We start from the raw sequence: 72,089 nt of genomic DNA, 5'->3' as shown, positions 1-72,089 counted from the left end.
TAAAAAAAAGGTTTCTTATCTCCACCACAACTGGATCCTTTCCCTTCCCCTATATCAAAGCTCTGACATCTTAAAGTATTTAATAATTTATATGTACCACAATTCTTCCTGATATCCCATACCACATTCAACAAATTTCTAATTTTGTGTTCTTACTGACATGAAGATCATTAGCACGTAAGATAATTTTTCATATACATGCACCAACTTTTCAATGATCATAATAGTAGTACAAACTGGTCTGAGACAAATTTTTCTTTCTCATCATTGTAGATGCTACATGTTCACTGTGGTGGCTTTCATCTTTTCCTTGGAAATCATGCAAAACCACAACTTTGTAACTGTTTGTACTCTTGGGGCTCTCACAGAGTCCAAATGTGCAGAAAACAATATTTGTTGTATTCTTGTTCATTTACATTGCAACTGTCGGGGGCAACTTGCTAATTGTGGTGATCATCAGTAGCAGTCCAGCACTCCAGGGCTCCCCCATGTACTTATTCCTGGCTTTTCTGTCCTTCCTGGATGCATGCTTCTCCTCTGTCATTGCCCCAAAGATGATTGTGGACTCTCTCCATGAAAGGAAAACCATTTCCTTCGAAGGCTGCATGACCCAGCTCTTTGCTGAACACTTCTTTGCTGGGGTGGAGGTGATTGTCCTCAGTGCCATGGCCTATGACCGCTATGTGGCCATCTGCAAGCCCTTGCACTATTCTTCTATCATGAACCACAGACTCTGTGTCCTTCTCATGGTGGTAGCCTGGACAGGGGGTTTCATTCATTCCATGATACATATTCTCTTCACTTTCCAGCTGCACTTCTGTGGCTCCAATGTCATCGATCACTTCATGTGTGACTTGTACCCACTGCTGGAGCTTGCCTGAACTGACACTCACATTTTGGGGCTTTTGGTAGTCACCCAACAGTGGGTTTATCTGTATCTTAATCTTCTCCTTGTTGCTTGTCTCCTATGGGGTCATCCTGCTGTCTCTGAGAACCCATAGCTCTAAAGGGCAGCAGAAAGCCCTCTCCACCTGTGGATCTCACATTGCTGTTGTGATTTTATTCTTCGTCCGATGCATATTTGTGTATGCACGACCTCCATCTGCTTTATCCTTTGACAAAATGGTAGCCATATTTTACACCATCCTAACTCCCTTGCTCAATCCTTTGATTTACACGTTCAGAAATAAGGAAGTGAAAAGTGCCAGGAGGAAAATGTGGATCAGAATAATGGTGGTTTCTAATGAAAAATAAAATGTTAAACTTTTAGAAAATTTTAAATTAAGTGTAAATGTTGTCAAACTTTCTTAGACAAAAACTTTGTGTCAAACTTATTTGACAGGTAGTAAGTCATCCAATGCTTCCCTGGTAGCTCAGCTGGTTTAAGAATTCACCTGTAAGCTTGGAGAACCAGGTTCAATTCCTGAGTCAGGAAGATCCACTGGAGAAGGGATAGGTACCCACTCCAGTATTCTTGGGCTTCCCTGGTGACTCAGCTGGTAAACAATATGCTAGGAATGCGGCAGACAGGTCATCCAATAAAAGACCATTAACACGTGGCCAGGGAAATAATGTTTTCTCTCAGATCACTTATGAACTCTAATATGGCAACTCCATTTCCTTATATGTAAATTTAAAAATAATTTAATTTTATGCATATAAGAATCTTTTTTTTTTTTTTTAAGAGAGCCATTACCCAAAATGGGTGGGTCATGGTGGAGAGATCTGACAGAATGTGGTCCACTGGAGAAGGGAATGGCAAACTACTTCAGTATTCTTGCCTTGAGAACCCCATGAACAGTATGAAAAGGCAAAATGATAGGACACTGAAAGAGAAACTCCCCAGGTCAGTAGGTGCCCAATATGCTACTGGAGATCAGTGGAGAAATAACTCCAGAAAGAATGAAGGGATGGAGCCAAAACAAAAACAATATGCAGCTGTGGATGTGACTGGTGATAGAAGCAAGGTCTGATGCTGTAAAGAGAAATATTGCATAGGAACCTGGAATGTCAGGTCCATGAATCAAGGCAAATTGGAAGTGGTCAAACAAGAGATGGCAAGAGTGAATGTAAACATTCTAGGAATCAGCAAACTGAAATGGACTGGAATGGGTGAATTTAACTCAGATGACCATTATATCTACTATTGTGGGCAGGAATCCCTCAGAAGAAATGGAGTAGCCATCATGGTCAACAAAAGAGTCTGAAATGCAGTACTTGGATGCAATCTCAAAAATGACAGAATGATCTCTGTTTGATTCCAAGGCAAACCATTCAATATCACAGTAATCCAAGTCTATTCCCCAACCAGTAACGCTAAAGAAGCTGAAGTTGAACGGTTCTATGAAGACCTACAAGACCTTTTAGAACTAACACTCAAAAAAGATATCCTTTTCATTATAGGGGACTGGAATGCAAAAGTAGGAAGTCAAGAAACACCTGGACATTTCACATGTTTCAATGCCATTCTCCCAAATCTTCCCACCCTCTCCCTCTCCCACAGAGTCCATAAGCCTGTTCTATACATCAGTGTCTCTTTTGCTGTCTCGTATACAGGGTTATCGTTACCATCTTTCTAAATTCCATATATATGCGTTAGTATACTGTATTGGTGTTTGTCCTTCTGGCTTACTTCACTCTGTATAATAGGCTCCAGTTTCATCCACCTCATTAGAACTGATTCAAATGTATTCTTTTTAATGGCTGAGTAATACTCCATTGTGTATATGTACCACAGCTTTCTTATCCATTCATCTGCTGATGGACATCTAGGTTGTTTCCATGTCCTGGCTATTATAAACAGTGCTGCGATGAACATTGGGGTACACGTGTCTCTTTCCCTTCTGGTTCCCTCAGTGTGTATGCCCAGCAGTGGGATTGCTGGATCACCAGGTTCAATGCACGATGCTGGATGCTTGGGGTTGGTGCACTGGGACGACCCAGAGGGATGGTATGGGGAGGGAGGAGGGAGGAGGGTTCAGGATGGGGAACACATGTATAATTTTTTTTAATTAAAATTGAAAAAAATAAATAAATAAATAAATTCTAAAAAAAAAAAAAAAAAGAAAGAAACACCTGGAGTAACAGGAAAATTTGTCCTTGGAATATGGAATGAAGCAGGGCAAAGACTAATAGAGTTTTGCCAAGAAAATGCACTAGTCATAACAAGCACCCTTTCCAACAACACAAGCGAAGACTCTATACACGGGCATCACCAGATGGTCAACACCGAAATCAGACTGATTATATTCTTTGCAGCCAAAGATGGAGAAGCTCTATACAGTCAGCAAAAACAAGACCAGGAGATGACTGTGGCTCAGACCATGAACTCTTTATTGCCAAATTCAGACTTAAATTGAAGAAAGTAGGGAAAACCATTGGCCATTCAGGTATGACCTAAATCAAATCCCTTATGATTATACAGTGGAAGTGAGAAATAGATTTAAGGGCCTAGATCTGATAGAGTGCCTGATGAGCTATGGAATGAGGTTTGTGACATTGTACAGGAGACAGGGATCAAGACCATACCCATGGAAAAGAAATGCAAAAAAGCCAAATGGCTGTCTGGGGAAGCTTAACAAATAGCTGTGAAAAGAAGAGAAGTGAAAAGCAAAGGAGAAAAGGAAAGATATAAACATCTGAATTCAGAGTTCCAAAGAATAGCAAGAAGAGATAAGAAAGCCTTCTTCAGCGATCAATGCAAAGAAATAGAGGAAAACAACAGAATGGGAAAGACTAGAGATCTCTTCAAGAAAATCAGAGATACCAAAGGAATATTTCATGCAAAGATGGGCTTGATAAAGGACAGAAATGGTATGGACCTACCAGAAGCAGAAGATATTAAGAAGAGATGGCAAGAATACACAGAAGAACTGTACAAAGAAGATCTTCACGACCCAGATAATCACGATGTGTGATCACTGACCTAGAGCCAGACATCCTGGAATGTGAAGTCAAGTGGGCCTTAGAAAGAATCACTATGAACAAAGCTAGTGGAGGTGATAGAATTCCAGCTGAACTATTCGAAATCCTGAAAGATGATGCTGTGAAAGTGCTGTACTCAATATGCCAGCAAATTTAGAAAACTCAGTAGTGGCCACAGGACTGGAAAAGGGCAGTTTTCATTCCAGTCCCAAAGAAAGGCAATGCCAAAGAATGCTCAAACTACCGCACAATTGCACTTATCTCACATGCTAGTAAAGTAATGCTTAAAATTCTTCAAGCCAGGTTTCAGCAATATGTGAACCATGAACTTCTGACGTTCAAGCTGGTTTCAGAAAAAGGCAGAGGAACCAGAGATCAAATTGCCAACATCCACTGGATCATGGAAAAAGCAAGAGAGATCCAGAAACATCTATTTCTGCTTTATTGACTATGTCAAAGCCTTTGACTGTGTGGATCACACTAAACTGTGGAAAATTCTGAAAGAGATGGGAATACCAGGCCTCCTGATCTGCCTCTTGAGAAATTTGTATGCAGGTCAGGAAGCAACAGTTAGAACTGGACATGGAACAACAGACTGGTTCCAAATAGGAAAAGGAGTATGTCAAGACTGTATATTGTCACCCTGCTTATTTAACTTATATGAAGAGAACATCATGAGAAATGCTGGACTAGAAGAAACACAAGCTGGAATCAAGATTGCCGGGAGAAATATCAAAAACCTCAGATACGCAGATGACACCACCCTTATGGCAGAAAGTGAAGAGGAACTCACAAGCCTCTTGATGAAAGTGAAAGTGGAGAGTGAAAAAGTTGGCTTAAAGCTCAACATTCAGAAAACGAAGATCATGGCATCCGGTCCCATCACTTCATGGGAAATAGATGGGGAAACAGTGTCAGACTTTATCTTTCTTGGCTCCAAAATCACTGCAGATGGTGACTGCAGCCATGAAATTAAAAGACGCTTACTCCTTGGAAGGAAAGTTATGACCAACTTAGATAGCATATTGAAAAGCAGAGACATTACTTTGCCAACAAAGGTCCGTCTAGTCAAGGCTATGGTTTTTTCCAGTGGTCATGTATGGATGTGAGAGTTGGACTGTGAAGAAAGCTGAGCACCGAAGAATTGATGCTTTTGAACTGTGGTATTTGAGAAGACTCTTGAGAGTCCATTGGACTGCAAGGAGATCCAACCAGTCCATTCTGAAGGAGATCAGCCCTAGATTTCTTTGGAAGGAATGATGCTAAAGCTGAAACTCCAGTACTTTGGCCACCTCATGCGAAGAGTTGACTCATTGGAAAAGACTCTGATGCTGGGAGAGATTGGGGGCAATAGGAGAAGGGGACGACAGAGGATGAGATGGCTGGATGGCATCACTGACTCAATGGACATGAGTCTGAGTGAACTCTGGGAGTTGGTGATGGACAGGGAGGCCTGGCGTGCTGAGATTCATGGTGTCGCAAAGAGTCAGACACGACTCAGCGACTGATCTGATCTTATCTGATTACTGGTCAGTTCACTTGCTACTCATACAATGGTTTATAAAATTTCTGGAGGGAAGAAATAAAATATCTTACAATTAGAAACAGGAGCTTACTCAAGCTATCCCAGATGAAAAGAGTTTTATATTTATGTTGCTGATTTTAGTGACTGATGAAAATCAGGACACAGGGATAGAAGAGACCAGAACAATCACAAAACTTCCACTGTAGGGATTCCTCTAGCACAGGTTTATAAATAGCAAATCCCATCCTGGATTTCAAGGATCCCTTCCCTATTTACTTTTAGAGAATGCATAAATTTCTGATATATCAAATAAATTACTTATTATTGCTTTACTTTACTATATTGCTATACATTATTATACATATTGTGTTAAAATTATAGCAATTTAGATTCATCCTTGAGAGATTTGTATTCTAGTCTCAGTTCTGTTACTAACTAGCTGTGTGAAGAACTTGATGATTTATTTCACTTCTCTGACCCAGAATTCTTTTGTTTAGGGTAGATTAACAAAATTTTTATATATATAATATATATATATATATATACACACTATATATATATAGTATAATATTATATAATATATTTAATATATATAATACTATAATATTATATTATTATATATATAATATATATATATTTCTCCAGGTTTATATATATATATATATATTTCTTTTGCATATTCTCTGAGTCAAGGATTCTTTCTTTTCATGCTACATATTTTGGTATTTAGAGAAACTTTTTAGAAGTAAGTCTTCATATTCCCATTTAATTAATGGATGGACTAAAGGTCAAAGACTTTAAAGTGAAAGTGTTAGTCATTCAGTTGTGTCTGACTTTTTGTGACCACATGGACTGTAGACCGTCAGACCCCTCTGTCCATGGGATTCTCTAGGCAAGAATACTGGAGTGTGCAGCCATTCCTTTCTCCAGGGGATCTTCCTGACCCAGGAATGGAAATCGGTTGTCCAGTGTTGCAGGTAGGTTTTTTACCATCTGAGTCACCAGGGAAGCCCCAAGACTTTAAGGAACACATCAAAAATCTTTCTCAGGATTCTTCCAGTCTATTTGTTTAAAAAAAAGAAAGAAAGAAAAGAAAAGGCCATGTGTTGGAATGTGATTTTTCCCTACAAAGTTTCTCTGAGCTGCTTGGACTTGCTGGTTGCCACTAGACCCTTTAGCAAAAGTTCTAAGCATGGTACAATTTACTCATGGCATTCTTTCACCTCAGTTGCTGTCTGCTTTCACCTATACATACCCTGGGCCTCTCACTTCATACTTATTGAAGATACCTAGCAGGCAATGTCAGACCTTATAGGTAATTCTCAGACCATAATGCTGGTTGTAATATGATCTCCCAGGTAGGAAAGTAACTTTTTGATATAATCTAACCTGTCTTTAATACCTTGTGCTGTGCTGTGCTTAGTCCCTCAGTCATGTTTGACTCTTTGCAACCCCAGGGACTGTAGCCCTCCAAGCTCCTTTGTTCATAGGATTCCCTAGGTAAGAATACTGGAGTGAGTTGCCACGCCCCTCCTCCAGGGGATATTCACAACCCAGGGATCGAACCCAGATCTCCCGCATTATAGGCAGATTATTTACCATATGAACCACTAGGGAAGCCCAAGAATAGAGGAGTGGTTGGCCTAGCCCTTCTCTAGGGGGTCTTCCCAACTCAGGCATTGCACTAGGGTCTCCTGCATGGCAGGCGGATTCTTTACCAGCTGAGCTACCAGTGAAGACCCTTCCATACCTCACAACCCTTCAAAAGCAAAGATTTAGCTCTGTTTCTTTTAAGAGGAAGAGCATCTATCTTGATAAAGAAAATACATGAGACAAGTATTCAAGTTTCTTTCTCTTTTACTTCTTTCCTGTCTTCCTCTATAAATTGGTTTAAAAAACATGAATAGGATTAGAAATGGAAGGTTTGAACAACAATAATGTTAAACTAAATAAGTATTGATTATTGTCGCTGTTCAGTCCCTAAGTCTGACTCTTTTGTGGCTTTTCGGACTCTGCCAGGCTCCTCTGTCCATGGAATTCCCAGGAAATAATACTGGAGTGAGTTGCCATTTCCTTCTCCAGGAGATCTCCGGAGGCAGAGATTGAACTCATATCTCCAGGACTGGTAGACAGATTCTTTACCACTGACCCATAACTGCCTGTTATAAAGGGAACATAGGAAATTCAAGAGATTGAGAAATTTGCTTAAATTCACATAAAAGGTAAATGGAAAGGCCAGGACTCAAGTTTACAGTACATATTTCATCCCTGAGCCTTTCATGGGTTTCAAATGTCCTCATGCCTCTAGAAGAGATGGGCTTAAAGAAACCTTATGGAGAAGGAAAGAGAATTTCCTCACATCGAATCACATACACTGAAGTGTAACTAATTGGCCCCCAGGTTTGCTTTTGCTCTTGGACCGTCTGAGCTAGGTAGCTCATTGCATATCCTTTGGGACTGGTTTGGGAGAAATACTTTCCTGGAAGGTCCTGAAGCTGAAGTCCTGTGTTAGGCATTCACAGACTTTTGTAGGAGTTACTATAAATACCCGATGAAGTAAAAAGAAAACACTTAAACTCATGATTTTCCAAAAAATATATTGTGGGAAAAGAGCTGACTTCAGAGGCATTTCTCAATAAGAATGGAGAAATAGTTTTCTTCACAAAGTCTCCAAGAAGCAAATTAAGAAATTTGCCCCATTTTTTTCACATTGAAGTGGACTCCTCTCCGCTTCAAAAAGAGAACTTGTTCTGTCTAAACAAGTGCTTCTGAGGAGGAGCTTGTGAATTATCGCCACATGCAGAGTTCCCTTTCTCCATAAACTCCTTACATCCCATGACCTCTTGTGATAAACCCCAAGATAAATCTTAATGAAGCATAGTTTGTGTGTTTTTTTCAGGTTTCATATAATTTAACTTTTAAATACATTAAAGTTGAAGATGTGCAAAGTATATTTTATTGGAAATCATCTGTTTGCTCATAAGAGGTAAGTTTTTTCATTCTTTCTGAAATATTTTCTTCTAATTGCCTCCTAAAGACCGAGCTCTTAGAATCTTTAGTCAGAGTGTCTTCTAACGGATGATGGAGGTCCTGGGGAGTGTTCACACCAATGAAGGGTTATGTTGATCTAGGGTTCCTAGGCTTTCCTTGGAGTTGGCGCATGCCTGTACTACCCTTAAATGCATCTCTGCTCACAGAGGGTACAATGAACTGGATTGAGGCCAACTTGGTAGAAATTTCTGTCTTGGGGAATCTTCTTGTTGAAAGTGTAGGTCATTGCTGATGTTTCTAGGATGCAATATAAAATAGAACTGTGCTTTCTACACAGTTGAATTTTCAAGCCCCCCGAAAACCCTTTGCTCATAATCAGACTCCCTTTTTGGTTTAGAGGAAAGTGACTATGTGGTCAGCCAGGAAGAAAGAAGCTGAACTGTGATGAAATTTTGGCTCAAACTACCCTCTCTAATATTTTTGCTCACCTTCCCACTCTGTCTTTCTGTATCCTATCCCTGACTATTGTTTCTCTGCTCACTCACTCTCCTCTCTCCTGCTCTAACTTCATTAGTCTGCTTTTTTCCTCCTCTTCTCTATAATCGATTTAGGTTTATTTAGTTTTCTGCTTTGATATTAGCCTCAATATGCAGTTTAATTAACTTGATTTTGGAGTGAGGACATAAATTAAAGATATCAATTTGACATCCTTCTCTGATGGCTCAGAATTTCTTTTTCCCAGTGATGACTGGGATTTGATATTTTATATGAAATGTGGGTGAGTGCTAGGCTATCTAGGTACACCCTTGTCTAGTTATACCCTAACTGCCTTAGTTAGAATACTCTGCATTACAGGTCAAACTTTGTAACTAGAAAAGGACAAATAAATGGCCACAGTTGCCTTGCAAAAAATTATGGAAGTCAGATGAAATAATACAAGGGAAAGCTTGTTTGAATGATAAGATTAGATAATAAAAATATTTAATCCGGTATTGATTTATTCAATCATATGTGTATGGAAACCCACATAGTAATATAGGAGCAGAGAAGATATAGGCACATGTCTATTTACCTGGAGGAAAAAAAAATTACAGACTTTTGGCCCCAAATATTATTTAATTGGTTAAAATTTCAACAGGTGAAAGTAAAAATCTAAGGATGAAGGAAGCAAAAATAGTTTCCTCTACCACTAGTATTATTAGTATCATTCTATTACTTCAATTTGGGAGATACCATCTTTATTCTTTCTTATAGTATTTCTGTGCTTTTTCATATTAGTGTTGAATGACCTATTAATTTACTTAAATATGAGTTTTCAGATACTTTTCCTCTTTCTGATTATCACCAAGCCTTCATGGCATCAGAGATACCAACAAGTCAGTCATCAGATATGTACTAAGAGACTATTCATTATCCAGAGTCAACAGATAGAGCATGGAAAATTGTCCTTAGCCTCTTTACAACAATTTGGTGAAGTGGTGGGATGATCCAGGGATTGGAAATACAGACTGAATTCTGTCATAAAGTTCTGAGGGGGTATTGATCCAACCTAATACATAGATTAAGTCTATATGTCCCCAAATAGTTTCTTTGCTTACTTAAAGTGAAACAAAATACAATTAGATGCACTGGTTTTCACAGTGGTCTATTATCTGCCCACTGATTGTCTTTTACAGCTTTCTGATTTAATGAGAGTGCAGTCTTTATGGAGAAAAGATATATTTTTCCTAAAGCAATGCATGCTGTTCTTCTAATAATATTTAATCATTCTCTCCAAACTGCTCCTCTTCTCACAGCAAAGGGCCCACTGCCTTTTTTTTTTTTTTTTTTTTGGAAACCTAATGCACTGAAATTGAATAATCATGAACTTATTCTCCTTTTAAATATTCATCAGAGATTACTGAAACTGTAATTTGGAGTGAGTGAAAGTTGCTGAGTCATGTTCAGCTCTTTGAGACCCCATGTACTATACAATCCATGGAACTTTCCAGGGCAGAATACTGCAGTAGGTAGCCTTTCCCTTCTCCAGGGGTTCTTCCAAACCCAGGGATCTAATTCAGGTCTCCTGCATTGTGGGCAGATTCTTTACCAGCTGAGCCACAAGGGAAGCCCAGGAGTACTGGAGTGGGTAGCCTGTCCCTTCTCCAGTGAATCTTCTGACACAGGAATCAAACCAGGGTCTCCTGCATTGCAGGTAGATTATTACCAACTAAACAATCAGAGAAGCCATTTTGAGATTATAGTAATTATAACATTTCTTTCTAATATTATTTTAGCTAAACTACAAGGAAGCCTAAAGTTTTATTTAGATGTGTAAATTTATTAGAGGTAAGTGGACAATTTGACTTATTGATATGAAAATATTTATTATTCAAGGAAACCCAGTATAAGCTTGTTGAATACTTGGGTTTCAGAGACTCTTGTTGGAAACCTCAGCTTAACATAGTGAAAGCCATAGCTCCATTTCTTTCTCATATTTGAACAGTGCAATCAATTTATTCTCCAGGGATCTTTCTACTTTGGCATTAAAATTAATTTGTATTATCACATAGAATTGTGTGTAATTTTATGTAATTAATGATCTTATGTAGAGGAATGTTACTTCTCCAGCTTGGTTGTGAAGAGGTAGAGGACATCTTTCCATTCCCTATCAGCTGACTTTAGATATCAGTAGCTTCTTCGTACATGTTTGATGACTGAGTTGATGCTGTTATTGATGCATTGAAGGATTGATAATTAAGTAGAAAGAGAAAAAGTGTCTCAAAAGTCATATTAAAGCAAACCAAAAGGTCATTTGACATTAAAGTGAAAAAGCACAGAAATATTATAAGAAAGAATAAAGGTGAAATCTCTCAAATTTAAGTAACAGAATAAAATGGAAAGAAGAGTAAATTTGATAGATTTTAGTGCATAAAATTGAAAATAGCTCATAACTTAAAGGTATTAAAATTTTATTGACAAAAGATTTACATAATTCAAAAATGGATAAAATATAAGCAAATATATACACAATATTATGCACTGTTGCTAACCAAAATACAAATAATTTTAGTTCAGATAATCAAGTAAATATGAGTGCCCCATGTTAGGTTTTTATTAGAAATTCATGGCCTATTGTTATAAATATAGAAATAATGGAAAAATACAATTGGTGCATAAGAAGAAATATTTAACTATATAAATACACACACGATCCTGAAAACACTCACAGAATATGTAAGGAACTAACATTTTCATCCAGTGAGTGAAATTGGTTAATTATGAATTTTTAAGAGTACTTTTCACAGTCTGTAATCTACCATAAACTTTGGAGATTTTATTATGCAAATATATTCATTCTAGTTTTTTCTAAAGTATATTGAAGTAACCAAATTGGAAGATTATTTAGTAGTTGTTAATAATTATGAAATATGCATATTTATGTCAGTAATCTCTGGGACACATTTTGATGAAATTATTAAAATAACCAAAAGTTGTATAAGAAGAGTTTATTCAAAAGTTGTTCATTAGGATGAAAATTTGTAAACAACTTTAGTCAAGATATGTGATAGAATTTATATTATGAGATTTTGATACATTAATTTATGGTTGCTAAATTAATAATTACAGTATGGATACTCTTTTAAAAATGTGAAAGGCTTTTAGTAATCAAAAATGAAAATTAGAAAGTATAAAAATATTATAAGATGATTGAAAATTTATATATTGTATGCTTATAACCGAGAAGGCAATGGCACCTCACTCCAGTACTCTATCCTGGAAAATCCCATGGATGGAGGAACCTGGTAGGCTGCAGTCCATGGGGTCGCTAAGAGTTGGGCACGACTGAGCGACTTCACTTTCACTTTTCACTTTTCACTTTCATGCATTGGAGAAGGAAATGGCAGCCCACTCCAGTGTTCTTGCCTGGAGAATCCCAGAGACGGCGGAGCCTGGTGGGTTGCCGCCTAGGGGGGTCGCACAGAGTCGGACACGACTGAAGCGACTTAGCAGCAGCAGCATGCTTATAAAAAGAATAAAGTAGAACAATGGGAGATATTTATAGGTTTAAATCCTGAAATACATTTAAAAATTTTGTCTTAGATAAAAATTGGAAGAGTACAAACCTCTGGAAAACAGTAGTAGGAGAATCAGATATGGGACAGGGCATTATATGAGTTTTAGAAATATAAGAAATGGCACTTCAGATTGGATCCATAGGGTGTGAAGATTAATTTGATACATTTCTTAATAGCATGGGTAATGGATTATTTCAAACATATAGTAAATTTTTCTCAAAATGTCAGTTTCAATGATTTACACAAATATCTCATGTGCCCTAATAGTATAATTGCAACTAGCCTAAAAGTTGGAAAAACAGTTTTTTCGTAAAGCTTAATGCAAACATGATTTTGAAGAGATCAGAAATAATGGGTGCAACCTGGTTTCCAAATCAAGAAATGTGTTTCTTCAAGAAAGAACCCCCAAAAGTGTTATTATAAAATTATATAGAATATAAAATTATATATATATATATAATTATTATATATATATTTAATATATAAATTCAGTAGTTGATATGTATATATATTATATGAGCATATATATCATATACACTATATCTATTGGAACTTCTAATTGTCATTTGAAGAAAAGACATCAAGACATTAAAGTGACCTGATCAATATCATACAACAAAGTCATTAACTCTCAGACTTTGGCAAAAAGCACAGTCATTGAGGGTTCTCTTGCACAAATCTTATTCCCTATAGAAAGAACTGGTTAAAGCATGAAAACCAGTGTAAAAAACATTATTTCATAATTTATTTCAATGCATGAAAACTTTGAGAAATAGTAAGTTATATGTTTTGATGGAATTATAACTCTAAAAGTTATAATTTCAAGTCCAAATACATTTCTTTTGCCAAGTCACCATTTCCCCCACTTCCTTTGCGGATGAACCGCTTCTCAGCTATGCCTGTTTTACATTCACCATAACTATGGAGGTGAACAACAGTGTGAACAAGTTCATTCTGCTTGGGTTAGCACAGAATCTACTAAAGGACAAAGTAGTATTTGTGATCTTCTTGCTTCTATACCTTGCAACTCTGTTGGCAAACTTCCTAATTGTGATGACCATACGAAATAGGCAGACACTTGGGAGCCCAATGTGCTTCTTCCTTTTCTACTTATCCTTTGCTGATGCCTATTTTGCCACAACCACTGCCCCTAGGTTGATTGCAGATTCTGTGTCTTAGAAGAAAGTCATCTCCTACAATGAGTACATGACCCAGATCTTTGCATTTCACTTCGTTGGGTGCATGGAGATCTGGGTGCTTGTCCTCATGTCCATTGATCGCTATGTGGCCATTTGCAAGCCCCTGCAGTACACAGCCATCATGACCCAGTGTGTCTGTGGCACACTGGTAAAACTGGACTGGGTGGAGGCCTTCATTCTTCAGCACAGATTCTCTTGGTTTTGACATTACCCTTCTGTGGCCCCAATGCTATTGATCACTATTTCTGTGATATGAAACCATTGTTGAAACTTGCCTGCATTGATACTTATGTCATCAGTCTACTCATAGTGTTTAACAGTGGGGCTATATGCATGGTGAGTTTCATACTGCTGCCAGTCTCCTATGTTTTCATCTTATGTTCTCTGAGTAATCATAGTGCAGAAGGAAGAAAGAAAGCCCTATCTACTTGCACCTCTCAAATTATTGTTATTGTGTTATTCTTTGTACCATGTATATACACATACACTCAGCCTGTAACTGCATTTCCAGTGGACAAGATGGTGGCTGTGTTTTACACTATTGGGGCACCTTTGCTCAACCTCCTGATTTACACTCTGAGGAATGCAGAAGTCAAACAGGCCATGAGAAGGCTATGGTGCAACAAACTCGGACTCAAGATGGCAAAGTGCAGAAGATGCCAATTGCTAATTCTGCCACAGTATAAATAAAACTGGATTGATAGGAAAGGCAAAATGTTCTCATCCCAGTGTAGACAATATAGTTCTCTTCCAGTGGGACCTGTGCAAGAATAAGCAGAATCTATAGAGCACAGATCTGTATTATTATAACCAATGTCTCATGGAGAGACAACATGAAGTGCAATCACAATTGTGGGAGCATAAGAGCATTCCTCACTTCTGCCATCTGCTTTGATATTCTTTTGAGGCTCGAGAACCAGATTCTGTTTTTTCTGTAGCTTTATTTTCTTATTTTGAACACTATTTTTTGTTTGTTTTTATTTTTCATGTTTCTTCTTCAAATTTTATACTCTGTCCTTGATTTCTGTCATCTATTTTGTTGTTAAACCAGTGCTGGCACTACTTTGTATCATATCTTTTTTGGCTCAAGAGTCAGTCCATCAAGTCATTCCCAGAAACTTATTCTCTCCAAGGAGCATAAATAGCAAATAGTTAAGTTCCTATTTTATGCTTGTCTCCCTCTTGAAACACCCTTAAAAATGGGCCTTTCCTTTGCTTGCAGTGTACAAGGAAATAACTAACTTTACATTCAAACTAGACTATTCTATTTATAACAAAAATACTTTCTGTATTGATCCATAATTTTTCTATATTTTTATAATTTATATAATTTTAATATTTTTGTTCATCATGTTAACCATTATTTTATATTATTTAATTTTACATAGTTATTAATGTTTTTGTAATTTAAATCTTTAGACAGTTCCCAAATATTTGATAAATCAGTGATAATTTTATAAAATTGTAAGAATTATATTTTAAAACCCAGCATGTCATTGATGAGACCATAGTATGGACATGAGGAAACAACTGGCATATGAAACAGAGCTAAAAAGAGAAGAGGTCCACAGAAGTGAGACTCCCAACTTGGAAACACAGAATAAAATATGTCAAGAATGAAAACTTTTTCCAACATATTTTTGCTATGAAGGGGAAGAAATTACTGGAATAAGTTTCTGGCAACAAATTGGTGTTCAAAAAGTGGTATTTTAGGATGAAGGAAACAACAGCATATTTCATGATGATGGGAATGATTCTGAAGAGAGCAAAAGGGGGTAAGGGAGCAATTATCAGATCATTGCTCTTATGTAGAAGGAGGAAATTGGATTTGTCTGGTACATGTGGACATGTTGGCTTGGAACAGTGGTTACTGTTGTTTAGCTGCTAAGTCATGTCTGACTTTTTTGTGACACTATGGACTTTAGTCCGTCAGGCTCCTTCTGTCCTTGGGATTTCCAAGGCAAGAATACTGGAGTGGGTTGCCATTTTCTTTTCCAGGGGCTCTTCCCAATCCAGGGATGAAATCCCTGTCTCCTGCATAGGCAGGCAGATTCTTTACCATTAAGCCACCAGGGAAGCCCTGGGATGGTAGAGCTGATAATTTACAGCAGATAGAATTCTATAATGGACAGGGAGGCTGATTAAGTGGGCATGGATGTTGAGGGTGAGAAGAATCGGTGATGTGAGTTTGTAGAAATACTTTTCTAATTGTTTCAGGTATTCTCTTAAGTAGAAAGTCAAGTCATTGGTTGGGACTGAAGAAAGAAAAGAAGGTATTGGGATTTTAAAGATAAAGGGAAAGGTGAAAATATAACTCTAGCCCTTCATCACTACTTGCCCTAAGAGACTTTTATCCACTTTAGAACATTGAGAGGATAGATGGATGCTGGAATTGCAGCATAGAAGGCTCACTTGAGATCCACTTCAGGTTTTTAAACTGAGACTAGCTAGGGACTTCCCTGGCACTCCAGTGGTTAAGACTCCATGCTTCCACTGCAAGGGGCACGTTTCAATGCTTCACAGTATGTGGGGAAAAAAAAAAAAAAAGTGAGACCGCTTAGTGTAGTCCTAAACCACACTCATGGGATAAAGCACAACTTAGTTAAAAATCCACACAACAATTAACATTTCCTGAAGACAGGTCAATCTACGAATTCCTTTATATTTATTTTTCCTCAAAAGAGAAAAATTTTTTTTCTCCTCTTGAATGTGATGGATGTCTTTATTACCTTGATTCACATAATATGTCCCAATTAATCAAATTGTAAATATTAATTAAGTGTAGTTTTTGTGTACCAGTTATATGTAAATAAAGCTGAGTTGCAAATTCCTTTTTTCCTTTTCATACTGTCCGTGGTACAAGCCATGGGGTCGCAAAGAGTCGGACACAACTTAAGGACTGAACAACAACATATTCCTAGGTGAAATTTGAAAGTTGGTTTTAAAATACTATTCAACTTGAGCACCACCCTGTGGGAAGACAGCATAAGGGCCGAATTAATGGCAGTGAAGAGGAACTAAAAAGCCTCTTGATGAAAGTGAAAGAGGAAAGTGAAAAAGTTGGCTTAAAGCTCAACATTCAGAAAACAAAGATCATGGCATCTGGTCCCATCACTTCATGGGAAATAGATGGGGAAACAATGTCAGACTTTATTTTTTGGGGCTCCAAAATCACAACAGATGGTGATGGCAGCCATGAAATTAAAAGACACTTACTCCTTGGAAGGAAAGTTATGACCAACCTAGATAGCATATTCAAAAGCAGAGACATTACTTTGCCAACAAAGGTCCATCTAGTCAAGGCTATGGTTTTTCCAGTGGTCATGAATGGATGTGAGAGTTGGACTGTGAAGAAAGCTGAGCGCCAAAGAATTGAGGCTTTTGAACTGTGGTTTTTGAGAAGACTCTTGAGAGTCCCTTGGACTGCAAGGAGATCCAACCAGTTCATTCTAAAAGAGATTAAGCCCTGGGTGTTCTTTGGAAGGAATGATGCTAAAGCTGAAACTGCAGTACTTTGGCCACCTCATGCAAAGAGTTGACTCATTGGAAAAGACTCTGATGCTGGGAGAGATTGGGGGCAGGAGGAGAAGGGGATGACAGAGGATGAGATGGCTGGATGGCATCATGGACTCGATGGACATGAGTCTAAGTGAACTCTGGGAATTGGTGATAGACAGGGAGGCCTGATGTGCTGCAATTCATGGGGTCGCAAAGAGTCGGACACAACTGAGCAACTGAACTGAACTGAATTGACAGCTAAAGAAATAATCGCTAGCCAGGTTGCCCTAATCTGTGCAGGGAAATGCTTATGTAGCTTGTTCCCTTATCTGCTTAAAATGTTGTCCTTGGAATTGGTGGTCTTTAAGCATCTATCATAGCATTGGCTTAGCTTATTTGTTTGCATATGTGACAAATTCCCAGGTTAAAAGAATGTATTGTCAACTCTTTAGTAACAAGCCAATTAAAGATTCTTTACCATCTGAGCCACAAGGGAAGTCCCAGATGAAGGCTCCGGATCTAATCAAAGTCCACTCCAATATGATAGCAAGGTTTTCATTATGGATTTCTATGACCTAAATGGAGGCTGCTGCTGCTGCTGCTAACTTGCTTCAGTCATGTCAGACTCTGTGCAAACCCACAGACGGCAGCCCATCAGGCTCCTCTCTCCCTGAGATTCTCTAGGCAAGAATACTGGAGTGGGTTGCCATTTCCCTCTCCAGTGCATGCTAAGTTGCTTCAGTTCTGTCCAACTCTGTACAACCCCGTGGAAAGCAGCCCACCAGGCTCCTCTGTCCATGGAGTTGTCTAGGCAAGAATACTGGAGTGGGTTGCCATTTACTTCTCCAAGTAAATGGAGGAGGGGACTCTAATCACATGTTCCTAGAAGCCTGAAAGTGAAAGTTGCTCAGTCATGTCTGATTCTTTGGGACCCCATGGACTATAGAATCCATAGAATTCTCCAGGTCAGTTATGGAGTGGGTGACTGTTCCCTTTTCCAGGTGATCTTCCCAACCCAGGGATTGGATCTTCCCAATCAAATCCAGGTGATCTTCCCAACTCAGGTCATTGCAGGCAGATTCTTTACCAGCTGAGCCATTAGGGAAGCCCAAGAATACTGGAGTAGGTAGCCTAGCCCTTCTCCAGAGAATCTTCCCAACCCAGGAATCAAACCAGGGTCTCCTGCATTGCAGGTGGATTCTTAACTAGCTGAGCCACAAGTGAAGCCTAGGTCCCTAAAATGTTTCCCCAGAGCTGATTCAGATGATCACCCATGATGAGTTAGCTTTATCAGGCACCACTGATACTACAGTGACCTCCCTACATACTCAGGTGTGTTACTATCCTTCTCTGACACTACTCATCAGGAATAGAAATATTGGCATTTGTTGGTTCTTCAGTCATCTTCCAGTAGCTGGGAACCTTAGGCCAATTTCTGTTGTAGAATGTCCTGGTGTGAAACAATGCAGAGAGATCATTCAGAAAAAAAACAAAAAAAACAAAAAAACTTGGGTATCAGAGGTAGAACCTAGAACATCCACCATTCTCAATGTGGTTCCATGAAGAGCTTATTTTCCTTCCCTACAAAGACTGTACATTTTTAGCCTGAATCATTGTGCATCTTATTTTTTCTTTCTTCTCTTTCGTCTTCTTGCCCTATTCTGGTAACAATAAAAAAAAGTCTCATTGAAGAAATTCACCAAGACTCCTTCCATTGGCTATCATTTTATAAAAATGTCCAAGTCAAACAAAAAGTAAAAGTATTTCTTAAGGATAAATTTTATACCCTTTAAGGGATTTTATGTGTGTGTGTGTACATATGCCCAGTTAAATATTATGGAACAATGCAAGTCCTATCAGATAATTTTATTAAAGAGTTTTAGGCAAGAAGAGAATAAAATTCCATTCTTTATCACTGAGGTGTTAGGTTGAAAGAAGTGAGGGAAGGAAAATATTGATCGATTTCATTTTGTTTTGTGATCTTATTTGTATTTGTTCTTGAGGTGATTTACTGTCAGTTGTAGCTGTGGCTGCCATGTCTGTTTTCACATTTCAGAAAAGATGTTAATATTATAATTACTGATATTATAAGAATGTCTGTCTCCTTAATGTATCATATCAAAAAGAAAGCCAAAGTGGAAAAAATGAAACCAATAAGGGTGTATTTTCTCCAGTGCCCAGAGCTCAGTGCTCATTTGCTCAGTTGTTTCTGACTCTTTGCAACCCCAGGGACTGTAGACTGCCAGGATCCTCTGTCCATGGAATTTTTCAGGCAATAATACTGAAGCAAGTTGCCATTTCCTGCTTCAGGGGATCTTCCCAACCCAGGGATTGAACCCACATCTGTTGTGCCTCCTGCACTGGCTGGCAGATTCTTTACTACTGGGCCACTAGGAAGCCATGTCACACCTAAAATGTTCACCAATATTTGAGAGCAAATATGTATATGTTAAAAGTAAATCTATGTCTTGTGACTGATTTGTTATAGCACCATTATGGAGATTGTATCAATAGATGGCAGTAACCAGTGCAGTCATATTCCTGAAAGACAGAGGATGACAGTGGTGTAGATATTCAACTCGCAAATCCTGAAGTCCAAACTAATAACTGATTTCAGATGAAGACCAAGGCTGAAGCTGAACTTCAGATCATCCTTATTTAAATGTCTTTTGCAAGATACTCAAATTTGGGAAACAATTGGCTGCACGTTAAAAAGGTATTATTAGATGCCATGTATTGATACATAAAAATGAAAACTTGAAAGGGACACAAAGCCTTGAATGTGAAGATTGTGCTGTGCCCATGCTCTGAGTGACAGGAAGGGGGAGAAGAGTGATCTTAGGAAGACATTCCAGGTAAAAGCAGGGAGTTGGCCTGTGAGGGAAAGGCAAGAGGTCTTAGTTTCTATTAACTGGGCAGGGCCTGGAGACAGACACCATTCACAGTGGCTGACACAGTGTCTTCAGAGAATCTTTTACTATGTTGGGGAAATAGAGGCCTGCTATTGGAGCCATTTTCAGTACCTCCATGGTAGGATTCAGCACTGTAGGTCCTGCCAAGAAACCACTGGTTGCTCAAAGAAATTTTCACTGGAGAATAAATAAAAGTGCCTGTTAGTGTGGATCTGGCTTTGGCACCAAGTATTCTGAGTAATTAAAACACTGTGTCAGCCATGGAGACCGAGACCAGGTTGGAAGGAGGTAGTGACCAGAGCTCACCATTTACCTCAGGGAATGCACTTTTCCTTCCCTGATTCCTGAGTGAAAGTCAGGGACTAGAGTGCCAAGGCATCTCTAAGTGAGGCTGATCTAAAGAATCAGCCTCAGTATAGTTCATGACCCCAAGAATTATACCCTAGAGAAATACTGGGCATTTGCATGTAGAAGTCTCCACATCAGCTGCTGCTGCCACTGCTAATTCACTTCAGTCGTGTCCGATTCTGTGCAACCCCGTAGATAGCAGCCCCCCAGGCTCCCCCATGCCTGGGATTCTCCAGGTGGGGAGTGGGTTGCCAATTCCTTCTCCAGACATGAAAGTGAAAAGTGAAAGTGAAGTCTCATTTTCCATGCAAGAGTACTGGAGTGGGGTGCCATTGCCTTCTCTGCTCTACATCAGCAAATAAATCATATTGGATTATTGGTTATTAAATATTTTATTTTTTAAGATAAGTTCTATGTTCACAGAAGTAGGGTAATAAATACATTTTCCACAAACACCCTGCCAATTCAGGAGTCCTAAAAGACCCAGGTTTGATCCCGGGGTTGGGAAGTTCCCCTGGAGTTGGAAATGGCAACCCACTCCAGTATTCTTGCCTGGAAAATTCCATGGACAGATAAAGTGGGTTATCTTATCTGTCTATCTTACAGGGCAGGGGCTGCAAAGAGTTTGACACAACTGAGTTGGACACTACTGAGTGACTAAGCAACAAAAACTGTTTATAGTAGTCAAATTTCATTGAATAATGTATAAACACATTTTAAGTACATTGTGACTGTGGGAGTTACAGGCTGCTTCATGTTGCAGGTGGGGGAACCCTCCTAGGTTGGTGTGAACTAGGACAACAGACCCCCCGGCCCCTTCCACTCACCATATTTCTCCTGCAGTTCCCTCTTAATAGGATCTCTTATTTTCTTTCAGAAACCAAATGCACAGCTTTGTTCTACTATGGAAATCCTGCAATCTTGGAAATCATTACTAGTATCAACTATTAGTCACTTTTTAAAGCCTCGAAAGTGGAGTGAGGATGGGGGCCAGTGGAAGCCTTGTTTGGTTCTTACTTTACCCAAACTGTGTATAAAGAATAAAGTTAGCAGAATGACAGCACACACACACACACACACACACACACAAATAAATAAATAAATAAACACATTTTGAAATAGTGATACAATGGAGATGAATCTAGAAACTATAAAACATCAAATACTCAAGAACATTATTCTTATGGATGTTAGAGTCTCATAATTTAACATAGCCATGTGGTACTGTTCAAAGTACAATATCTTTTACTTCAGGTTGTGGAGACAAACCACCTCAGATTTTAAATGCTTAAGCAGAACTTTGAATTGTGTAAACTTGAACTATTGAGTGACAATATCCTATTGTAATTTATATGTAATGTCAGGAAATTTGCATCCTTTAAGAGGCTATTCTGAAATTAAAAAAAAAAAAAGAAAAAATAGAAATGGGGATATCTGAAACATTACCAATTATCAAAATACATTCATTTTTCTATGTTAATGTGTGTCAAATAGTAGATACCATGCATGTGTACATGCTCAGTCACTTCAGTCATGTCCAACTCTTTGTGACTCTATGGATGGTAGCCCATCAGACTCTTGAGTCCATGGGATTCTCCAGGCAAGATACTGGTGTGGGTTGCCATGCCCTCCTCCAGGGGAACTTCTCAACCCCGGGACAGAACTTTCATCTCTTAGATCTCCTGCATTGGCAGGAGGGTTCTTTACCTCTAGTGCTGTTGGGAGGCACAGTGCTAAATAGCCTTGAAGGAGAAAGTCCATGGGAAAATGGCGAAGGGCCAGAAGTACCCAGACATTGTACTGATTGCTGAAGAACATTTCCTGCCTTTGCTTATGCTCGGGGCCTAGATTTAACAATTAAACATTAAAGATATTGCTTGAGAAAATGGGTCATGGATAAATACATGGGTTGTTAAGAATGCGCTGTTCCTTGAAGTATCTTTTACTGATTATATCCTAGCCTTGTACATATTCTGCTGGCTGTATGCTCTAAGCTCTTTGTTCCTTGCTCCTATAAAAAGGCTTGACTGCAGAAATAAACTTGTCAGTCCTTGCAGACACTGTCCAAGTGTTGTTCTTTCAGGTTCGCCGTTTCCAAGTCCCAGAGACATATCTCCAACAAGTGGCGCCACAAACAGGGACTTGAAGGAAGACTGAACAAAGCTGAGAGCCCTGCAGAAAGAGGTAAGCAGGATGGGACAACATAGCAGTAAGATTCCTTTTCATAATGCATCACTTTCTGAAACAAAATGGTGTTAATGTTTCAAGAGATCAGTTGAATAACTGCTATCATATTTTACTGGAACAATTCATGATTCCCAGAAGAGGGGACACTCAATCTAGACATATAGAAAAGGGTTAAAAATAATGTTTTGCAAGCATATCGGCAAGGGTTACATGGTCACTCATATGGGCTATCATAGAACAAATTGAAGGGCATAACATTGATTTGGAAGTAAAAACTATTCGATCTTTACATGAATATGAGCTTAAGGAACAAGATATGCAAGGTGCTTTGAAATATAAGAATGTTATGCTCAATCAGACACAATCCTTAGAAAAACAACTTAGAGACACATATATACAGGATATGTCAAAACTGAAGCCACTTAGAACGGAGGTCATTTCATTCAACGGACAGCCCAAATCTAAGGTTTTTCCTTCTGCTCCTCCTGTAACAGCAATTGCTAACTTTGCTCGTACTAATCATTTCACTCCTCCTCGGGAGATGCCTGCTTGCACTTTCACTTTCCCATTGCAATTTAATCAACCTGCCCAAGACCAAAATACTTGGGCTAATCTAGATTTTAGCATGTTGTCTAGCTTTAGGAAAGCATGAACTCTGTATGGACCTACTTCTCCTTACTGTATAGAATTTCTCGAAGGATGGGCTGGCCATTGGATGCCATATGATTTTTTTCAAGTAGCAAAGATGATTTTAAATCCTCAACAATTACTGCAATGGCAAATGTGGATTAATGATGAGGCCCGACAGCTGATGATAGACCAGCAATCTCATGGTAACTGTAACCCTGCCAATTTAACCTATGATATACTCACCAGAACAAGAGTCATGGCTGATATGATTGCACAATTAGCTAATATTACCCCTCAGATGTTACATTTCATTAAAGAAACTGCCTGCAGGGCATAAGCAAAGGTTGATAGCACTAACTCTGATGGTTCATTTGTTAAGATTATTCAAAGACATGAAAAGGAATATTCTCAATTTATAGGAAAATTAAAGGATGCAATTGAGAAATCTATTAAGGATATGACTTTACAAAATTTTATTTTAAAACAACTTGCTTTTGAAAATGCTAATGAGGAATGTCAATCCATGCTCAGACCAATTCGAGAGACTGGCTCTCTTATGGAATATTTGAAAGCATGTAAGGACATTGGATCTATGTCCCATAGAACAAAATTGGCAACATTAGAAACCTTTAATGTACAAAAAGCTGCTAATACCAAATGTTTTAATTGTGGGAAGCCCGGCCATATGAAAAAACAATGCTGCATGCCAACACAGGCCAGAAAAAATAATACTACTTCTATAAGAAGAAACCCCCAAAAATATGTCCAAGATGTAAAAAGGGGTTCCACTGGCTGAATGAATGTCATTCTAAATTTGATAAGGATGGAAACACCTTGAACCCTGATGCACAACAAAAACAACAGGGAAACTAATAAAGGGGCCATCCTCTAGCTCTGCTACAAAAGGAGGACCTAATGTTATGATGCTACAAGCAGCTACATCTAAGAGTGCTTGCATTGATATATCTAGTCCTTATGATATGGAACTAATAGAATTATACAACCCCCCAAAAATTCCCACTGGATATTATGACCAAATTCCACCCAGGACAGTGGGACTGATTTTGGGACGTAGTAGCTGCACAATGAGAGGTTTAATGGTATTGACTGGTGTTACGGATGAAGATTATGAAGCAGAAATTATGATAAATGTTGTGAAAATGGGAAATGTATACTTACAAAAAGGGGAACATTTTGCACAATTATTACTTTGGCCATATGTTAAACCAATGAAGGCATCTGATAAAGCTAGGCAGGGAGGCTTTGGCAGTACCAACCTTACTGCTGCACTATCCACCTTATTAAAGGAACATCAGAAACCCATGCTTACTTTACACATACAAGAAAAGAATTTCACAAACATGTTAGATACTGGAACTAACATTTCAATCATTAGAGCTGCAGAATGGCCCCTTGATTGGGGTAAGGTTATGGCTCCTTCTAGACTATTAGGAATAAGTAAAACTGATGCCACACAAACTTTTGTCAATGCATCCTATTTACAAATGTTTGGCTACAAATTGTAGCTTATCTTAAACCATATATTACTAATATCCCTATCAATTTATGGGGATGGAATTTTCTTGAACAAACAAAAGCCATAATTTCTTTAAATGAACCTTTTTAATGGGGGCCATTGAGTTAACACTGCTGCCCCTTGATTGGGAATCTGATACCCCAATATGGACACCTCAATGGCCCCTAACTAAAGAAAAATTGGCAACTCTTACACAATTAGTTAATGAACAATTACAAAAAGTGCATATAGAACCTTCATTTTCCCCATGGAATTTTCCCGTTTTTGTAATAAAAAAAGAAATCAGGAAAATGGCGAATGTTGATAGATTTAAGAAATGTTAATAATACTATGATTCCTATGGGGCCCTTACAACCTGGATTGCCCTCTCCTTCCACGGTGCCAAAAGGATGGCCTGTAATTATTATTGATTTACAAGACTGCTTTTTTACTATACCTTTGCATCCTAAAGATAGAAAACGTTTTGATTTTTCAGTTCCCTCTATAAATCACATGGCTCCTCTTAAAATATTTCAATGGAAGGTTTTACCTCAGGGGATGATGAACTCTCCTACCATTTGCCAATATCTCATATATGTTTTATTACAACCCAGTAGAGATAAATATCCTACTGCCTTCATAATTCATTATATGGATGACATACTCCTTTCCATGGAATCTGAACTTTGTTTGCAACAGTTATATGACAAAGTCACCACCACTCTTCAAAATCATGGCCTACTTGTTGTGCCAGATAAAATTCAATTGAAAGCACCCTTTAATTACCTAGGACATGTTATGGAAGACTCTAAGATAAAACCTCAAAAAACTCAAATCTCTGTGCATTCTCTACACACATTAAACGATTTTCAAAAATTGATAAGAGATATTAATTGGCTTCAGTCATCTATTGGCATTCCCACCTATGCATTACAAAATTTATTTAAAATTTTAGAGGGACCTCCTGACCCTAATAGTCCTAGACAACTAACAAAAGAAAAAAAAGAAAGAAGAATTAAAATTTGTTAAAAAACACATTCAACAGATAATGTCTCTCTGGGGCAGGCTCTACTACAAAGCCACAGTTATCAAGACAGTATGGTACTGGCACAAAGACAGAAATATAGATCAATGGAACAAAATAGAAAGCCCAGAGATAAATCCACACACATATGGACACCTTATCTTTGACAAAGGAGGCAAGAATATACAATGGATTAAAGACAATCTCTTTAAAAAGTGGTGCTGGGAAAACTGGTCAACCACTTGTAAAAGAATGAAACTAGAACACTTTCTAACACCATACACAAAAATAAACTCAAAATGGATTAAAGATCTAAACATAAGACCAGAAACTATAAAACTCCTAGAGGAGAACATAGGCAAAACACTCTCTGACATACATCACAGCAAGATCCTCTATGACCCACCTCCCAGAATATCGGAAATAAAATCAAAAATAAACAAATGGGACCTAATTAAACTTAAAAGCTTCTGCACAACAGAGGAAACTATAAGCAAGGTGAAAAGACAGCCTTCAGAATGGGAGAAAATAATAGCAAATGAAGCAACTGACAAACAACTAATCTCAAAAATATACAAGCAACTCCTACAGCTCAACTCCAGAAAAATAAATGACCCAATCAAAAAATGGGCCAAAGAACTAAATAGACATTTCTCCAAAGAAGACATACAGATGGCTAACAAACACATGAAAAGATGCTCAACATCACTCATTATTAGAGAAATGCAAATCAAAACCACAATGAAGTACCATTTCACGCCAGTCAGAATGGCTGCGATCCAAACGTCTACAAATAATAAATGTTGGAGAGGGTGTGGAGAAAAGGGAACCCTCTTACACTGTTGGTGGGAATGCAAACTAGTACAGCCACTATGGAGAACAGTGTGGAGATTCCTTAAAAAGCTGGAAACAGAACTGCCTTATGATCCAGCAATCCCACTGCTGGGCATACACACTGAGGAAACCAGAAGGGAAAGAGACACGTGTACCCCAATGTTCATCGCAGCACTGTTTATAATAGCCAAGATGTGGAAGCAACCTAGATGTCCATCAGCAGATGAATGGATAAGCAAGCTGTGGTACATATACACAATGGAGTATTACTCAGCCATTAAAAAGAATTCATTTGAATCAGTTCTAATGAGGTGGATGAAACTGGAGCCTATTATACAGAGTGAAGTAAGCCAGAAGGAAAAACACCAATACAGTATACTAACACATATATATGGAATTTAGAAAGATGATAACAATAACCCTGTGTACGAGACAGCAAAAGAGACACTGATGTATGGAACAGTCTTATGGACTCTGTGGGAGAGGGAGAGGGTGGGAAGATTTAGGAGAATGGCATTGAAACATGTAAAATATCATGTATGAAACGAGATGCCAGTCCAGGTTCAATGCATGATACTGGATGCTTGGGGCTAGTGCACTGGGATGACCCAGAGGGATGGTATGGGGGAGGGAGGAGGGAGGAGGGTTCAGGATGGGCAGCACATGTATACCTGTGATGGATTCATTTTAATATTTGGCAAAACTAATACAATTATGTAAAGTTTAAAAATAAAATAAAATTAAAAAAAGAACACATAGTAATTATCAAGTAACTATTAAAAAAAAAAAAAAACAACACACATTCAACAGTCTTTCTCAACTCAGCTGGACCATACCCAACCAATCTATTTATATTTATTCCCCACCAAGCATTCACCTACTGCAATCATAGCTCAAAACAGCCCAATAGAATGGGTATATCCACATACTAAGCAGTAAAAAAAAAAATCGTATCATACATTGAGAAAATAGGACAGCTAATTGTATCAAGAAGGAGCCATGTACAAAGCTTAACTGGTTTTAATCCATTTGAAATACATGTCCCTTTAACAAAAAAGGAATTACAAATTGCCTTACAATATAACATGACCATGCAAATAGCATTAAATTACTTTCAGAACGTTATCTCATTCCATTTGCTGAAAGGAAAATTATGGGACTTCCTACAATTTACTAAATTTATAGTAACTAATATCATTGCCTCCCAGCCTATTTCAAATGCACCTACCTATTTCATTGATGGCAACAAGAAAGACATAGCTAGTATTGTCGGCCCTGATATCAAAGAGAAATTACCCACTACCTATTCTTCAGTACAAAGAGTTGAATTGTATGCTTAATATGCTCTTTTGTCTCTTCAACCTTCAATGTCTATACTGATTCCAAATACCTTGCTTCCCTTTTCCCCGATTTTGTTACCGCATTTTTATACAACCTAGATGAAGAATTATATTTTCTCTTTTCAAAGACTCAAGCCTTAATTTGATCACATACAGAACCTTTCTTCATTGCACATATATGGGCTCATTCAGGTTTACCTGGCCCCCCAGCAACAGGGAATGATGCTGTTGATAAATTCATAGCTCCCAATTTTACATCTACTATAGACGAACACACTAATCTTCATACCAATGCTAAAAGATTGCACTCTAAACACCATATTCCCCTCACTGAAGCGAGACTTTTCATTAAATCCTGTGATGTCTGCACTCCTCTGCACTTATGTACCACACTTTCAGGAGTTAATCCTCATGGGCAACAGCCTAACTCCCTTTAGCAATCCGACTTCACTCATTGCTCCTTGGGAAAGTTTTATTTGCTTTTTGTCTCAATGGATACATTTTCAGGTTTTATATGGGCAATGCCTGTCTCTTCAGAATCCAACAAACACGCCATTTCCGCACTTTTACTCACCTTCCCTGTTAGGGGAATACCTTCGATCTTAAAAACAGATAATGGGCCTGCATTTACCTCTCACTCATTTCGTTCATTTCTAATGGAATGGAATATTAACACACATCACGGGGATACCCTACAATCCCCAGGGTCAAGCAATTATCAAAAGAACCCATCGTACTCTTAAAACTCATTTGTTAAAACAGAAAGGGGAAATATAGAAGAGGAGATACACTTCTTATCCCATGAACCCTCACTTGTTATTATCTTTAACTCTTTATTCCTTAAATTTTTTTTAATTTTATTTTATTTTTAAACTTTACATAATTGTATTAGTTTTGCCAAATATTGAAATGAATCCGCCTCAGGTATACCCGCGTTCCCCATCCTGAACCCTCCTCCCTCCTCCCTCCCCTCCCCTCCCTCTGGGTCGTCCCAGTGCACTAGCCCCAAGCATCCAGTACCGTGCATCGAACCTGGACTGGCGACTCATTTCATACATGATATTATACATGTTTCAATGCTATTCTCCCAAATCTCCCCACCCTCTCCCTCTCCCACAGAGTCCATAAGACTGATCTATACATCAGTGTCTCTTTTGCTGTCTCGTACACAGGGTTATTGTTACCATCTTTCTAAATTCCATATATATGCGTTAATATACTGTATTGGTGTTTTTCTCTCTGGCTTACTTCACTCTGTATAATAGGTTCCAGTTTCATCCATCTCATTAGAGCTGATTCAAATGTATTCTTTTTAATGGCTGAGTAATACTCCATTGTGTATATGTACCATAGCTTTCTTATCCATTCATCTGCTGATGGGCATCTAGGTTGCTTCCATGTCCTGGCTACTATAAACAGTGCTGCAATGAACATTGGGGTACACGTGTCTCTTTCCCTTCTGGTTTCGTCAGTGTGTATGCCCAGCAGTGGGATTGCTGGATCATAAGGCAGTTCTATTTCCAGTTTTTATTCCTTAAATTTTTAAAATTTACTAAAAGATAGTTCTGATACTCATGCAGACAGACATTTTGCAGAGGAAAACAGTAAGAAACTGTTAGAAGCCAACACACCAATATGGTATAAGCAGTTTAATCAATGGTTGCCAGGAATCTTATGACTCCTAGGTAGAGGTTATGGTCTTGTCATTGCAGATGGAGGCGAAATCTAAGTTCCACTTCTCCATGTCTGTTACCAGAAGGACCCCATGACCAGAATCCCCCGACAGGTGACACAGCTGATGCGAAGGGTCTCATCAATGACCATAGAGAAGCCGAAGAGAAAACATCAGTGTCTGAACCCCTACCGTAGGACCTGAGGAATGGCATGTGTGGAAGATTCCTGCTGCATTGGAGCACTTTGCCAATGTGTATGGGACTGCAAAAGCCTTAAAAACCTCAAAACTATACCTTTTTATGTGATAGTACAGGTTATATCCAATCTTGTGTGCACCTACTGTACATGTTTATTGTAGGTAACTTCAATATAGATCTTTCTGCTAAGATTGTTTACTGTACAGCATGTGCCTTGTATACGTGTTCAAACCATACTATTTCATATCATTATGTCAACATGGCAATAGTCAAGCAAAGATCTGATTTGTGGCTTCCTGTTAACCTAACAGAACCATGGACTGACTCTGTATTTCTCTCAGTTTTGCTCAAATATGGCTTAAGGAGGTCAAGGCACATAATAGGATGGATTATTGCTGGCATTCTTAGTCTAATATCTATTGTTACAATAGGAACCCTATCTGGTATGGCACTACACAATCCTATACAGATGTCTCTACTCAAGACTCCGTGCCTCCTACGACAGGTCCAACTAACAGCTGCCCTGCTTAAACTAAAAACAAAAGGAGGGTATGTTGGGAGGCACAGTGCTAAATAGCCTTGAAGGAGAAAGTCCATGGGAAAATGGCAAAGAGCCAGAGGTACCCAGACATTGTACTGATTGCTGAAGAACATTTCCTGCCTTTGGCTATGCTCGGGGCCTAGATTTAACAATTAAACATTAAAGACGTTGCTTGAGAAAATGGGTCATGGATAAATACATGGGTTGTTAAGAATGCGCTGTTCCTTGAAGTATCTTTTACTGATTATATCCTAGCCTTGTACGTGTTCTGCTGGCTGTATGCTCTAAACTCTTTGTTCCTTGCTCCTATAAAAAGGCTTGACTGCAGAAATAAACCTGTCAGTCCTTGCAGACACTTTGCAAGTGTTGTTCTTTCAGGTTCGCTGTTTCCAAGTCCCAGACACATATCTCCAACAAGTGCCACCTTGGAAGCCAATTAGATATCATAAGGATACTTAAAGGAAATGGTGTTTTATTTAGAGATTATAAATGCATCCTCTCCCTCTTTTCAAACTGTAATATCTGGAAGTGAGTGTGCAGTAAAATGGGGCATATTCTATATTTATAAAAATATACACTTTTAAAAATAACTATAGCAAATGTATAGTATAAATATATTTATAAAGAAAACATTATTTATAGGGTGTGAGTGGGCTATGATTTTAAATCACCAAAGGCAGTCAAATAAATCCAAAATGGCAACTCATAAAACACTCAAGCATAGACCCATAGATTTATTGAAAATATAAAAGTAATGATTTTAATGAAATGGAGCCATATCTCTTAACTGTATATTCATTCAGCAAAATTAATTAGAATCAGGCTAAATCCACAAATAATTGTATTTGAAAAGTGCTTTATTTTTGAGATTAGTTGTTTGTCAGTTGCTTCATTTACTATTATTTTCTCCCATTCTGAAGGCTGTCTTTTCACCTTGCTTATAGTTTCCTTTGTTGTGCAGAAGCTTTTAAGTTTAATTAGGTCCCATTTGTTTATTTTTGATTTTATTTCCAATATTCTGGGAGGTGGGTCATAAAGGGTCCTGCTGTGATGTATGTCGGAGAGTGTTTTGCCTATGTTCTCCTCTAGGAGTTTTGTAGTTTCTGGTCTTACATTTAGGTCTTCAATCCATTTTGAGTTTATTTTTGTGTATGGTGTTAGAAAGTGGTCTAGTTTCATTCTTTTACAAGTGGTTGACCAGTTTTCCCAGCACCACTTGTTAAAGAGATTGTCTTTAATCCATTGTATATTCTTGCCTCCTTTGTCAAAGATAAGGTGTCCATATGTGCGTGGATTAATCTCCGGGCTTTCTACTTTGTTCCATTGATCTATATTTCTGTCTTTGTGCCAGTACCATACTGTCTTGATGACTGTGGCTTTGTAGTAGAGCCTGAAGTCAGGTAGGTTGATTCCTCTAGTTCCATTCTTCTTTCTCAAGATAGCTTTGGCTATCCCACTGCTGGGCATACACACTGAGGAAACCAGAATTGAAAGAGACACATGTACCCCAATGTTCATTGCAGCACTGCTTATAATAGCCAGGACATGGAAGCAACCTAGATGTCTATCAGCAGATGAATGGATAATAAAGCTGTGGTACATATACACAATGGAGTATTACTCAGCCATTAAAAAGAATACATTTGAATCAGTTCTAATGAGGTGGATGAAACTGGAGCCTATTATACAGAGTGAAGTAAGCCAGAAAGAAAAACACCGATACAGTATACTAATGCATATATATGGAATTTAGAAAGATGGTAACGATAACCCTGTATACGAGACAGCAAAAGAGACACTTATGTATATAACAGTCTTTTGGACTCTGTGGGAGAGGGAGAGGGTGGGATGATTTGGGAGAATGGCATTGAAATATGTATAATATCATATATGAAATGAGTCGCCAGTCCAGATTCAATGCACGATACTGGATGCTTGGGGCTGGTGCACTGGGATGACCCAGAGGGATGGTATGGGGAGGGAGGAGGGAGCAGGGTTCAGGATGGGGAACACATGTATGCCTGTGGCAGATTCATTTTGATATATGGCAGAACCAATACAATATTATAAAGTTTAAAAATAAAATAAATTTTTTAAAAAAATAAATAAATGAAAAGTGCTTTAGAAAAGTCTACTTATAAGCTTATTTGAGACTCTTAATTCTAACTTGAGATATAAAAATTAGTTTCTTATGGAAAATAAGTAATGTGAACACACATATGGGATAGTGGTAAATCAATTTTAGGTAGAAGAGACAGCACCGTGTTCACGCAGTTGTATCAGACCCATGGCCTTAGATATTCCCTGCTCTGTCTCTGCTTGTCTTGCCTGCCTAATATCACTGGTTTTGTTCTACTGTTCTCCCTGCCCTTTGCTTGACATCTGGTGTTCTCTGTCTATAGTTGCATTTCTATGTGTGTATATCCACAGTCTGGCAGGTTTTCCTCCCAAACAGTTTATTTATTAAACACTGTGGTCTCATGTCTGATCATGGACCTTCAACATGATTGTTCTTCCTGACTCAGTGAAAGAGTCAGATTCAAATAATCATAACCTCCTTATGTTTTAAGTAATAATATATGTAATCTAGGAAACCTCTGTTTTTATTGGTTATACTTCAAAGTCTTACCATATGTTTACTTACATTGAGAATATCACACTTTGGTAGCAATCTTTTTTTCTTAGGAAGATTCTGACTATTGGGGTTGACCTAATTTTAATATTCTTTCCATAAAAAATTCTTCTCCTAAAGTGGTGTTGGTTTAGTTGCTAAGTCATGTCTGGCTCTTACAACCCCATGGACTGTAGCCTACCAGGTGCCTCTGTCCATAAGATTCTCCAGGCAAGAATATTGGAGTGGGTTGCCATTTCCTTCTCCATCTCCTAATGTAATCCATTCTTTTTTGAGGGAGAGTATTAAGTTTTCCCTTGAACCACACCAATTACAATAATTTGTTTGTAATACTGTGTTATTATGATTGTAGCATAGATGGCCCAAACTGAGGCAGATAAATTTATGTGAGCTGGAAGGAAAGAGTACATGTAGTTGACAATAGGCAGTTTAAAAATAATAATTAAGTAAATAAAGAATGTTATAAGCCAGAGGAGAGTTTTTAGGATTTGAAAGAGAAATAGTTATACCACAAGTATGAATTATTTTAGTGAGTTTTGATAGAATTCACAAAAAAAGAGTAGCTTAAGAAACACTGAGATATTTGGATGAAAATTATATTTATGCAGTAGAGATGTATATCACCTTTTGTCATCATTTACCAATATTGCAGTCTGATTAAATAGTCATGAAGAGTCTTTCTGATTTTGATTTGCTTTCTTATTTGTATTTTTATCTATGTAAGAAATTCAGTATGATTATTTTTGTTTATTTGGAACTTCTTTTTCTATTTATAAATTACTAAAACATATATAATTACTAAATTTGTAATAGTTTTATTTTACCAAGAACTTTGGAATTGCTTTGGCTCAAGGAAAAAAAATTATCTATTTCTCCATTTGAAAATGGGAATATGTGAATTATACAACTAGAAAATATACATATATATATATATATATATATATATATATATATATATATTGTTGTTGTTGTTAGCTTTGGTTAAAGTTAAGGCTAATCATTTTAAGTGATTTACTCTAAGTAAAAATAAATCATAGCTGCTACAGTTGGATTCTGTTCCTATGAGATTTTCACAGTAGTAAATTCTGGGCAGGTGGCAGAGTTTTAATCAAAGTCTTCTACTTCAGGAAAAGGAATATTATTTTTCTTTGAAAAATGCTGCATACTGTATCTAATGTAGGTACTTCCTCAAATACACACTATCTAGGATGTCTTCTGGCATGCTTTGAATATAGAGTTCCTTTTACCATTGTCACCACATCTCTTGCAGACAGAAAATAAGATCTAATTCCTGTCCAGGGTTTTATAATAAACACTGTAGAACCTCATAGAAATCTGAATGTGCAACCTCATGAGGAATGTTTGTTTACCAGTGCTCTGGTAAAGAGTGGGACTCTGAACAGACGCATTTGTATGAAGGTAAGTAAGAACTGTGAGTATACAAATATTCACATAAGTAGTTTCCTCTTTCTTGAAAGAGAGGAAAGAGCAGTCTTCTCTAGCCTACACACTACATTACTGCCTCATTTGAAAAAAAAAAAAAGCCCTGTCATATAAAGATGTTTATTACTCTCATGAACTTCCTCCTTCATCCCTTACTGCTTCCAAACAGCTAACCAGGGTCAAGTCACAGGAAAGTCCAAACAAGAAATGTAGACTCACATCATTGAAAATGCTTCATAGAGTAACTATGTGTTTTGCTTTACTTACAGAAACAACTATTAGATCTGTGGCAAAGAACTATAAGACATAGCTGCTAATGTAGGAAAGATTGAATAGTCCACTTTTTCTTTGATTGTAGGTAGTGACAATGTCTTAACACACTCTGCTATTCTGGGTGTGGTAGCTTAGGAGTGAAAAGGATTTGAACTTAATTAACATTTAGAGGACTTAGATCTCAAAGTTTCTGGGAGGGGGATTTGGGAAGTATGATACTAGTATGTCCATGTTCAGTGCATATGAAAGAGCCCAATTTAAAAAAAAAACTGTGTACTGACTGATATGACAATTGAGATTTTTCTCTTTTTTTTTTATGTTTTAAAAAATATCTTTATTACCAGTGCTTTTAAACCCTGCTCCACCTGCCTTGGAGAATAAATGTAACTTCCAACACAACGTGCAAGTTTCTTTTCTTTTTATTTATGGCAATCATATTGTTTTAATTAATTAGTTTATTTTAATTGGAGGCTGAAAACTTTAAAATATTGTAGTGGTTTTTCCATACATTGGCATGAATCAGCACATGTGTCCCCCATCCTGAATACCCCTCCCACCTCCCTTCCCGTCCCATCCTTCAGGATTGTCCCAGTGCACCGGCTTTAAGTGCCCTGTTTCATGCATCAAACTTGGACTTGCCATCTATTTCACATATGGTAATATACAGATTTCAATGCTATTCTCTCAAATCATCCCACACTTACCTTTTCCCACAGAGTCCAAAAGTCTGTTCTTTATATCCGTGTCTCTTTTGCTGTCTTGCATATAGGGTCATCATGACCATCTTTCTAAATTCCACATATATGTGTCAATATATTGTATTTGTTTTCTTTCTAACTTATTTCACTCTATATAATAGGCTCCAGTTTCATCTACCTCATTAGAACTGAGTCAAATGAATTCTTTTTAGTAGCTGAGTAATATTCCATTGTGTATATGTACCACAGCTTTCTTAACCATTTTCCTGCTGATGAACATCTAGGTTTCTTCCATGTCCTGGCTATTGTAAACAGTGTTGCAATGGGGTACACCTGTCTCTTTCATTCTGGTTTCCTCAGTGTGTATTCCCAGTAGTAGGATTGCTGGGTCATATGGCAGTTTTATTTCCAGTTTTTTAAGGAATCTTCACACTGTTCTCCATAGTGGCTGTACTAGTTTGCATTCCCACCAACAGTGTAAGAGGGTTCCATTTTCTCCACACCCTTTCCAGCATTTATTTTTTGCAGACTTTTTGATGGCAACCATTCTCATCAGCGTGAGATGCTACCCTACTGTGGTTTTGATTTGCATTTCTCTGATAATGAGTGATGTTGAGCATCTTTTCATGTGTTTGCTAGCCATCTGTATATCTTCTTTGGAGAAACGTCTGTTTAGTTCTTTGGCCCATTTTTTGATTTGGTCATTTATTTTGCTGGAATTGAGCTGCATGAGCTGCTTATATATTTTTGAGATTAGTTATTTGTCAGTTGCTTCATTTGCTATTATTTTCTCCCATTCTGAAGGCTATCTTTTAACCTTGCTTAGAGTTTCCTTCGTTGTGAAAAAACTTTTAAGATTAATTAGGTCCCTTTTGTTTATTTTTGCTTTTATTTCCATTACTCTGGGAAATGGGTCATAGAGGATCCTGCTGTGATTTATGTCAGACAGTGTTTTGCCTTTGTTTTCCTCTATGAGTTTTATAGTTTCTGGTCTTACATTTAGATCTTTAATCCATTTTGAGTTTATTTTTTATATGGTGTTAGAAAATGTTCTACAATCATTCTTTTACAGGTGGTTGACCAGTTTTCTCAGCACCACTTGTTAAAGAGATTGTCTTTTCTCCATTGTATATTCTTGTGATGACAATCATAATATACTCTATGAAGTTAAGTGTTAGTCAGTCAGTCATATCTGACTTTTTGTGACCCCATGGACTGTAGCCTCCCAGGCTCCTCTGTCTGTGGAATTCCACATGCAAGATTTACTGTAGTGGCTTGTCATTTCCTTTTCCAGATCTTCCTGAACCAGGGATTGAACTCGGGTTTTCCACATTGTTGGAAAATGTTGAGCCACTAGGGAAGCCCTACTATAGTCTATAAATGTATCCAATCAACAGGTTGTACAACTTAAACTTACACAGTGTTACATGTCTAATATAGTTCAATAAAAAAAGAAAAAAAGCCTAGGATCTTTTTTAAAGTGCTATTTTACTTTAGGGGAACTAAAATAACCTTGATGTGCAGTGGAAGAAATCACAACATGTGAAATTCCTTAAATAAAATTTTATTGACTTCAAATATGTTTGCCTTATGTTTCATGGAACTGAAAAAAGAAAACTATGTTTAAAAACCTGTCTGTAGACAAAGAGTTTTTGGACATGAGGCACTCACCCTGGTTTGAAATTTGATGTAGTTTCGTTTTGTATTGTTTCTCCCAAGAAAAAAATGTGGTGTGGTTCTAATTCCCAGTGCCTCAGAATGTGAATTTATCTAGCAATAGTCTTGTGGTGTAAGTGCCTGACAATCAATTTTTTGGAGTGTAACGTAAATAGCTAACATTAGGCTTTTGGTTGTCCAGCTAAGCGTTTCAAAGTCATCCATCTTTAGCATCAATAGCTATACAACCAGATAAGGAGCCAGACCTCTCCATCCATGTAGTTCACCTTTTACAAAACCCTGGGTGATCTATATCTGACCATTCACAAGACCGCAGATTTTCCCTCCTGTGATTTAGCTGCACTCTTATGTTTTAAATTCACCAATAAAAAGTGAACCCTAGGATACATAGGCACCCCATCACTGAGGCCAGTGAAGGAAGAATCTCAGAGTCTTTTTTTCTCTCCTCAACATCTCTCTCTTTCTCATCTCTATCTGTGTCTCTGTCTGTGTCTCAACATTTCCCTGTGTGGTCCCAGGCATGCTGCATAACCTTCATGACCCCTGAGTAATACACCTTCTTTTTTCAGACTTCTCTGCTGGTTGCTGCTGAGGTGCATCTTGCATTCATAATATGAACCACAAGGGTCCACTTAGTCACAGCGTTGGTTCTGACTGGAAAAATGTCTACTGGGGCTCCCCAGGAGCACCAAGTGCAGGGGGTAGCCAGGATTCCTATTTAACAGCATTACTCTCCATTGGCTGAGACTGACATATTTACAGAGGTAGTGAAGTTATATATTTTCCCTATAGGGGTAAAAAGATTATATCGTTTTAAGAACTGATTTAAAATTTTGGGGAGGTTATTTGCTACATTAAAGCAGTTCCTAAAAAAGAAAAAGAAAATAAAAGCACAAGATGTCTTGCAAAATCTCAAGTCAACTGGTCTGGCCATACAGACATACCAAAATGAGAAAGGCTACATAACTGGATGGTATTTTTCTATTTGACATTGATATATAAAAAAAAAAAAAAAAAAAGGTTACATTAGATAAAGTTCCCTGGGAAAAGTTTAGTTGCTATATTCCTATGTAAACATAAAGATCACATGTCTTTTTGATAAATTATCCTAACCTGGTAAACTGTGTTTTTTGTGTGCACTTTAGAGTTTATTTTAAAACTCTATAGTGCAAATAAAAACAGTCACCTGAATAATGAGAAGACTTCAAGGATAAAATGGACAGACAACTGAATAAAATAAATGATTTTCTCAAGCAATAATGCAGATTTCACTGTCTGATCTCATACTGGATGAAATCAGAATTCCAGGTCTTTGTGAATAACTTAAAATTTCTTCCTTCAGATTCTAAACAAGCCTCCACAAGTTAAGACTAATAGTAAACAATGGGAACCAGGTTTCACAATTGTGTGACATTCTTTATTATGTAAGACAGTAAATCATATTGAAATAACTCAAAATTACATTCTAGTTCTAGTTTTACCACTAAAACTAAAAATGTGTGATCTTGGGGAAATGAATGAAATGTTCTCAGCCTTAGTATCTTCAAATATAATATGAGGATTCCTGTTCTTGTTACCATAAATATTAGATGTGATCCATTAAACTGTGGTTATGTGATTGGAATCTACTGTGGGAGTTTTGAGCAATGAAGGAATATAATCAGAACAAGATGAAAGAGAATCATATGGGTTAATAACAAGTTGTTATAGGCCAGAATAGAAGTAGGCATACCTGGCAGGAGGCTGCTGCAGTGGCCAGGGAGGAAATGGGGTAGGGATGATTAAATTTGCTGAGCAGATACAAACATTGATCTGGAATTGTTTGATCATTTACCCTGTGTTCAACTTGGTTAACACAAGTAGAGACAGCAGAATTTCTTAAAGGTATGAATAAGTCATAGAAGACTAGTAGAGGAGTGAAGAAGACTGTAAGCTTTATTGTCTGAGCAAAGGCATTGAAGGTGGTATGTTGAATGAGATGGGGAACAACTTTTATATTGTGAAAAACTCTTAATTTTGTTTTATAAATACTAAATTGTTATCCAAATTCAAATGTCCAAAACTGGAGGTATTGCATATACAAACGTTAAAATTAGAGTAGGAATAGAGGCTCAAGACAAAATTGGAACTGCTTCAGTATTCATTTGACAGGAAAATGTGGAATATCCAAATAAGACCTTCAGAAAGAAGCCTCAGTGTGTTCTGAGACAGCCCAGGGGAACTTATATTCATAGCTCCATTACTCTTACTGAATGTGGACATTAGTTTAAGTTTGTCTCAAGTATTACACCTTTGTAAGTTTATATATGGTTTACATATTCATGGAATTCCCTTCTCATTTTCCCTTAGGATTCTGTCAATATGCTTATAATGTCACTTTTTACATTTGTCTGGGCTTCCCAGGTGACAGTGGTAAGGAATCCCCCTACCAATTCAGGAGATGCAAGAGACATGAGTTAGATTCCTGGGGCAGGAAGTTCCCCTGGAGTAGGAAATGACACCCCACTCCAATATTCTTGCATGGAAAAATACCATGAACAAGGGAGCCTGGCAGGCTGCAGTCCATGGGGATGCAAACAGTCAGACATGACTGAGCAGATACAAACATTGATCTGGAATTGTTTGATCATTTACCCTGTGTTCAACTTGGTTAACACAATGTCTATGATACACTGGGATCATATAGATACTCCATACTACCAATTTTAAATAAATGGATACATAAAAGATGAAATTTACACTGAATTTAAAAGTTTTCCCCTTTGTGTTTTAGGTAAACTGATTCTAATACATGAACTGAGCTCTTATACAGACTTGATGAAACCAAGGAACACTGTAACAGAATGTGTCCTCTTGGGGCTGAATGAATGTGTCCAGGGTCAGAAAATACTATTTGTAGTCTTCTTGCTCATCTACATTGTGACTATTGTGGACAACCTACTCATTGTCCTGACTGTGGTGTTCAGTTCAATTCTAAATTCCCCTATGTGCTTCTTTCATGGCTACTTATCATTTATGCTGGTGCTACAGCTGCTAAGTAGCTTCAGTAGTGTCCGACTCTGTGTGACCCCATAGACGGCAGCCCACCAGGTCTCCCCATCCCTGGGATTCTCCAGGCAAGAACACTGGAATGGGTTGCCATTTCCTTCTCCAATGCATGAAAGTGAAGAGTGAAAATGAAGTCGCTCAGTTGTGTCTGACTCTTAGCAACCCCATGGACTGCAGCCTACCAGGCTCCTCCATCCATGGGATTTTCCAGGCAAAAGTACTGGAGTGGGGTGCCATTGCCTTCTCCGACTTATCATTTATAGATGATGTTTACTCTACTATTGTCACCCCAAAAATGATTATAAACTTACTTTATGAGAAGAAAACCATTTCCTTCCAAACTTGCATGACCCAGCTTTTTATAGAGTACTTACTTGGTGATATGGAGGTTTTACTCCTGGTGGTCATGGCCTATGACCGCTTTGTGGCCATCTGCAAACCCGTGCATTATTTGACCATCATGAATCAGCAAATGTGTGTTATGCTTCTTCTCCTGGCCTGAGTTGGTGGGTTTTTACATGCTGTAGTTCAACTTCTCTTTGTTTACAGCCTTCCCTTCTGTGGCCCCAATGTCATTGACCACTTCATCTGTGACATGTACCCCTTGTTGAAACTTGCCTTCACTGACCCCTACATTATTGGCCTCACAGTATTTGCCAATGATAGGGTGATCTGTGTGGTTATCTTCATGCTCTTACTCATCTCCTATGGGGTCATTCTGCACTTCCTGAAGAATCTTAGTCAGGAAGGGAGGTGCAAAGCCTTGTCCACTGGTGCTTCCCATATCACTGTGGTGGTCCTCTTTTTTGTGCCCTGCATTTTTCTGTATGTTAGACCTCCTTCCACTTTACCCATTGATAAATTATTGACTGTATTCTGTACCATTATCACTTCTATGCTGAATCCTCTAATCTATAATCTGAGAAATGGAGAGATAAAAAGTGCCATGAAAAAGCAGTGGATCAGAAAAAGACAATGAGGCAGTGCAATATGTATCACCTATTTTCAGTGAAAAATTGCTGTTTCCACATAACATATGTATGCTTATTTAACTATAGTAAATTTCCCTCAGATTTAATGAAGTGGGCAGATTAAAAACATTTATTATATGAATACTTTCAATGATAAAAATATACTTTAAGTTTTTCATATTTTATAAGTATATATATTTAGAAAACTTTTGCAATTTCTTAGGAAAATATACAGAGCTTTTATACCAGGGTCCAGCCCTGGTTGGATCCAGGGATTCCCTCAGGATGATGGCGTTGGCAATTAGAATAGCAATGCAAAGAGATTTTAGAGGCTCATTATAACTGGTTTACATGGAAAATCAATATAACCCGTGACACCAGATTTGCTCTGACCACGGAGGCCGCAGGTGCTCTCTTGAATCGCTGAAGTTGCCCCACCTTGGGCACCTTCTCGAGTGGGTCTTATAAGCACAGGCAAGTAAGTGGTCTCAGAGAACCTCCGCACTCCAATTATTTTGGCCTGAAGGAAGATCAGAAGAGAAAAGGAGGAAAAGGAAACAAGAAAGAATGATACGAGGAGACCAAGCTTTGAGAAAGGCCCCTAGTTTTATTTTCAAAGGGAGCTTATATACCTTAAGTTGTGCATAGAGGATAATAGGGGGTGGGAAATCATGCAAAGTCAGCAGTCTTTGATCCTTATCAAGACCAGGCTTTCTTTTCTGCAAACTTATCGTATACAAATGGTTTAGGTGATTTACATCATCTTCTGGCCAGAAGGCCTGTTAACATTTTATGACTCTGATAAAGGTTTGTCAACCATAAGACTTATTTTCTATAAGAGTAATTATTTAAAAGTTTGGTGCCATCCTCCAAAGGTGTTAGATAAAGTTGCATTCCTATAGGGCATAGGTGCAGTGGGCTTTCAACAAAGGAAAGAATTTATTAGCTTAAGGGTCTAAAGTTGTTAGCACCAAGGCCACCACTTATTTTTTCTATGTACCAACTATATTAATTAATACACTTTCAAGGATACAATACAGGGGATGTGGAAACTTTGCAGCAAGCATTGGCTCAACAATGAAATCTTCTACTAGTTCTATTCTAACAATTTCTAACTCCCGAGAAGCTCTATACTATTTGAATATCTTAAGCTTCCCCTGCCTCTCAGGGTTGGGAGACTGTAAACAATCCTATGGGTAGCTGTAGGAGTCCGGGTAAACCTGTCAGGCAAGTTAGAGAGCCATCTGAGGGGTTTGGATTGAAACACTCCTATTATGCCCAAGAGGCTAATTAGCTAGAGCTCTAAGTTGATTTCCTTCAGAGAAAGGTGGTTGGGGATAGCCCCCCGTTAATGTCAGAGGAGTTGGTGAAAGTCGTAAAATAGTAAAACAGACAGATTCTGGTTTTGGGGTAGATGCTCAGGCAGGTCCAGGGGGTGCCTCTTGAGTTCTGACTCGCCTTTGCATATCAGGCCTCTCCGCATGACCTTTGTCATGGGTGGCAACTCCCATGCTGCCTCCAGGCACTTTTAAATGTGAAATTATCTCTGTTAGACTATGTATGTATGGTCTATGTAATGACTTATCCTATGATAATGCAGGGTTTTTCATGTTTCTATCTTAAATAATTCATTTTTTCAGAGTTAATATGACTCATTATAGATTTCAGACAAAGGAAATATGAAATAAGAAGTAGAAAATTGATTCACTCCTCTTTAAACAGGGACAGCCAATATTAATGTTTGAAGTTTAGCTTATTTTTGTATCTATCAGATATTTTATCACATTATTTTGTTCATATTGCTTAGCATATTAATGTAGAAGAATAGTGGTTTTTCAGAGTTACAGTATTAATCATAAAGATACTATGTGAAAATAAATTGTGTGAACAAGGTAGACATGCATAAAATAACTAAATTGTACTTATTTTCCCAAATGGGAAGTCATATTATCTCAAGTTTTCCAGCTTTGTTAGTGTTATATTTTCATAAAGATAATCACTTCCTCTTCCAGGTAGTTTAGAACATCAGATTGGACCTCTGCTATTTTTCAGTATCCCCTTACTCTTGTTCATTTACAGTGTTTCATAGCCTTCTATAGAGACCAGTCTCTGTCTTTCATGAGTAAATTTAGTGTAATCCATAATCCATGCATTTCACATATGTACTACAGAACTTGAGCATTATCCTTGTTAAAAAAAAAAAAAAAAGATACTGCATGTATGCCATTCTGATCTCTCTTATTGGTGAAATACAGATTATTAAGTAATAAAGAGGCCAGAATATATTGTTTTATTGGGCAAAGATATCATTCATAAAATCCTCTCTCTGTCTCTGTGTCTGAATTAGGCTTGAAACTAAGTATTATCTGCCCTTAATGTGTTTGGAAACATGTGATTGAAGAAACATTATCTTGCTTCCCTTATTTAGTCAAATTCATGAGAGGCATAAGTGTATGTGACAAAGGATGTTTTTTACTAGTAAATCACACTGCATGAGGAAATTTCATCTCTATTTAATACTTCAAGATTTCTTGTTGTTCAGGTGCAAAATTGTGTCTGACTCTTTGCAACCCCATGGGCTGCAGAACTCTGAACTTCTCTGTCCTTCACTATCTCCCAGAGTTTGCTCAACCTCATGTCTGTTGAATCAGTGATGCCAACCAAATATCTCATCTTCTGGCACCCCCTTCTTCTCCTGGCCTCAGTCTTTCCCAACATCAGGGTCTTTTCCAAAGAGTTGGCTCTTTGCATCAGGTGGCCAAAGTATTGGTGCTTCAGTTTCAGCATCAATACTTCCAATAAATATTCAGGATTACTTTCCTTTAGGATGGACTATTTGGATCTCCTTGCGGTCCAAGGGACTCTAAAGAGTCTTCTCTAACACCACAGTTCAAAAACATCAGTTCGTCAGTGCTTAGCTTTCTTTATAGTCAAACTCTCACATCCATACATGACTACTGGAAAAACCATAGCTTTGACTAGATGGAACTTTGTTGACAAAGTAATATCTCTGCTTTTTAATATGCTGTCTAGGTTGGTCGTAACTTTTCTTCCAAGGAATAAGCGTCTTTTAATTTCATGGTTGCAGTCACCATCTTCAGACCCCATCAAAAAAAGTCTGATTGTTTCCATTGTTTCCTCAACTGTTTGCCATGAATTGATGGGACCAGAAGCCATGATGTTAGGTTTCTGAATGTTAAGTTTTAAGCCAACTTTTTCACTCACATCTTTCACTTTCATTGAGCGATTTCACTTTCACTTTTCACTTTCATGCATTGGAGAAGGAAATGGAAACCCCTCCAGTGTTCTTGCCTGGAGAATCCCAGGGACAGGGGAGTCTGGTGGGCTGCCGTCTATGGGGTTGTAGAGAATCGGACGCGACTGAAGTGACTTAGTGGCAGCAGCAGCAGCAGCAAGAGGCTCTTTAGTTCCTCTTTGCTTTCTGTCATAAGGGTAGTGTCATCTGAATATCTGAGGTTATTGATATTTCTCCAGGCAATCTTGATTCCACTCTCAAAAGTCTTCTCCAGCACCACAATTTGAAAGCATAAATTCTTCAGTTTTCAGCCTTCTTTATGGTCTAACTGTCACATCCATATGTAAGTACTGGAAAAAACATAGCTTTCACTGTAATGAGTTTGTCAGCAAAGTGATGCTTCTGCTCTTTAATATGCTGTCTATGTATGTCATAGCTTTCCTTCCAAGGAGCAAGCATCTTTTAATTTTAGGGCTGCAGTCACAGACCACAGTGATTTTGGAGCCCAAGTAAATAAAGTATCCCTGTTTCTATTGTTACCTCATCTATTTGCCTTGAAGTGATGGGACTGGATGCCCTGATCTTAGTATTTTGAATGTTGAGTTTTAAGCCCACTTTCTCATTCTCCTCTTTCACCTTTATCAAGAGGTGGTTTAGTTCCTCTTCATTTTCTGCCATCATCTTTAAGTCTTCTCAAGCACAATGAAAGTGAAAGTGAAGTCGCTCAGTCCTGTCCGACTCTTTGCGACTCCATGGACTGTAGCCCACCACGCTCCTCCGTCCATGGGATTCTCCAGGCAAGAATACTTGAGTGCGTTGCCATTTCCTTCTCAAGGGTATCTTCCCAACCCAGGGATCGAATCCAGGTCTCCCGCTTGTGGGCAGACGCTTTAACCTCTGAGCCACCAGGGAAGTCAAGCACAATACTACTTACCAAATAACATCAAACATTTGCATTTATCAAAATTTATTAACTTTTCAACTTTTGGTTGTTTTTATAAAATGAAAGTTTGAATCTCCTTCCAAATTTCTAAGTTAACCCTTTATAATGTGTTGTTATTTGGAAGGTAGAGCCCTCAAGGATGGGATTAATGACCTTATGAATGAAATGCTATAGTCAGTTGATGCTTCTGCCATGTGAAGACCATCAACTATAAAACAGACCCTCATCATAAATGGAATCTGTGGACTACTCTGTCTTGAATTTCTGAATATAACTGAAAAACAAATCCTTAATTTTTAAGCCACCTAACTATCCTTAGAATTCTTTAATAGCAGCCCAAACACAGCAAGCAGAAATTTAGTTAATTATAAAATTTTTATAGTATTTTTCAAGTCATGATTTAAGAAACTTTGTTAATTGTCTATGTTCATTGTTCTATGCTCCATGAAATCAGGGGAATTAATTGTATTTGCATTCTCTGTTCCTAGAAACAATGAAAGTACTTTTAGAATGTCTTTTAAGTATTTACTTTGAAGAAGATGGCATGCTTTAATATTTTGTTTTCCAATCTAGGAAAAGATGTGCATTGTGAAGAATTGATTGATGACTCAATAAAAATTTGTCATTGTCTCTGTAGAGTGTACATAAACCTCACTTTTTGTCTTCAAAGAAGATTCTCTTATTTTCATTTGATTCACATTCTGTATGAGCTTCTCAGAGGGTGTTCGGTGTTTTTTGCTGGCATGTTTTACAGTTTAGTCCTCAAAGCCACAAGTATATATCTGTATCCAAATGTGCACAGGTCTGTATCCAACACTATACAAGTTTGTGTTCCACCACAGACTCAGATCTATAGCTAACCTCATTTGAATCTGTGTGACCACATGGGGGGACTCCCTAGTGGCTCAGACAGTAAAGAATTCACTTGCAATGCAGGAGACCTGGTTTCAGTCCCTGGGTCAAGAGGATCCCCTGGAGAAGTGAATGGCAACCCACTCCAGTATTCTTGCCTGGAGAATCCCATGGACAGAGGAGCCTGGCAGGCTACAGTTCAGGGGGTCACCACTTGCACAATTTAGTGGAAAGTCTTAGTGAATTTAATTAAGCAAAAGTCAACCTTGGACACACTCCATTTCTAAGACTCAGTGATAAATAGGGTTTGAAATCATAAAAGTCCTCTTTGCCTCTGTTGAAAAAAATAGATTATTTCTTTTAAGAGCTGATATAAGTTTCAGGAGATCCTTTGTCAGGCTGAAAGCATTGCATTAAAAAAATGGCAAGGAAAAAACAGAATTTTTCTCAAAATCCAAAGTCAACTAGTCTGGCTGTACTGATATGACAAAGTGAGAAGGGGTAAACAATTCAATAGTATTTTTCTATTTTGAAGTTAAAAAGAAATTACCAGAGACAAATTTTCCTGGAAAATATCTTGTTCTCCTTATATAAATATAAGATTCATGTTAATTACTGCTAAATGTACACTGTGGGATTTCTTTTAAACAATCTATAGTGCAGATCACATTGTTCTAAATAAACAGAAGAATCCATGGAAGAAATGAAGAGACAGCTAAATTAAATCAAACATACCTTCAGATAATATTGCAACCTTTAGGCCTCCATCATCATATTGGATTAAAGCAAAACAAAATCAGGTATTTATAAGTGATTTTAAAACTTTCCTTCTGATTGTGAACATGTTTCCCCCAATGTAAGACTAATATTAAATGGTGGGAATTATGATTCACAATTGCGGACTTTACTTAGCAATAAATTAAATCATTTTGAAACACATCAAATTTAGGTTCCAATTATATTACTATTACTTAAAAATTTGGGCCCTTAGAAAATTACAAGCTATTCTTTGCTATAGCATCTTCAACTGGAAAAAGGTGAAGGTGATTACAGTACTTGTTACTATAAATATTAATTGTTATGTATTAAATTATGATAGCATGGTTGGAATAAGTGTTTTGAGCTGTTCAGTGGTAATCAGAACAAGATTTAAAGAGTATAATTTGAGCTGTTTCTGGAGAATAAATTTCTGGTGTCCAAAAGAAAGTTGAGAGACTTGGCAGGAAGCTACTTCCCTGGACCAGGAAGAAAATGATCAAAAATATGTTATACATTTTGAAAGTAGAGACAACAGTATTCCATACACTTGTATGCATACTCAATCATTTCAGTCATGTTTGACTCTTTGCAACCCTATGGACTATAGCCTGCCAGGCTCTTCTGTTTGTAAGATTCTCCAGGCAAGAATACTAAAGTGGGTTGACATACTCTCCTTCAGGGGATCTTCCTGGCTCAGGGATTGAAGGTGCATCTCCTGTGTTCTGCATTGAAGATAGATTTTTTACTGTTGAGCCAATTGGGGAAGCCCAGTATTCCATAGATATCAGGAAATAATATAATAGAAAAAAAGGAATGAATAACAAGATGTATTTTATTTATTTATTTTGGTGAGCAATTACATTGAAGATGGTGCAATTTAACGATATGGGGAACACCTTTTATATTGTGGAAAATTTTATTTTATTTTTTGTTATATGTACTGAATTGATATCCAACTATAGATGTCTAAAAGTGGAGGTGTTGTTTATGTTAAAGTGAGGGTAGAGATAAAATAGACAAAATTGAACTGACTCGCTATTCATTGATCAGGAGAAGGAGGAATCTTTCCCTTGACACTCTAAGAAAGAAATTCCAGGCCGTTCTGAGACAATACAGGGCAGTGACCTTCTATTCTTAGTTTGATTTACTAACAGGGAGTATGTTAGTCTAAGTGGATCTAAAGTGCTACACTTTTATGACATTATAAATGATATGCATTTTCCTGGAATTTCCATCCTATTTTTTCCTGTACTTTCCTTTTTTCTTTAAAATTCAGCTAAATCATTGCTTCTTCTGGGAAGCCTTCTCTGATTTTAGTCTGATTAATATATTCCTACTCTGTGATATTTAGCATTATGTGAATATCCTTCTCATGGCACCTATTTGTTGGTCTGGAATTTTCTGATCCTTCATTTTGTGTGATATCACTGAGGGAAGGGAACTGTGACTTTTGCAACTTGGGTATATTTCTATGAACTACTGGACAAAAATCAATTCTGTCTGCACATTTTTTAATTGAATGGACAAATAGAAAACTTATGGTGAATTTAAATGTGTCCCCCTTGTTTTCTAGGCAAGCTGCTTCTAATATGTGAGGTCAGCTATTGTCCAGACTAGATGGAACCAAGGAACAATGTAACTTATTTTACCTCCCGGGCCTCACAAGGAACCCAAAGGAGCAGAAAGTCCTTTTCTGTTATATTCTTGCTGTTCTACATTTTGACTGTGGTGGGCAACCTGTTCATTGTTTTGATATGATGGTCAGTAGGACACTGAATTCTCTGATGTACTTTTTCCTTACTTTCTTATCAATTATGGATGTAGATTATTCCTCTCCTATTGTGCCCAGATTAATTTCAGACTTGTTATTTGCGGAAAATACCATATCTTTTGAATCATGCATGATCCAGCTGTTCATAGAGCACTTTTTTGGTTGATCAGAGGTCTTCCTTCTGTTAACAATGGCCTATGACTGCTATGTGGCCCTCTGTAAGCCCTTGCATTTCTTGGTGATCATGAGGCAAAGGGTGTGTGTTGTGCTTCTGGTGGTGTCCGGTGTTGGAGACTTTTTGCACTCAATTATTCAAATTAGCACTATTTCTGGGCTCCCATTCTGTTGCCCCAATATCATTGATCACTTTACGTGTGATAGGTACCCCTTATTGAAACTGGTCTGTACTGACACCTGTGTCATTGGCATCTTAGTTGTGGCTAATGGAGGACTGATCTGCAGTACTGTATTCTTACTCTTACTCATCTCCTATGGAGTCATCCTGCACTCTCTGAAGAACACGAGTCAGGAAGAGAGGCAGAAAGCCCTCCAGACCTGTGGTTCCCACATTACTGTGGCTGCCTGTTTCTTTGTCCCCTGTATTTTCATATATGTAAGACCTGCCACAACCTTCCATATTGACAAATCATTGACTGTGTTTTATACAATCACAACCCCCATGTTAAAACCATTAATCCTAAGGAATTCTGAGATGACTAATGTTATGAATCAGCTCTGGAGAAAAACAAAATCAGATTAAGTATTAAATAAGTGCATTATTCATCAGGAAAGTAGTAATTTAGTATTAGGACCAATCTTCCACAATATAAAAATCTTCATAAATCTGATTCAAATTTTCTTTTAATTGCAAGCAATTAAGATAAATATAATTAAAGAATGAACTGCATGTTCATTCTACCAATGACAGTCTTCCCATTAGAATGTAAGCTGTATGATGGGTGGTTCATCACTGCCTCTAGAATGGTGGAATTTATTGACAGTATGGAATCAATAAATAATATGGAATGAATAAATAATATGTTTTATAGAGTAAAGCTGCTTTTTAAATAGTTTCTGTGTTTACCTGTATTTTCTTATCATTGTTTTAAGTCAGAGTCTTGTCTTTAATCTTTGTTCTTCTTATTGCTCAATTTAAAATGTTGAAGGCCACTATTATATTATACATACTGTGTATATCATAATATACATATTAAACTATTTATCAATTTTGTTTGCCTTAGTTATGAAATTTTAATGTAATATTTTAATTTTAAAATAAAAATTTGAAGTATGATATATAATAAGTAATATTAAAGTTGAACCCATGCAAAATGGAATAGTGCAGAATAAGGCCCTTATATATGTCATACCACAGCCTTCCAGTCCTTTCAGATGTTGTCACTGTATTTTTTTCTTAAATATCTTTGTTAAATAATATTTAAAATGCAAGCATGTTTTCATATGTGTGTGTGTGTGTCTTTGTGTAGAACTTTCAATTTTACTTAGCCTCCTGAAGATCTTTATATACTAACCTATAAAGATCTAACTCATTCTAGATTCATCATATTGCATAACTTTTATAAAGACTGAAATTTAGGTATCCAGGCCTCTTAAAGTTTTTCCCATATTTTTTATGATGTATAATGCTACAATGAAGTCTTTTTGAAAATTTTTAGGTCAGTCTAAGAAATGGAATTTTTTATTCATTTGGTACATGTATTTAAATGTTGATGTTCATAGTTATTGCCAAAATGCTATCCATGAGCTTGTACCAAATCCACACTCCCCTAGTTCTGAAAAATACATTTGAATACATTCTGAACAATCAGAGTTTGTTTGTGGTATCTGATATCTGAGTAAAGAAATTATATTTGTGGTATCTGATATCTGAGTAAAGAAATTATGTTTCACTTATCTACTTTATTTATAAATATTCAAGTTAATTGAATTTGGGTATCTATTTAGGTGTTTAAATTGATCTATATTCCTTTTACATGAATTGCTTATTAGTGAATTTTTCATATTTTGATTGCTGATATTTTCCATATTGATTTTTATGACTTAATTGCATATTATAGAAATTATCCCATTTATCATGTATGTAGAATTATTGAATTTCCAGATTGTGATTTGTTTTTGATGTACTTGTTCAGTGCAGAATATTTGGTCATGTAGAAATACTTTTACATTTACATAGATAAATCTATCAGTATTTCCTTTGGATTTTACACCTTGCTTAGAATTTTCCTATTTTGATGATGCTAAAATATTGTTCCTTATTTTTCAACATTTAATTCTTTGTCTTTTTGTTATTTCATATCTTTTAAAATCATCTATTTTGTTGTAAGAAGTAAAGTAGGCATTGAATGTGTGCTCAGTGGTTCACTGAGCACTTTTCATTTCAGACTTTTTGCAATCTCATGGACTGTACCTAGCCAGGATCCTCTGTCCATGGAATTTTCCAGACAAGAATACTAGAGTGGATTGCCATTTCCTACTCCAGGGGGTCTTCCCAGACCAGAGGTCAAACTTGAACCTGAATCTTCTGTGTCTCCTGCATTGGCAGGTGGACTCTTTAACATTGAACCACCTGGGAAGCCCCCTGGTGGACACTACTTTTTTTTTTTTTTTTTTTTAGGTTCTTTTGAATCTTTTATTTTGTATTGGGGTACAACAAATTAACAATGTTATGATAGTTTCAGCTGAATAGCCAAGATACTAAGCCATACATATACACATATTATATTTTAACTATTTTTTGATGACCATTTTTGTACATGCATAATTATTTTTCTCCATGGCTTTGATATTCCAGTTTTATATTCCAAAAGATAGCATGTAGTTGAATCCAATTTAGGCCTCTATCATCATCCATTGATCTCTTTATTCTTGTGCCATGTATCATATGATGTAATTGCATTTAATTTAAAATACACTTTGATACCTGATAGGCCTAGGATTCCTTCATTATTATTCCTTATCAAAGTGACATCTACTCTTGCATATTTATATTTTAAAATTAAAATTCAATAAGCGAATCTAAGAAAAACTAAATTTAGTTAGTATTGTCCATGAGATTTGCTTTAAAAATTTTATATCTTTTCTTGGAGAACTGAGAATTCTTATCCACAAACTGGATATGTCTTTCTACTTGTTTTTTATAATGTTCATACAGATCTAGTATGTTTCCTTATAAATTTAGGTTTCTTGCTGATATTATAAATAGCATCTTTAATGATATTTTTGGAGTGTCTGTTATTTCAATACAGGAACTTTTTTGTTTTCCATTTTTACAGAGTATTATTATATAATTTCACAATGCATTGTTTGTCCTTTGAATCTACTTTCTGCAATTTTTTACCAAATGCATTCAGTTCTGTAGTGACTGTCACAATCAACATAGTCACAATCTGGGCATATATACTTTTAAAGTTTTCTGTGCAACAGACTGAAGGTCATAGGCCTTAATCACATACTGCACACTGAGACTGTAACTGTTCTGTGGAAAGATGGCCCCCATACAGTTTATGTTTTCTAAAAGTCCTAATTTATGTCTAACTTTGTTATTAGTCTTCACAGTCCTGTGGGCCGTCACTTCTATTTTACAAATTTTAAACAAAAACAGACTCAGGTAACTTGTCCAAGATGCTCCTAGTGTAACCAGGATTTAAATGTTCAGCCCATTTGATTTTAACCACTCTGTATACTGCCTCAAATCAGACATGAATCAGCCCTAGCCCAATTTGGAATTTTCTCTAAAACCAAAATGTTGATTTAATTTTCATTTGTTATCAGGATAAATCCTGTGAACAATGAGTATTTTGGTTTTCTGTTCACAATCAAGATTCAGAGTTCCTTATGTAATACAATATTCATATTCATTTTCAAATTTGCAACAATTTGAAAGGTAATATTTTTCTGAATGACTGAGTTGAATTGGATTTCCTACAAGCATGGAACAAGTTTGCCTAATGGAAACAATCAATGTCCAGTGATGCTGCATTTATCATACTTTCTTTGTTCTTCATGATGGAATCAATGGCTGAAGGACAAGAGAGAAAGCATCAGAGAACAGAACATGAATCAAATGAAGATCTCATGCAGGTAACCCAGGAAGTGTATTTAAGCACTAGTTTCTGAATTAGGCTTTACACTTTGCAAGAGTTCACTGGCGATGTGAGAATTCGATCATTTAAAATGTTGTTTATGTGGTTGTCTTAATCAGCTATTTTAGGGATCCTTTGCAACTAATAAAATATGTGGAGATTTATTTAATACTGTAAAACTCATTTAGATATTTTCATATCATAAAGATTCAGAATAAATTTACCTTCTCTAAAATCAAATATTCTTATAAATTCATTTTTAGTTTATCTATCTGTGGATATTTCAATTGGCAGTTATTTCTAAGTTTCATGATAGGTTTAACTGTTATGTCCTCTAAGCAGTATTTATTACTCTCTTAAAAATTAGAGGATGATGTAGCATCTTTAGAACTTGAGTGGTCTTCACAACTTCAAGATAATATTGTAGTAAGCACAGTGTTACTTCAATTCCTACATTTTCTGTTCACAAGTGAGTTTCAGCATCCTATCATATATTTGTTGGCCATTTAAATGTATTCTCCAATTGTTTATATTTTTCTTTAATATTCAATTTATATAATTTGTTTGTTTTTTTCTCTTTATTTTATTTTATATTTTTTACTTTACAATATTGTATTGGTTTTGCCATACATCAACATGCATCCGCCACAGGTGTACACATGTTCCCGGTCCTGAACCCCCCTCCCACATCCCTCCTCATACCATCTCTCTGGGTCATCCCAGTGCACCAGCCCCAAGCTTCCTGTATCCTGCATCGAACCTGGACTGGCGATTCATTTCCTATATGATATTATACATGTTTTAATGCTATTCTCCCAAATCATCCCCCTCTCCCTCTCCCTCTCCCACAGAGTCCATAAGACTGTTCTATACATCAGTGTCTCTTTCGCTGTCTTGCATACAGGGTTGTTGTTACCATCTTTCTAAATTCCATATATATATGTTAGTATACTGTATTGGTATTTTTCTTTCTGGCTTACTTCACTCTGTATAATAGGCTCCAGTTTCATCCACCTCATTAGAACTGATTCAAATGTATTCTTTTTTAATGGCTGAGTAATACTCCATTGTGTATATGTACCACAGCTCTCTTATACATTCATCTGCTGATGCACATCTAGGTTGCTTCCATGTCCTGGCTATTATAAACAGTGCTGTAATGAACATTGGGGTACATGTGTCTCTTTCCCTTCTGGTTTCCTCAGTGTGTATGCCCAGCAGTGGGATTGCTGGGTCGTAGCAGTTCTATTTCTAGTTTTTAAGGAATCTCCACACTGTTCTCCATAGTGGCTGTACTAGTTTGCATTCCCACCAACAGTGTAAGAGGGTTCCCTTTTCTCCGCATCCTCTCCAGCATTTATTGCTTGTAGACGTATGGATCTCAGCCATTCTGACTGGCATGAAATGGTACTTCATTGTGGTTTTGATTTGCATTTCTCTGATAATGAGTGATGTTGAGCATCTTTTCATGTGTTTGTTAGCCATCTGTATGTCTTCTTTGGAGAAATGTCTATTTAGTTCTTTGGCCCATTTTTTGATTGGGTCATTTATTTTTCTGGAATTGAGCTGCAGGAATTGCTTGTATATTTTTGAGATTAGTTGTTTGTCAGTTGCTTCATTTGCTATTATTTTCTCCCATTCTGAAGGCTGTCTTTTCACCTTGCTTATACTTTCTTTTGTTGTGCAGAAGCTTTTAAGTTTAATTAGGTCCCATTTGTTTATTTTTGCTTTTATTTCCGATATTCTGGGAGGTGGGTCATAGAGGATCCTGTTGTGATGTATGTTGGAGAGTGTTTTGCATATGTTCTCCTCTAGGAGTTTTATAGTTTCTGGTCTTATGTTTAGATCTTTAATCCATTTTGAATTTATTTTTGTGTATGGTGTTAGATAGTGTTCTAGTTTCATTCTTTTACAAGTGGTTGACCAGATTTCCCAGCACCACTTGTTAAAGAGATTGTCTTTAATCCATTGTATATTCTTGCCTCCTTTGTCAAAGATAAGGTGTCCATATGTGCGTGGATTTATCTCTGGGCTTTCTATTTTGTTCCATTGATCTATATTTCTGTCTTTGTGTCAGTACCATACTGTCTTGATGACTGTGGCTTTGTAGTACAGCCTGAAGTCAGGCAGATTGATTCCTCCAGTTCCATTCTTCTTTCTCAAGATCGCTTTGGCTATTTGAGGTTTTTTGTATTTCCATACAAATTATTAAATTATTTGTTCTAGCTCTGTGAAGAATACCGTTGGTAGCTTGATAGGGATTGCATTGAATCTATAAATTGCTTTGGGTAGTATACTCATTTTCACTACATTGATTCTTCCAATCCATGAACATGGTATATTTCTCCATCTATTAGTGTCCTCTTTGATTTCTTTCACCAGTGTTTTACAGTTTTCTAAAATGTAGTGGTTATTTAGAAATAGGCCCTGTGGGAAATGAGTAGATCATGAAGGTGAAGCTATCATGCATGAGATTAAAGTTGTTGAAAAGAGACCAACCCCAGTGAGCTCATGAGACCTTTCTGCCACGTGAGGGCAGAGCAAAAAGATGGCTGTCTATGAACCAGGAAGGGGACTTCATCAGGTATGAAGTCTGCTGCAGCTTAATCTTGGATCTGGGCCTCTGAAACTGTGAAAAATAAATATTTGTTGTTTAAACTACCCATTTCATGTTATTCTGTAAAAGCAGCAGTTAATTTTCAAATTTGTGTATTTATTTCAAATGATAAGATCAGAGTCTTTGTTGATTATCCATGTTCACTGATCAATAAGCTCTGTGAACTGAGGAAACATTACTTGTGTTTGTGTTTTCTGTTTTTTGAAATATGTATGGGATGTAGTGTCCACACCTAAACTTTACCAGTTATAAGTACCCTTGAATTTATGACCTACCAGGGTGAGAATTTTTATTGATAAAATTTAATTGGTATATATTTATATATATTTGCTACAAATATTAACTCTTTTTTGACATGGGCTACAAAGATTCATTTTGTTATTACAATTTCTTGTTCTTCAAATAAATATGTCATAATTTAATATTCTTTTACCCTTTGATTACTTGTGTATTTTTATTTCCTTTCACTGACTTTCTAAATTTTAACCTATTTTCTAAAAAAATATGTTGTCAAAATACTTTATTTTTTAATCCATCTAGAATTTATTCTTGCTTGTAATGAGGAAATATCTAAGCCTATTTTCCTTAAACAGATAAAATCATCCACCAACATTATTGGAGAAAGAAATGGCAACCCACTTCAGTATTCTTGCCTGGAGAATACCATGAACAAAGGAGCCTAGCAGGCTACAGCTTATAGGGTTGCAAAGTGTTAGACATGACCGAAGCAAATGAGCACACATGCACACACCATTATTATTTAATTCAATAGTAATTTGAAAAATATGTATTTAGTATGTCAGGTCTCACACCAGCCAAAAGGTTCAGTTTTGGTGTCGTTTCTCTTTATCTTTCTCCTTTTTTCCTCCTCCTCTCTCTCCTCCTTTTGTGTTGTATTCCCCTAGCACTGACATATTTCAGTGGTCAAAGACTTTTAAGGTATATTTATTCCTGGCAAGGTTAGTGTCTCCTAATTATTTATCTTCTTCAGAAACTTTTGCAGTTCCTAGATATTTCCATTTAATTATAAATTTTAGCATCCTTTGTCAAATTTTAATGCTTCTCATAAAAATATATTTAGAATGTTGTGATTCCACATATTTATCTTGATGAAAATGACGTTTCAAGATCTTGTTTTTCTATTCTGAATAAGACATATATTGCATATTTTCCCATGAATATGCTTGGCATAACATATATGATAAGTAAAGTTTACTGAGCACATAATATATGCTAAACATAAAAAAAAAGAAAAACAAACAAACAAAAAAAAAAAAAACGACAACCTTCCAAACTTTCCCAGTAGAGTCTCCCAGGTGCACTGGAACTTAGTCTTCAGTAGGCAACACCACTATTCTATTCAGCTAATGCTTTTAGGTGATGGATAACATGATCACATCAGTGAATTCTATGGGGGTGAGTGATTTGCTTTATTTATTTACCATAAAAATCTGTGTCCTGGTTGCTTCTGCCAAGTCGCTTTAGTCGTGTCCGATCTGTGCGACCCCATAGACGGCAGCCCACCAGGCTCTCCCGCCCCTGGGATTCTCCAGGCAAGAACAATGGAGTGGGTTGCCATTTCCTTCTCCAATGCGTGGAAGTGAAAAGTGAAAGTGAAGTCACTCAGTCGTGTTCGACTCTTAGCGACCCCCTGGACTGCAGCCTACCAGGCTCCTCTATCCATGGAATTTTCCAGGCAAGAATACTGGAGTGGGGTGCCATTGCCTTAGAGATGATGATTAGTCAAGTACCATGATAAAGGACCACAGATCCTATTCCATGAATATCAAAGTCAACTGATGCATTACAGGTAGAAAAGATGTATATTTACTGCAAGTATATGATGACAAGATGCTTCTTTTCAAGTTGAGGAGTTTCAAAGGAGTAAGCTTCTACAGGATTTTGACTGATTTCTCTAGAGAACTGTGCCCTATGAAGGGGTCAGTGATGGACTTTACTAATGGAATTTTGGACATTCAGCACAGATATAGTGCCAGATCTAGATTGGTGAAATGTAAATCTTATTACTCACTGGGCCTATGTAGAACATTCATCTCTCCTACAAGGACCACAGAAGTGGATAAAAGGACCAACACATATATAAGACAGGTCATCTTGTCAACCAGATTTTTGAAGGTTTTCTCTTGGGTGGATTCTCTCTGATAGAAACTGTGTATGATAAACAGACACCTTTGCTTTTGGTCCATTCTGTGTGACCCATCCACATACCACTTCTCTAGATTGCTCTTCCATCTGTTCTTCCACTTTCCCCTTTCCTTCAATAGTTTATCAAACCTGTTTTCACTGTCCATGAGTCAGTGTAAACCCATAACTTAGGCCATTTCTCTCCCCATGTGAAATGGAAGAGCATAAGTACAGCTCAAAATTAGGTTTACAGGTAGGATTTTTATAGTGGATGATAATATTCAGCTGTCTTTGCAAGGAAATATTTATGTTGCATTTAAGTCTTCAAGTTCTAGCCATCCATGTCAGATACTTACACATTTATATAAAAGACTGAGGTGATGGATAGTCTGTGAGGAAATACAGAAAGTTTGGCCACTTGAAACTATTTCTAGATTTACAGCTGAGCCATGTTTTATTATGTATTCTGTGGTCACACATAGACTCTTGAAGTATCCACAGTTGTTATTGTTGTTCTCTCACAAAGTCATGTCCTACTCTTTGTGAACCCATGGACTGCAGCCCACCATGCTTCCCTATCCCTCATTATATCCCAGAGGAGTTTGCTCAACTTCATGCCCATTGAGTCAGTGATGATATCTAAAGATTTCATCCTCTGCTGCCCTGATCTTTTGCCTTCATCTTTCCCAGCTTCAGGGTGTTTTCCAATGAGTTGGCTCTTTGCATAAGGTAGCCAAAGTACTGGAGCTTCAGTTTCAGCATTAGTCTTTCCAATGAATATTTGGGATTGATTTCCATTAAAATTGACTGATTTGATCTCTTTCTGTCCAGGTGACTCTCATGAGTCTTCTTTAGCACCACAATTCGAAAGCATCAATTCTTTGGTGCTCAGTTTTCTTTATGGACCAGCTCTCACATCTGTACAGTTTTGTCATAGCTTTCCTTCCAAGGAACAAGCGTCTTTAATTTCATGGCTTCTGTCATTGTCCACAGTGATTTTGAGCCTAAGAAAATGAAGTATGTTACTGTTTCCACTGTGAAGGTAATCCTCATTTACCCTCAGTGAAAGAACCAATGCCTTTTAAAGACAAAGGAAAAACCCCAACAGGTAAGTTCTTGAGACATTTGACAAGGGATACTCATTTAAAATTCATGTGGTATATTTAAACATAGTTAAGGTCTAAAATAGCATACATTTTCATTGAAGGAAGTCTGAATTGATAAAATTAAATTAACAGAACACAAAAATTACTAAAATATACAAAATGTATTTGGCTTATGATTAAAACTTGAAAGATGTTCATTGCCCAGTTTGCCAAATAAAAAGGAAAAACATGTAACATATCACAAATAAACTAGTGGACTGATAATCTTGGTTAATGGGCTGTTATATTTTAATGGATATGTTAATTTTTACAATCACTTTTGGATCTTTAAATTAGATAATTTAAATTTATGCATCATACCAAGTTGTTTAAAGTAGAAAGAAACATACCTATTCTGTTCTGATAACTTGATATGAATCTTTATCTGTGGCTCTTTTAAAATTATGACAACAACCTTGTTTGTACCTATGTGTTAAGACACCCATGTTCAAGAATGTACCTTGCTTACCATAAAAGTATAATTGCAACCCTGGTGGTTCAGATGGTAAAGAGTCTACCTGCAATGCAGGAGATCTGGGTTCAATCCCTGGGTTAGGAAGATCCCTTGGAGAAAGAAATGGCAACCCCTTCCAGTATTCTTGTCTGGAACATCTCATTTTCTTAAGTGGGGCTTCCCTGGTGGCTCACACAAGTAAATAGTCCACCTGAAATGCAGGAGATGGATTCAATCCCTGAGTTGGAAGATGCACTGGAGGAGGGCATGGCAACCCACTCTGGTATTCTTTCCTGGGGAATCCATGAACAGAGGAGCCTGGAGGGCCACAGTTTCATAGGGTCGCACATAGTCAGATATGACCGAAGGGACTGAGCACATGCACAGTAAGTAATACTTAAATTATATATATATATTTATAATAGGGAAATGTTAGCTGACTGGATTAAGTTGAAAATCTAGCTGTACGATCTTTCAACTTTTATAGTATCAAAATTGTGATGCCTTAAAAGATAGAGACTAGATTACGTACCTATGGCAAAACCAATACAATATTGTAAAGTAATTAGCCTCCAATTAAAATAAATAAATTTAAATTAAAAATATAAAATATTCAACTAGTAGGTAATTTATTCTGGTATAATCTGACATTGATAATTATTGAGTGGATCTTGCAGAAAATAAGATGTGAATAAAATAGTTGGATTTTGCTGTTGTTCAGTTGCCAAACAATGTCCAACTCTCTGCAACCACATGGACTCCAGCACACCAGGACTCCCTGCTCACCATCTCCTGGAGTTTACTCAAGTTCATGTCCATTGAATTGGTGATACCATCGAACTATCTCAAACTCTGTCATCCTCCTCTCCTTCTGAGATGTTTACTCTTGCCATCTCCAGTAGCTGGATACAGACTACCTAGTGCCCTCATGGTCTTTGACAGATGGGCCTTATCAATCTATAGCTTCAACAGTGATTGGATCTTTAATCAAACAGTAGCAATAATGTGAATACAGTATACAGAATGTTCATTACATCTGACTTCTAAACAAGTGCAAATTTTCTGGTACCTGTCTTTCCAACCCCCATCTCTCACCAAAATTATGTGGATGGAATCATCTTGGCTACATGTGAGGTTTAATGATTCTTTAATTCCACAGCAATGAATGGTTAGAAAGTTTGGGTCTATATCTATCACAATATGATTATTTTCTTTTGTTTATCATCATTCTTACCATCAGACAAAGGATCTCTGAGGAAACAATTGCTATTTTTTTTTCTTTCTGAATTCTGTTTTCTTTGCTTTATTAGAATGTACTCTGTTTTCCTTCTTTTCTTTCATTTTGTACTTTTTAAATCTTTCATTCTGCTTGCTATAGGTCAAAATACATTCTATCACAGGTAAATATTATACTCATGTATAATAAAATAATTCCTAAGGCAGACAATCTTATCCTATGCCCAAATAGGGATCCATGAGTTATAGGCATAATATTCTTTTCTATCCTTGACTAGATGTATAACAATTATCAAAATGACAAAATTTATTGCAGTGTTCATGTGAAGCATCCCAAAAAGTTAATTATCAACATTATTTATTGACCTTTAAGAGAGGCCAATGAGAATTTTAGGTAATGTACTTGCAATACTGAAAAAAAACTCCAAGAAGCAAGCACTATCCATTTCCCCATTTTAATAATGAAGAAACTGAGAAAATTTATTTAGTTGCCCAAGGTCCCCTAGAAAGCAAGTGGTGATGTTGGGATTCCAACACAGACAGTACAGCTCTGGAGCAACCATTATTTGACACTGTGCTCTGCTCTCTCTGAGGAAGTTTTGGATTTTAAATAGGAACACACTGAATGAGAAACTTGTAGATATTATTTAATCTATGTAGCTCATCTTGTTCCTTTATTCTTTGTTTACTTTCTTCCCTTATGATTTGATAGCTGTCTTTTTAAAAAAGAAATTATTGATTTATTTGTGTTGGGTCTTAGTTGTGGCACATGGGATCTCCTTCACCTCATGCAATATCTTTTATTGTGAGGTGCATAGCTCTCTTAGTTGTGGCTCACTTGCTCCATGGCATGTGGGATTTAGTTTCCAGACCAGGGGTCAAAACCATGTCTCCTACATTATAAGGCAGATTCTTAACCACTGGACCACCAGGGAAGTCCCTGATGACAATCTTTTTGGGTGACTTTGTCTTTCCTTTTATGAGTGTATATACCTATTGAGATTTTTTTGGTGTGGTTACCATGAAGTTTATATGTGGTACCATATATACACCTGATTACTTTAAATTGCTTTAAATTACTTTAATTTAATTACTTTAATTTAATTACTTTAATTTAAATTACTTTAAATTACTTTAAATTCAACTTTAAGTTGAAACACATTTTAATAAGCCTAAATTTTTCATCCTCCTTCTCCATGTTTACTTTTCCTTTTGACTTCATATTTGTATCTTTTATTTTGCATTTCCTTCAACTAAGGAGCCTTTTGATAAGGGTAAGAGAAGAGAGTGAAAAGCCTTGCTTTAAATTCAACATAAAAAACAAACAAACAAACAAAAAACTAAGATCATGGCATCTAGTCCCATCACTTCATGGCAAACAGAAAGGGAAAACGGGAAAGCATGACAGATAATTTCATTTCATTCATTCCTGGACTCCAAAATCACTGCAGATGGTGACTGCAGCCATGAAACTAGAAGAAGCTTGCTCCTTGGAAGGAAAGCTGTGACAAACCTAGAAAGTGTATGAAAAAGCAGAGCCATCACTTTTCTAACAAAGGTTCTTTTTTTATTATCTATTTTATTTCTTAACTTTAGAATATTGTATTGGTTTTCTGTACATCAACATGAATCCACAACAGGTATACACGTGTTCCCCATCCAGTCCAGGTTCGATGCATGATACTAACAAAGGTTCTTAAGAATCAAAGCTATGTTTGTTTGTTTTTTTCCCAAAAGTCACGTATGGATGTGAGAGTTGGACCTTAAAGAGGGATGAGTGCCAAAAAATTGATGCTTTTGAACTGTAGTGGTGGAGAAGACTCTTGAGAGTCCCTTGGACAGCAGTGAGACCAAAACAGTCCCTCCTAAAGGAAGTCAACCCTGAATACTCATTGGAAATACTGATGCTGAAACTGAAGCTCCAATACTTTGGCCACCTGATGTGAAGAGCTGACTCATTGGAAAAGACCCTGATGCTGGGAAAGATTGAGGGCAGGAGGAGAAGGGGATGACAGAGGATGAGATGGTTGGATGGCATCATTGACTCAATGGAAATGAGTCTGAGCTCAATTCTGGGATAAAGTGAAGGACAGAGAAGCCTGGCGTGCTGCAGTTCATGGGGTAACAAAGTTGGACCTGACTTAGCAACTGAAAAACAACACCCCTTAACTACTTCAGTTTAGTTCAGTTCAGTCACTCAGTCGTGTCCAACTCTTTGTGACCCCATGGAATGCAGCACAACAGGCCTCCCTGTCCATTACCAGCTCCTGGAGTTTATCCAAACTCATGTCCATTGAGTCGGTGATGGGATCCAATCATCTCATCCTCTGTTGTCCCCTTCTCCTCCTACCTTCAATCTTTCCCAGAATCAGTTTTTTGTTTTTTGTTTTTTTTTTTCAAATGAGTCAGTTCTTCATATCAGGTGACCAAAGTATTGGAGTTTCACCTTCAGCATCAGTCCTTCCAGTGAATATTCAGGACTCATTTCCTTTAGAATGGGCTGGTTGGATCTCTTTGTAGCCCAAGAGACTTTCAAAAGTCTTCTCCAACACCACAGTTCAAAAGCATCAATTCTTCAGCACTCAGCTTTCTTTATAGTCTAACTCTCACATCCATACATGACTACTGGAAAAACCATAGCCTTGACTAGATGGACCTTTGTTGGCAAAATAATGTCTCTGCTTTTTAATATGCTGTTGGTCATAACTTTCCTCCCAAGGAGTAAGCAATCGTTTAATTTCATGGCTGCAGTCACCATCTGCAGTGACTTTGGAGCCCAAAAATATACAGTCAGCCACTGTTTCCGATTTTTCCCCATCTATTTGCCATGAAGTGATGGGACCAGATGCCTTGATCTTATTTTTTCCTGAATGCTGAGCTTTAAGCCAACTTTTTCACTCTCCTCTTTCACTTTCATCAATAAGTGCCGGGGACCAGCCCCGGCTGATCCAGGGTATTCGAAGGAGAGACGGCGTAGGCGAAGATCAGGAAACAATTGCTTAATTAAATGTTAATTAAGGATATAAAGAGTAATAGAATGAGGATAGCTCAGTAAAATTCAGTGAAGAGGCTGAAATAAGGATAGCTCAGTGAGGAAATTCAGTGGAGAAAAGAGGCTGAAATAAGGATAGCTCAGTGAGGAAATTTAGTGCAGAAAAGAGGCTAAATAATTCAGCCAGAAGGTAAGAGAAAGAACGACATGGTGAGACCAAGTTTCGGTGAACAAGGCCCGCACTTTATTTTCCAAAGTAGTTTTTATACCTTAAGTTATGCATAGAGGATAATGGGGGAAGGGGTAGAGTCATGCAGCAAGCCAGGCTTTCTTCCTGCAAACTTATCATATGCAAAAGTTTAGGTGATTTGCATCATCTTCTGGCCCGGAGGCCTTTTCCTCTAAAGGTGATTATTCTAAAGTCAGGCGCCAGCCTCCAAAAAGCATTAGATAAAGTTGCATTCCTACAGAGCAAAGGTGTGGTGGGCTATAAGAAGAAAAAGAATTAATTCAAGGGTCCCAGGTTACAAACATTAAAGCTACTATTTACACCAATTATATTAATCAATACACTGCCAGGGACACAGCAGGTAAGGGATATGGAGACTTAGCAGCAAACATTGGCCCAACAAGTGAGAATCCCTTCACCAATACAATTTCTAATCAATCTTTTAACTGCTCAAAGGAATCTGTATTTAGACAGTTTAGAACATCTCATGCCTCTCACAGTTTGGAGGCTCTGAGCAATCACATGTGGCCGGAAAAACCTATTCAGGCAGGCTAGAGGACTTCCAAGGGAGTTTGTAGGTTGAAACACTGTCACACCCAGGAATTATTAACTGGAGCTGTAAGCTAACTCTTTTTTCAGAGAGGTAGTGGGGGACAGCCCCCGGTAAAGTCAGAGGTGTAGGTGAAAGCACAAAGCAGAAAGTAGGCAGACTCTGGTTTTGGGGGTAGATTGCTCGAGAATTTCCAGGGAGACTCCTGAGGCTTGATCCCGCCTTTGCGTATGTCAAGCCTCCTTCCTCATGACCTTTGCCACGGGCGGAGCTCGCTCCCCACATCTTCCCCTTTTTTATTTCTTAAAACAGCCAGAGGCAGCTCAGTCGCGAGCTTTTGAATGTTCTGCCGAAGAATCCTGACAATACAAGGAAGAATGATTATGAGAAGCAAAATTAGAACTCAAGATATTAGACAGAATGTTTTTTCCAGAAGTAAAGTTAGAGAAGGTGTGAAATAAGTCATTAGCTGCTCCAGTGGTGGTAAAATCCAGTCGACAGTATTCCAGGGTCTGTATTTGATTATGAAATTTCCCTAAGTCCAGGCCAATGTCAGAGCTGTTGCAAACACCTGAGATATGTTTTTTGATTTTTTCCCATTCATAATCTGTCTCGTTTACCTTTAAAGATGTCACGCATATCCACCGGTAATCAGCGTGGCAAGACAGAACCATTTTCACTTTTAAAGGCTGTAACTCAGTCCCAATATGCATTATTGCCTCTTTTAAGGCGTCTACTCTCATCTCTAATTTCCTATCTATAGCTTCCTGTGTTGCTAGAGTTAAAGAAATATTTTTAGACATGGTATCAACATATTGGGCAGTATGCACTTGTTGAGTCAATGATATTGCTGCAGCAGTAACAGAAGTAATTGCTGCTATTAAAGCTGATATTCCTAAAATAAATAAAGCCCACAAATCGTCACGATCACATTAAATCTTGTAGTTGTTGTAACACAGCAAGACTATAGTTATATCAATAAGTGGTTACATCATAAGATAAGGTGGACCTTGTAACACTACAAAGGAGCAAACATTATACTGAGGGTTTAAACAAGATGAGAGCACGCATTGTTCACAAGTCACTACATTGGGTCCACCAGTGAAAGTCACATGTACATTAAGTTTTCCAGAATCATTGGTAAAGAGAAAAACATAAGGAGAGGGTAGACAAGCCAAAACAGAATAAGTAGAATTATTTTCTGGTTGGAGTTCGCACTGCAGCAGCCCCATCGGTCGTGCCAGGATCTCAATGTTTATCTTGCCTCCCCTTCTGGTGGGCTTCTCTTTTGTGATCGAAGCAATGGGGAAACTGGATGTCTGGGGGTCTGCAACATGGCGAATTAGTCTGTCCCGGATGTAAATTGAACAATCTGCATCCTGTAGAAAAATACAAGCACATCCTCGACAGCTAATTAATAATGGGTCAGGACCCTTCCATTGTCCTGAGAGGAGGTCCTTCCATTTGACTAATGGTTTTGCATTTAATTGCTCCAGGCATCAATGACGAAGCATTGCAGTAGTTCCAGCCAGATCTGTATTTAGAATATTTATTACGAAAAGAGCAAGTTGCAAGATTTGATGGGGAGAACTATACTTAAACTCCCCTTCTTTTAGTTTTTGAATTTGGATTTTTAATGTTTGATGTGCTCTTTCAACAATGGCCTGTCCCTGGGGATTATAAGAGATGCCTGTATTATGTTTAATTTGAAACTTTATACAAAATTCCTGAAAAGACTTAGACGCAGGAGCATTGTCAGTTTTCAAAGCTTTTGGTAGGCCCAAATATGAAAAACAAGTAAAGAGATGTTGTATTACATCTTTAACTGCTTCCCCTGTACGAGCAGTTGCAATAATAACATGAGAAAAGGTGTCTACAGTTAAAGAACAAAGGACAGTTTTCCAAATGAAGAGACATGAGTTAGATCCATTTGTTAACGTCCAGAGTACGTTAGGTTTGAGACCGCGAGTATTAACTCCCATAGGTAGACTATTATAAACAGTGGGGCAATATAAGCAAGAACGCACAATTTCTCGAGCAGTCTCTCTGGGAATTTGGAATTGATATCTTAAAGCAGTAGCGTATTGATGAAGTGAGTGAGAGGCTCTGGCCTCCTCAATCACAGAAGCCACTGTATTTTTGGTTAATAAGTTAGCCAAATCATTAAAGGCATTTTAAAGGCCGGGCAATCCGGAATGAGCCCGAATGTTTCCAATGAAAAATATTTTATTTGTCTTCCAAATTTGTTGCTGTAATTTACTTAACAAATGAAATATGGTAGTTTTACTTTCAGGCAAAACCGCAGTTTCAATGTGTGGAAACAACCTGACAATATACTGAGAATCAGAATAAAGGTTAAATTCCTCATCTGCAAACATAGCAAAAGCCTTTATGACTGTTGTTATTTCAGCGCTTTAAGCTGAAGTTTTCTGTGTTTCTAAAACTTTTTGGTGATTTTTAGTAACTATGGAGGCTTTACCATTTGCTGACCCGTCAGTAAAGGCTATCTGAGCATTTGGACTAGGAGATTGTTTACATCTGACAGGAAAAATAACTGGATGTCTGGATATAAAATTCAGCAAAACATGTGAGGGTAAATGATGCAAAATTTTGACCAAAATAGTTTCCTATAGCAATCTGCCAATTTTTATCAAACATTAGAAGAGCAACAAGTTGTTCCTTATTATATGGAATTACAATTTCTGATGGCTCTTTACCAAACAATTCAATGTTCCGCTTTTTTCCTTTAATATCAAAGTAGCTATCAATCCCGGATAAGAAGCCACTACAGTTTTAGTTTGAGCGGGAAGATGGACCCACTCTAGGGGGCCGTTTTGTTATAAAACCAATTTTTTGTCTGGTTATCCCAGTTACACCTATGGGGGGGTTTTATGGCAAAGGAATTGTCAAGCAGTTGTCAATTTAATTTTTTAAAATTTTTTAAAATTTACATTTTAACAACATAAATTTAGAGATATGTTAATTTAGGTCTAATGTTTAGTTTAGGTCTCTATAAATTTAAATAATAAATGTATAACCTCCTTATCTCATTTTAGTATACAGATATACCTAAATGTAAAATGTATTTATATATGGCAACAAGTATAAACTTATTGACATACAATATATATAAATCAATATACTTGAATTAATCTTATAATTAACATATTAATTCATATATATTACAGCAATACAACACGCACACAGCCAATACCAACCAACACAAACCAATGTACTGTAATAATACATGTCACACATATATAATATAATTATACAGCATACAGAACATATATCACAGCACATCAATCCATACCAATTAATATCAGCCACACACATTATATTACTGCAATATACATTTAATTATACAGTATATATATAATACATATATTGATTTATATACAAATTAAGTAAGTATAGATCTATAAATAGAATTAGGCATACCTTTATTATGTTTTATTTATACCCATACCTAATTAGGCAAACTGTAGTTAGGCAAATATATTTATATTACATATTTATAACAATATATAAAGTATTGTTAATTGTACCACCTGTTGATAACTAAGAAATTGAGAAAACCCTTCTCTGAGTATCTCCTATTTGAGACAGCACGTCCCTCCCCCATAGGGTAAAGGGGAGCGTAGGAACTAATACAGTTGGAAAGTTCCACAGGTATCCTCAAACTGCCAATCTAACATTTTTGAACTTTTAACTACTGTGGGGGCTTGAGGGCAAATGAAACAAAATTTGACCCCTGAAATCTATCAGGGCAACTTGACAATCATCACTATTTTGTAAAAGACTTGCAGTTGATCCTTATTGAGTGAAATTATTATATTTGCTACTTCTTTTCTAAAAAGTTCCACACTTCTTTTTTCCTCCTTTTATAATTAATTGTGCCACCAAGCTGGGATAAGATAAAACTATTTTTCTTGGGATCACTGGTAGATGGAACCAATGGGCCTTTTTGTCACAAGCACCCTGTAGGTGTATGTTTTGTTGGAAGAATAATTTAATCTCATCTTTTGGTAATATTAATCCTAATTAACTGATCTTTTAAAGTCTCATACACTTCAACAAGAGCTAACTCTGTCTCATTAGTCAACTTTCTCTTAGAACTGGAATTAGGATCAATTTTTAAGCAATCAAATAAAGGCTTTAAATCTGCAGTAGTCAGTTTTAAATGAGGGCGTATCCAATTAATGTCCCCTAATAATTTTTGGAAATCATTTAAAGTTAGTAAACAATCTCTCCGCAGCTTCAAAGGGGCATTATCAGTTTTTAAAACTTTTGGCAGACCTAAATATGAGAAGCAAGTAAAGAGGTGTTGCACAACATGTTTATAAGCTTCTCCAGTTATCGTTTTGTAACCTAAATCTGGTCTATAGCTTTTTAGATGACAAGCAACCATCTAATATTTGCTTGAATACTTCCAGCAACGGGGAACTCACTACTCTTCAAGGTTTTAAACTCTCCCTCACCTTTTTCTCTACAGCATTCCCAACCCGCATATCACTTTCTCTAATCTCAACTCATTTTCAGTAGTATGTGTTGGCCAGGACCTGGGTCAGTCTTTCCCAGCAATGTTAAGAGACGTCTGTTTCTGTGTCTAATAGCCCTGACAGTTTATTTTCTTGAATTAAAAGATCTTTTAAAGGCCATGGAGCTGTAATTCCCTGCACCCAAAAAGCTAGATCACTAAATCTAAATGCTCTGTGGCTCTTAGCTTGAGAAGTCAAGGTTTTTCTTGTCTGATAGTAAGGTAAAAGCAAAAACTGTGTTATTCTTTGACCTTTATTAATTTGCACAGTTTTGGTAGGCAGCGAGATCAAAACTTTTAATTTCTCCAATATAATCAGAATCTACTACACCATACACCACCCAAATTCCTTGAAAAGAAAGCGAGCTATACCCTAGCACAAGTCCTACAATGCCCTCAGGCAGGGGGCCAGCCACTCCCATTGGAATCGGAGCAACCGCAAGTCAGGGGTTAAAATTGTTGCTAAATCCCCTTACCGGTCCGCTTTTTTCTTAGCCTGGGTGAGACCCCCCCTGAGGGGGTTTTCTCCAAAGAGCGCGCTCTGCATATTGTGCACGCAGTCTGTTTTAAAATCTCCACCGTTCAAAAAACTTTTTATCTTCCTCAGGCTTAGGCAACACTTTGAGAGGCTTTGGGGGCAAAGTGGGGATCTCTTGGGCCCTGGAAGGCACAAACGGAGGCGGCAGCAATGGCCTTAAATCAGAAAGTGGTGGATAAGTTTTTTTTTTTTTTTTTAAAGATTTGCGCAGGGGGGGTGGGGGGGAAGGGGGAGCTCGCCAGGGCACCTGGTCACAGCGTCTCTTACAGTCTCTCTCTTCCTCTCTTCCTGCTTTTCTCACTTTTTTCTCCCCCTTCATTTTTCGCTACCCTTCTCTTTCCTTCGTTTCTTTCCCTTTACCCTCTTTCTCTCTTTTTCTTCCCTCCTCCCTTCTTTTTCTCTCTGTATCTCTTTTTCTAACTTCCTTTCTTCCTTTCTCAATCTTGCTGCATTCCCTGATTCCTTCCTTCTCTGTTCCTCTCTCCTTTTCACTCTTTAGCTTTTTCTCTATCTTTAGATCTTTCTCTATTTTCTTTTCTTTTTTTTTTTTTACTTTTTTTTTTATTTTTATTTTTTTTCTCTTTTTATTTATTTATTTTTTTTTGCTTGGGTGAGGCCCCCCTGAGGGGGTTTTCTTCAAGGAGCAAGCTCTGTATATTGTGTATTTTTTAAAAGCTCCTGTGTTTAAAAGAAATCTTTTTTATCTTTTTCAGCTTTAGGCAATGCTCTGGGAGACTTTGGATGTAAACTGGGGAATTTTTAGGCCCTGGGAGATGCAAGCGGAGGTGGAGTAGTCGCCTTAAATCAGAAATTGTTGGATAAATTTTTAAAGGTTTGTGTAGAGGGGGAGGGGGCTCGCCAGGGTGCCCAGCCGCAGCGTCCTGTAAGCCCTCTCCTTCCTCTGGAGTTAGAGCACAGTCTCCCTCCTTTTTTTCGTCAATGGCAGAAAATATGATCTGCGCAGAAGGTGGAGACCCACTACCATCCACCGCTATAGCCTCTCCCATAGATTATCCCACAGCCTCATGACGAGGGTCCAGAACATTTTTAATCATATTTATAGGATACGTTTTTAGTTGTTTTTTTACCTTCACCCAAGTATCTAAATTAACAGTAGCCTCTTTAACAGTTTCAAGATTACTTGTATAAAGAGTTGCCATTCTTAGTTTCATGTTACCCACGTCAGAAAATTAAGTATAATAGAAGATAAAGCTTTTAGCTTTTAAAAGATCAGGCTCTTCTTTGGCCTTTTAACTTCAGAAACCGTTTTCTCTCTCTAAGTCTAACTCTTTTAACACTTTCAACACTTCCCACTCCTCTCGCCCTGTCTATCCTACAGGGGGGTCTGCGGCACCCTTGAGTGGGGTCCTAGCCGTCCCGAACACTGGAAGAACAATAGGGCTGGTGACCCAGATTGTTCCGGGGGAGGAACAGTAGGCTGATGGCCCAAACTGTTCCAAGGGAGGAGCAGTAGGGCTGGTCACCCAAACTGCTCCGTGGGGGAACAAGAGGGCTGGTGACCCAGTTGTTCCGAGAACGGGGAGCAATAGGGCTGATGGCTCTGATTGCTTTGGGGAGCTTACCTTCGAAAATCCCTGTCTTGGGCACCACCTGCCGGGGACCAGCCCCGGCTGGTCTCTCCTTCGAATACCCTGGATCAGCCGGGGCTGGTCCCCGGCAAATAAGCTGTTTATTTCCTCTTCACTTTCTGCCATAAGGGTGGTGTCATCTGCATATCGGAGGTTATTGATATTTCTCCTGGCAATCTTGATTCCAGCTTGTGCTTCATCCTGCCCAGAGTTTCTCATGATGTACTCTGCATATAAGTTAAATAAGCAAGGTGACAATATACAGCCTTGATGCACTCCTTTCTCTATTTAGAACCAGTCTGTTCCATGTCTGGTTCTAACTGTTATTTCCTGACCTGCATACAGATTTCTCAAGAGGCAGGTCAGGTGGTCTGGTTACTTACTGTGTATATATTGCTAGATGGTTTTACTACTTTCTTCTGCTAACTTTCTTACTAGCTTTATAAGTTTCTTTTTTTTTTTTTTCTTTTTTACTACTACCTGTAATCTATTTTTGCCTTTTCCAATGATATCTTTCTGTTCTTGATTTTTATATTTATAGTTATGACCCTTCCTTTTTGTTTATAGAAGTTCCTTTAATATTTGTGTGTGTGTGTAAAGCCAGTTATGTGGTGCTGAACATCTTGAGCTTTTCTTTGTCTATAAAACTTTTGCTCTCACTTGTTGCTTTTCCCATGCTTTGTTAAATATTCTTTCTTTATTAAATGAAGAAAGAATACTTTCTTCACTATAATTACAAAACTTCTTAACATCATCTTTGGTTTAATCCTGGTTGGGGCTCTCTATGCTGTGTAGATATTCTTGTCTGTCTCTTTTTCCAGGTTAGGGAAAAGGTTAGCTACATGTCTTCAGCTATGTTCTTTGCCCTTTCCTCTCTCTGTCTTCCTTGTGGGACCTCTATAATGTGAATGTTATAATGCTTGATGCTGCCCAGAGGTCTCTTAAACTGTCCTCATTTTTAAAATTATTTTTTCTATTCAGCATTATTGATTCAAATTACTCTGTGTTTCAGCTCACTGGTCCACACTTCTGTATCATATGATCTACTGTTGATTCTTTGTAGTGTGTGTGTGTGTGTGTGTGTGTGTGTGTGTGTGTGTGTGTGTGTTTCAATTATTTTATTCCTCATCTCTGTTTGGTTAAGCTTTATATCAGCCAATTCTGTGAAAACTTGCAACTTCTTCCTCTGTTCACTTAATCTTCCAAATTCTTTGGAAATTTTTATGA

General features: G+C 37.4%; 4 pseudogenes; all 4 read left to right on the top strand.

Moving 5' to 3' along the window:
- Positions 1–319: 319 nt before the first annotated feature.
- On the top strand, positions 320–1,254 carry LOC109567571 (olfactory receptor 4C15-like; annotated as a pseudogene).
- A 12,165-nt stretch (positions 1,255–13,419) lies between these two features.
- Positions 13,420–14,387, top strand: LOC139179048 (olfactory receptor 4C11-like; annotated as a pseudogene).
- Positions 14,388–34,002: 19,615 nt separating this feature from the next.
- LOC139178920 (olfactory receptor 4A15-like) lies at positions 34,003–41,148 on the top strand (annotated as a pseudogene).
- A 7,419-nt stretch (positions 41,149–48,567) lies between these two features.
- Positions 48,568–49,481, top strand: LOC139178919 (olfactory receptor 4A47-like; annotated as a pseudogene).
- Positions 49,482–72,089: the final 22,608 nt, after the last annotated feature.

The sequence above is a fragment of the Bos indicus genome, chromosome 23 (genome assembly GCF_029378745.1).
Source record: "Bos indicus isolate NIAB-ARS_2022 breed Sahiwal x Tharparkar chromosome 23, NIAB-ARS_B.indTharparkar_mat_pri_1.0, whole genome shotgun sequence".
Taxonomy (NCBI): Eukaryota; Metazoa; Chordata; class Mammalia; order Artiodactyla; family Bovidae; genus Bos; species Bos indicus.
Note: the sequence above shows the minus strand (reverse complement) of the source record. Positions and strands in the feature narration are given on the sequence as shown.